Below are 72,089 nucleotides of genomic sequence, written 5' to 3'. Positions count from 1 at the left end.
TGGGCAATAGATTCAAACTACAGCATATCAGATTTAGATTAATTTTGGGAATAATTTCCTAACTGTAAGGACAGTGGGACAATGGAACAGACTGCCTCGGGAGGTTGTGGAAGCTTCTTCACTGGAGCTTTTCAAAGAAAGGCTGGACAGCCATCTCTCTTGGATGGTTTAAACACAACAAATCCTGTATCTTGGCAGGGGTTAGACTAGATGACCCTTGTGATTCCTTCTAACCCTATGATTCTATGAGATATAAAAACATAATGCAATATATATACTTAGATAGAACAAATTCCAAATACTTAGTAGCTTTGTCTTATTCAGAGCAAGTGGACTCCGTGGTAGTATGCATTGGCACCCTTCATCATAGTGGTTATAAATGATCTAGAGATTAAGATTACACTAGCAGTACATTCTGTTTTGACATTCAACATACATTTTGTCAATGGTCCACGGATTAAGGAATCTCTGCTATGCAGTGATCATATAAATTATGACGACTTCAATCAGACATGTATTAAGTGCTCCATAATAAAGCTCCCTCTGTGTCTTGAATAGCATAGAGTTATGTTTTCAAAAGCATCAGTCCTAATTGTGGTGCTTCCAGGATGTACTGAGATGCAAGAGCTCAATGAAGTTTCGTAGAATCAAAGTGGAAGTAACTTCTTTCTTAACTCTTTTTGTAGGATTGAAAAAAAAAGATTAATTGAACTAACATGAAGATTATAACCAAAGTGAACAAGAGCCAAGAAATTCCAAGTTAAGACATATAACAACTTCATAATTCATCCATTGTGGAAAATTATTGCAGCACATATGGCACACATATGATTTTCATGCTCTTTTTTCAGTGCCTACTCATGAAGGAGTCCAAGGTAAAGCAAGGTCTTAACTTGGAATATCAATTGTTCCTTTTGGTTTGTATTTCAGCCTTCATTTTAATTCAACTTCTGTTTTATTTAGCATAGTAAGGAACAAAACCAATCAGTGTCTTATTATTTTCTAAATTTTTTACTTTGGAACAGAAAGCCAAAATTCAGAACATATGATTAAGCTAGCTTCATTATTCATTTGGAATATGATTATTAATTTTTTTGAAGATAACAACAGCTGCCTCCCTATTTCATGTCCTCCTGAGCTGGTCTTTTACACTGACAATGTTTCTTGCATCTAAATCCATGGATGTATCTATTTCAGTAGCTTACACTATGTATCATGCTTTCTCATATCACTGCTGCACACGCTTTCTTCTTGAAGACCTGGACTGAGTTTTTGGAGTATTTATTTGAACCTTTCCAATTATAAATTGATCTTTTGCAGATCTGTTTCCAGGAGGTTTATGGGTTTATTTACTTTTTTGTACTTTCAACAGATGTTCTATGTGTCACCTCAGAAGTCAAAAATCTTCCCACCATTTGCCATCTTCCCCAGACTACAAAAATATTAAGGGATCCTTTATTTTGTAAACTTCCTGTTATAGGGTAAATGTCTATCCTGTTTCTGAAACACTGTATAAACTTATTGTACTATATAATGATCTTTATTCATAATAATTAGAACATTTTGTCATCCTGATGATTAAACATAAGATTACATCTCTTGGAACAACAAGAACCTCATTGGAGATTATTTTGTATTAGTTCTCAGATGAAATGTTAATAATACTGAGTGGCAGAGATTAAGTCAGAGGGCTAAGAGCCTGATCCAGTGCCCTTTGAAGTCAATGGAATTATGAATACTGACCTCAGTGAGTTTTAGTAATGTTTGTGGTAAAATGCTGGTTTATGTTTGAGGTAAGGATTTTAGTTCAAGCTGACACTCCTATGCACGTGTTAGGCTCAGTGAATCAAAAACACCCAAGAAATACCATGCAACTTCTCCCACTTCACCTAGTCCAATGAGCAAGTCTTGAAATCAAAATAGACCATAAAGACTTGCTGAAACCTGAAGACAGAAGCTTTTTTTCAAACATTTTTTGCTATGCACAGATCACAATCTACATACAAATAAGCTAGGGTGGGTTCATAGACATCCAGACTTGAACCAGGCTGATTTTAATCATTTTTGGAGCACAATTTGGTTTGCTCTACCATCATACAACTGATAGTCTTCTTTAACCCATCTCATATACAAAGCCAACAGTTGCAGATTGTCAGCAAGACGTGCCACAGGTACTGTGATTTATGTGAACAGCTTGTAAAAACATGTTTTCTTAAATAAGTCTTCCAAATGAACTAACTCCTTTTAGTAAAATAAGGTTTAGTGGAGTCATCACACTATGCCAGAGATATCCTAGCATCTCTAAAGAGAAGGTCTGACAGAGGATGTTTACAATTTCAGAGCTGTTTAGCGTACACAGTATAATTTGTGCCATATGTTCTCTGATTTACAGTTTTCAGACCAAACCATCTTCTGTGAGATTCTGAGTGCAGGAAGATTCCATGACTGCAGTAGCTCTCCATCTACGTAAGTAAGACATACCCTTTTATTAAATTTGAGATTTTCTTTCTATTGCAGTTCTTAATTGGATAATACATTCCTTGAATTATTTATCTGATCCATGGCTGAAAAAATAAATGATGCAATACACAGAGTTCACTTTAAAAGCCTAATTTACTGAAATCCAGTCTTTGTGAGCTGCACACATATTTAATACAGAGAGACAGCTTGGTTTCTAGAGTCTTCTGCAATTGATTTTTAGAGGCAAATCTCTGGCAGCTGACCCTACTTGGTAGGAGCCTAAAAGGCTCCAAAATGGGAATCTTCTACAAAAATAACAAGGCCTTAATGTTGTTCAAAGTCATACTGAGACTGTGGCTGCAATAAATTAAATCTTGAGTCCTAACCACCAACTGAATAGTTTAAAATGCCACCCATAGCATACATTTTTTAAAAATGTTCCCATTCCCTTTTTTAATTCAAGTAATTAAACTTGAATGATTGAGTTTAATTACTAAGGAATGTAGAGTGGAGAAGAGGACTCATGGACAGAACACTTAAAAAAGTGCTTTGGTTCCTTTAGTGAAACATAGCATGGTCTCAAAATTCCTCTTCTCTGATATCATCACACTTGTGTTGTAGTATATGATCAGACCCATTCTTGTGTGCATTCACGTGAAAGGGTAACAACCTGCTCTGTGTTTGTGGGTGAGACCAAGAAACAGGCCAGGCAGCGTGACACACTGTGTAGCACGGAAGCACCTCATGACAATTCAGAATAGCAGCTTCTCACATTACTGACAAATATAAGCTTTCCTTAGCCTTTTTTTTAAAAAAGCCCCCCCAAAACACACCTCTGCAGAGCCAATACAGCTATGGGGGCTGGATTCTATTCTGGTTTCTGCAGCAATTGAATTGGTGACAAAGTTTCAGCTACCAAATCTTAGTTACTAATGAAGGTACACCAACAAGAAAGAACCCAGCCTGATTTCCGGCTTTGAGAAGGAAATTGCAGGGTTGACAGTATGAAAAAACATTTTTTTTTTGTTTGTACACTGAACAAATTAGACATTCCTATGGTACAAATACACAGAGCATTCTCTATGGCTACATGTAGTCTTTGCTCCTTCTAAAAGAGATGCAATCAACAGAAATGTCATTCCATAACTTTTATTTTTTCTGAAGTTGCCCTTATGCAGTTAGTTACATGTTAAGTTTTGTTGGTCACTTCCATTCAGTTGGGATAATCATTTGGGACCATACTGGTAAGTGGTTAAGCACACAGATAGCTCCTTAATGTCAGTGGGGCTACTTGGATAAGTAAGGGTTTTGCAATCTGGGCACAGCAGTGGAAGGAGAATGGGACTTTCCCATTGTGCCTGGCCTGGTCTGGACATATGTTAACAGGGAATTTCTTCTTTACTAAGCCTTTTATTTTAGGATTTATTGCAAGTCAGGGTGAAGTTAATAGGCTTTCTTCTTCATGCCATTCTGGAGATACTTCATAGCTATTTCCTCCCTCTTTCTCAAACATAAATTGTGAATATTTTGTGATCTCTTATTACATTGACAATAGGGCTAACAGTCTCCTGTGCCATTAATCCTTTTAAGATGACTGCTTGTGAAAAATGAATCATGCACTGCACCCTTTCAAGAAGCCTGAAAGAACCATCTCTGAGGTACTCTGAGCATTTGGTGGTGCTATGATCTCAGAGACCAAGGTCAATTTTGAACAGGTCTTCCACATAGCAAGGCAATGGACAACCGCCAAGTCATTTTGCCATTCAGTGGGTGCATCCAAAAAGTTCTGACTTACCTTTTTAATGTCATTAGCAGTTTGAGTAGGCATACTGTGTTGTACTGTAATTACAATAGAACGTATCACTGGGAACAGTACTGTCTGGCTTGCTGGTAAAATGATGATAGAAAACTTTCCAGCTTTGCCCACTGTTTCTGATGGCTTTTATGCTATAAATGCAAACTTGGTTTTGTGGTTTCCCATTTTGTAATGTCTAGTTTGTTGTTTGTTTTCCACTGTATTTAATGTGTACTTCACCTTTCTCTCCAGTTTCAGGTTACTGTTTGTTCATAAATCTCTTCGTGACCAAACCACTTCCTTTGTATTGCTCTTGTTAAGGAAACAAGCCATAGAAAGTCTGGACTGACATTCTGCATAATTCCTACTGAGAGCTTTCACATGCAGTGCAGTCTTCTTACTTTGTTATAAAAGAAAGGACTTATTTTCTGCTGAAGCTTTTATTAACAGTGTTGATGAGTTAATAAAAATAGGAGCATGTATTCCTGACTTGAGTGGAGACATAAACATCTCTTTAGAATGAAAAACAAAAATCTTACTATGCGTTTTCTTTATTATTCTTTTTCCTGCCATACTGTAATTAAACAATAACCAGCTTGGAAGAGCTGTTTTTTTAAAATAGGTTTCTACCGCAGAAACTTTCTTTCTGGAGAAAATTACTCCATGTGTAGGAATCAAATTGATGTTTTGCTTTCATATTTGTCCTCAGCTGATACCACAACACAACACCATTACACATTTGTGAGCACAATATCAGCTAAAAGACTTCCAGTTGAAACCTTCAACCTGAAATTATATATGTGTGTGCGTGCGTGTGTTTCTGTGGCTCTATTTTCCATTTCCTTTGTTTTCTGAAGCTTAAATATTAAATTTTAAGTTTATAGACATATAAAATTGGATAAGTACAGTCAGAATATTGGAAAGCTCTTGGCCTGAAGAGTTTTCTTTTTCCACAGAATGCCAGTATAAGGAGAAAAGTTCCAGAGGGGTAACCGTGTTATTCTGTATACAGCAAAAACAATGAGAGTCCTGTAGCACTTTAAAGACTAACAAATTTAATTTCTGCAGGCATAAGCTTTCGTGGGTTGCAACCCACTTCGTCAGCTGCAGCATGATGAAGTGGGTTGCAGTCCACGAAAGCTTATGCCTGCAGAAATTAAATTAGTTAGTCTTTAAAGTGCTACAGGACTCTCGTTTTTAGTATAAGGAGAGTTCCTTGTGAATGGAATTGCAACTGCACTGAAACAATTTGACCTTGTCTTCATTAGCAAATGAGGCAGCATGATCCAGTGGACAGACCACTGCACTGGGAGTCAGGAGTGTTGGCTTCTAATACCAACTATGCTATTGACCTAGAGAGCGACATTCAGCAAATCACTTCACCTCTTTGTGCCTCTATTTCCCCTCCCACTCTTTCTCTGTCCTGCCTCTTTCAATTGTAAGCTCTTTGCAGTATGGACTTTATGATAAGGTGGCCCTTACCTAGGGCTTCCCCCTGTGGCAGACCGTGCCGTGACAGGTACCCTTGCCTCAGTTTTTCCTTGGTCCAGCCAAAAAGGAACACTGTCTTTCTGTGCGTATGTCAAGGGATCCACTCACCATATATGCTGCCTCCTCCTGGTAGCTCAGGGGATTAGCTCTTGCCAGGTGCTGCCCTCCTCTGGCTGTGTCTCTATCCATTGTCTCTTTCACCTATGGCCCCTCTTGCTGCCAGAGCTGCAGCTTCCTGTTCCTTCCTTGGCCCTCCAGCCAAGTCACTAAGGTCCTCCCCTTGCAGGGAAATCAAAGTCCTTCCAGACCAGATGTCCAGCTGGTGTCTTCAGCATCCTGCAGCACTTCCCAGTAGCTGGCAAGGAACCCAGGCCCACCCTCTACCCTGGGTTCCAGCCCATGGACTTTCTAACACACAGCCAAAGTCTGTATGGTCCTACCCCTTGCTGCTGTTTCCCTGAGCTTTTCTCTATCTATTTGGCTTCCCCCCTTTTTCTGTGTTTGCAAACACAAGTTCTCTCCTCCTGCTACTTCCTTGCAGCCCCTTTGCTGCTCACAGCTCCTGAGCTTTATATGCACCCCTCCTGTTCCTGCTCAGCTGAGCCCATTTCCAATTAGTTGCTTGCTCCCTGTCTCGTTCTTCAGGGCAGCCTGCGCAATTAGTTGGCCTGTCTATCCACTTCAACCCATCTAGGTCATGGGTGAGGTAGGCACCCCATCACAGCCTAATTCAGAACCCCATCTCTTGGCATAATTTATTCATGTACATATTCAGTAGTCCACAGAGCCCTCATGACAAAACCATTCTCCCCAAAGTACAACAGGTTCATAGAATTTTTCCATGCCCTCTTTGGGGACTTCATTTTCAGCTCACCCTCCCAAAAATCCATCTCGAGTCTGTTCCCAGACTTCCGGCCCCTATCCCATGACTCTACTCTCTAAGGCCAGCCACTGAGAGCTCCCAGATTTGCTTCTTTCCCGCAACTCTTTTCTGGTAGCTCCAAGTCAGATCTCCCACAAAAGATGTCTCTGCATCTTCCACTCAGCCAGGCCTCCATGCCTGTCAGCCCTCCACTCAGACCTGTTGCAAGGGGCTTCCCTCAGGTTTTTACTCACCCAGGCCACTGTGTCAGAGTCCTACCTCTGCTCCTGCCAGCATCAACCCTCCTGTTAGGGCTTGGCTTCCCGTAATCAGGCTGGTTCATCCCCTTGCTTCGAGGGGCCACTGCACAAACTCTGATAATTCAGCAGGGATTCCCCAGCTCTGGACAGTCCCCACCAACAACATTCTTCACCTTTTGTTCTTTCCAATGGCTCTCTGCACCAGCTCTCCTCTGCTGCTCCTCTTTGTGACTGAGTCTCTTCTCACTTCCTCAGGTAGCTCTTACCTGCCCCTTCATAACTTCCTCTTCTCAGGCCCAGGTGCCTTCTCTTAAACCAAAGTGGGAGGTAGTGAATGAGTCACAGATGCACTGGACCCCACTCCCTCTTAAGAGGCCAGTCACCCTGTGACAGACTGATTATCACTATGTCCTTCTACAGCACGTAGTCCAATGGGCCTTTTTCTTGGTCATGGCAGTACTGTAACATAAATCATAATAAAATGTTTGCTAACATTTCCTACTATTGCTATCACCATTTCAGATCAACTGGTGACATGTGAAGCAAAGAACAGTGTATTAGACATAACATTTGAAATAGCTGTAATCATATTAGTTACAGCCAACAATGAACAGCAAATACAACACTAAGGTGAATAAAGATCCTCAGGTTTAGATCTGAAAGCTAAAAATGTTTCCAGCACTTGCAGATCTTGGACGAGGTTCTCTTGAGTCATACTAGCACAACTCCATTGAAGCCAATGGGCTTGCATGAGTGTAACTCAGGAGAATGACACATGATCTAGGTACATTTTATAAAACTAGATTTTAAAATTTAAGTGAACTTATCAAGACATTAATTGAAATATGTGTATCATTGATGTTTCTTCTTTTGCCATTGACAAAGGACACCCTGAGTCCAACAGTACATAAATATATTGATCACTAAAAGTCTATTTAATTCTGCAGTGTACAAATATCAGTTAGCATAGTTTATAGGCAGGAGACTACACTTTTGATTTAGGAAAACAAAATAATGCACTGTTCAAAGTGCAATATAGGAGCACAAAATTCACTAAACTATAATCCAGTGTAATTTTACTGTGGCCTAATCGTCGCTTCCTACTGTATGTGCAGTATATAGCTTTTTAATGTGTCTCCCTTAAAAACAGATTGAGGATGCTAACCTAGTTTTAAGCATAATCCATCTGGCAGCTAACATCTCTGAAGTGCCTTAATGATTTTACTGAAGTCAACACAACTCACTAACTGTTAATTAAGCTTTTTATCCTATGGTCCACAGACTATAGAATAAAAAAAAGTTTGGATAATAAAATGAAGGAAACATGAAAGGTTTTCCTTTGATCTGGAATTCTTCCCACCAGAATGAGATCACAAATGCTTCATGATGTTTTATTGACTGACAGAAGTTCAAAGCTAACACTAGACAGAAATTGGCTGTAACCACTACATTAAATATTTGTTGTTGGTGACCCATCGCTGACGATGACGGCATTGTTGCAATTCTCATCTACGGCTATGCATAAGACTCTGAAGTCCAAACCCTGATGCACAGAGTCGGCCGCACTGAGGGCATGGGAAGTCTGTACCTATGATGTTTGATGATGCGCTCGCTCTGTGGCACCTTTATGTGCTGCCTGGAGACAATCTTGTCGATCCTGCTCAAACCTGTTACATACTAATTTTGTCAGAGACCACCAGTGAGTCCTGTTCTGAGCCACTTGCTCAAGTTCTTTGAGACTGATGCCAGCCCACTGAAGACTACTCAGGTTATCTTTGAAGTGCTTATACACAGGACCCTTCTATCCTTTGTCCTGCCTCAGCTCCCCATACAAGATCTGTTTTTGGGGACGGTGGTCTTCCATCCTGATGACATGTCCAGTCCACCTAAGTTGTGCTAAGTTAGCATTTCTGTTAATATTGGTCACTCGGTCTGGTCAGTGTAACCTCACTATTGAACGGAGAGAGCGCATGTGGAATTGCTCAAGCTGTTTAATGTGCCATCTGTAAAGAGTCCATGTCTCAGATCCATACTGGAGAGATGTTAGAACCACTGCACTGTAGATCTAGCAGTAGATGTAGAAGTGTGTGAGGGGGGTCTTAGGGAGGGATAGTATCTTTGTCGGAGGAACACTTCAGCTCCTTAGGGAGTAGTTCATCCACTTTGGTCCCCACATTAAATATTTACTATTCTATCAAATACCTTTATTGGTATGGTAGTTCCCAGAGAAGTACGTATCTGGCTCATCAGTGTCCCAAGAGAGATTTTTCAAAACAGTAAGCATGAAAATCAAATATATAGAATATCACAAAAGATGTTCATATTCACTTAACAGACATGCTCAAGAATATCTTTGCCAAATTACAGAACCTGTTACCTGAAACAAATGTGGGTATACAAATAATCATTTTATTACTGGACTGGTGGAAACAAGCAGCAAACAGAAAAACCAACAACCTAGGCACACTTGAAAATAAATAGTGTGTTTTCATTCAAATATTCTCCACTGCTAGCTATAGGACTGAGGCTGAGAAGGACAGAAATTGAGCCATCTGAGGAGATGTGAGAGAGAGGCAGCCCAACAGAAGGAGTTCTTATGCAGAACTGACATAATCATATGACTTGAAACTAATTATGGAGGCTTATTCCCCTCAGTTCCGCCCATTTAAAATGCAAATGGACCAAATCCTGAGGTGTCTCAGGAGTAGAGGATGGCTCTGAAGAAGTCAGGCTGTTAGCATGAAACAGACAAAATGCCAACACAGCACAAGTTGCCACTTTTGAATGCTTTTCAACAGGAGAGCAAGAACTACATCTTGCTCTGCAAAACAGAGATCGGATGGGATCACGCGAATAACGCAGCAAACTAAAATGTACCTTAACAAAGTAAAATATGCTCTTGAAGAGCTCTTGCTTCTCTACCCCAGTATTCAACCTATGTAGCTCTCTCTTCCAAAGTCACCTTTAACTATAGTTCTTCCACCTGATGAATTTTATGCAGCTGTGCTCTATTGATGTACAGTGGGAAACCCAGAGGGGTGGATTGCCCTGCCTTTGAACTAGAGCACCTATTTGGTTGGCAAAGCAAATGTATAGCATCCTCAGTCAGGAATCTGCCCACTGGTGAAGTGAAAACAGTGTCAGCAGGATATTTTGAGGAATGACCAGTGAAAAGGTTTCATTCACTGTGGCTATTGAGAAGAGCAGATGGGCACTGATTAGGCCAGCAAGGTGCTTCCAACCCTTCGTCTGAAAAAGCAGTAGGCAAGATCTGTTCTGAGCCATGGAAACAGTGGTTCCCTATTGATCAGGAACCCACCCATCAATGAGCTGAGCAGGTAGCAGAGGGAGAAGCAGCTGGAGAGCAGGTTCCCTTTCTCACCCGCTTTTTGTCTTCTATGTGAGAGTAAAAACAATCTTGGCTTGCTGGAAATGAACCTGGAATGACTCCACCTTTAGGTTGTCACAGCCCACTACTGCTCCCTAGGCCTTTTATGCAAATACATGCCAAGCCATCCAACCAGACAGTATGGGTGAGTAAGACAAACAAGTGAGGGAGCAGTGAGGAAAGATGAGGTAATAATAGGGTATTTAGTAGAGGCTAGCCGTATGCACAGTTCACTTAAATCCTTAACAAAATGCTTTCCCACATGACAGACATTTTAATTGTACTTATAGAACATATATTGGTATTATGGGTGACAGTCATACAGCCTGATTGTGCAACCCCCTTACTCACATTGATGGGTCAATGGGATCTTCTTAATGATATGGCCTATTAGAAAATATGGACACAAGCAACATCTTTTGCACTGTAATTGTTTCAAATCCTTGGCCAGGGAACAGTGGCTAAATTATTGGCCAACCTTCCACACTAGGGATAGAAGGATGAAGATTCATAAATATAAAATTCCTTTCTTGAACACCTTTAGAGCGGAGTAATTTTAATGGTGCCCAAATTTCTCTCTCATAGATTGTGATCAAGCACACAAAATACGATTGCAGGAAGGGCTAGAGCTAGAGATAAAAACTGAATGAAAGAGATCCACCAACACAATCAAACACAGAAGCAGTTGTGAACAGAAACAGCTTCTCAGTTTGAACACTAGAAAGGTTTCCAGACTTGAAGTCTTGCTGGGACACACCTAGTACTCTTTTCTGACTGTTTCACACCTGCCTCCCTCTCGTTAACTTCCCATCACCTCTTTTGAAAAATCTTTTGGAAAGTTCAGTAGACATGATGTCAGATCCTTTGTGTTCTCTTCTTGCCCTAACAAGACTGAAATATGCTTTCTCCCTGTGGCACATTCTCTCTCAGTGCTTTAGATCCCTCTTCACATTTTTTCTGTTGACTTGGGGTCTGAGTCAGTTCCCCACCTCTACAAATAAGTGAAAGACAACCTGAGTCAGCAATAGTGGGCACTAACATTGGAATATGCCTCTGTGAATTACAAGCAGAAGGTATTTAATTATTACTATGTAGTAGGACTTTATTATTATGTTGTCATTTGGTACTAGTTGAAGAAGAGAGAAATTTGAGGAGGAAGACATTAGAATTTCAGAGAATTCTGGGGAAAAAAACCTCATTAGGAACAGACACAGCAATACCAACAGCAGATATAGAGTATCAGAAGCATTGTCCTTCAAGATATCAATCCTATGAAGTGCTGAACAGCTTCAGCTTCTGCTATCTTCACTGCCTTGCAGGATCTGACCCCTATTACTCAGCACTGAAGGAGATGAAGAGAGCTTGTTGGGGAAGGACATTGGCCAAGACCATTTTTCTGTGGGATGCCAGTAACATTTAACAGAATTATCCTTTAAGAAGAACAGGAACACTACAGAATAAAACCATATACAAATATGAAACCAACATATAATTCTGTGATATACAAAAATAAAATAAAAAGTTAAAATAACTACTGAAAATAAATATTTGTGAGGTGACAGTACTACAACATATGCTCTCCTGACAGCTCTGCTATATATCTAGAGAACAATATTAGTTAAGGATGTACTTTAAGTTTAAGAGTAACATTTTCAAAAAGACCTAGGTGACTCTCTTTTTAGAAAGTGATTTAGGCTCCTAAATCCTATTGACTTTCAATGAGATGTTGGAACCTAAGTGCCTGTCAGTTAGAATAAAATTTTCAAAAGACCCTAACTGATTTTGTTTGGTTCAGTTAATACTATTTTCTATTTTTAAAATTTTCCTTAAAGGAATGGAATAATACTGAGCTGTGCAATTACAGAGTGACTAATATACAATGCCTATTCCACAAAGAGTAACATGCATTAATGTGACAATCCATATTCTTATGGAGTGATTGCAGTATGGAACACTGACATTTGCTATTAGGTTTTTGCTATTAGGTATTTGGTTTTTGATGGAGTTTCACCCATTCTCCAGCAGGGAATTTGGCCAAATGACTTAACATTTGTTCCAAAGCCAAATTAAGTCAGTGGAAAGATGCCATTGGGCCTTAACAGACTAAATCTATTAGCCTACAAATCACTGACAAACTACATCCAAAAAAAGTTGCACAATATGTTTCTGTGTTGTATTGTGTCTGCACATATAGAGTTAATCCCAAGTATCTATATCACAAAACCACTGTTATAATTGATATTCTCATAACAAAGATCTAAAGTTAAAGGGTCTGGATTTGAGACTCCCACTCATCCATAAAGGTAATTCCTCCAGATGAGGAGTGAGGCACATCACCAGGGCAAGATGGGGAAAAGTTTGCATTGTTACTGTACCAGATCGATAGACCATCTCTAATGCAGCCAGCCTGGCAACTTTTACCAGTGTTAAATTCTATTCATGTGTATTTATTTATATTTTTAAATTACATTTGTGGAAAGAGAAGTGTGAGACCTCTTCAGGATTAACTGAATGATAGAAAAGTCAATAAGGATTTTATAAGGATTGGGCTTGAATTTTAAACAGACTAAAGAGCTTTACATTCTCAATTTGCATATGAAATTATGCATACTATGTTCACAAACTGGATAACTGAATATGTAAATGGATATTTATGGTCACTGGGTATGCAGCTATCCAATTTGAATGCATGACTGAGGTATGCATACATGCGATTGTGCCTGCAAAATCCTTCTGCAATGATGTCTATAAAAATAACTACCCTGATTTTCAAACAAGTTTTCATCTTGGGTACTGTGAGTGGGATTTTTTTTTAAAGGAATTAGTGTTGGCCTCTCTGTTCCCACTGAAGTCAACAGGAGTTTTAGGATTGATTTCAAAGGAAGGACTGTTAGGATAATGCTGAGTGTTTTTTTAAAATTCCACCCTATATGTTTTCTAAAACAAAATTGTTAATATATTTTAAAATCTTTAAAACCATGACATGTGATCAATTACTTTTTAAAAAATAGACATAGGTACTGGAAAGTCTACAGTTTCTTTTTACAATTATATGTTTATATACTAACGGTTTTTTGAGAGTTGGTTTTGTTTTGTTTTTTTTTTAGATCAATGCAGGAAAGTGTGAGAACAAGTTTTGGGATATGTCTGGAGGTTTAAATAACCGTATGTGATGGCTGAGTGAAGTCTATACGAATTGCTTGTTGATATTAAACAAATGATGAATTTCTTTACCAACATCTGGTATAAATGAAGATCATGTAAATCACAGCTAGCTAGGGTCAGCTTTAACTTATGCTACAGAAATGTTCATATATTCGTTTAGTTGGAGAATATAACTTCCATCCACTTACACTTCTCTGGGAACTTTACATTGATATTAGAACTGCCAAACTTTTGGCAATGAGCAATATTTGGAAAGTTCAGACATTAGGTACCTTCATAACAGACCAACCTATTGGTGGTACATTTTGAGTCTGATCATACAATAATTAATTCCATTATATGTTACTGTGGTCATAAACAATGCCCTGTAGCACTTATAGAAGAGGCGTCATGTTACTTGTATGGGAAGGATTATGCTATTGCCTTTATTAAACATCTGAGCATGACCAGGGTGAACGAGACATTTTGAGAAGCCTGAACAGCATTAGACTGAGCAGAGCGTTTGTGCCGTTTAAAGAAAGAAAAAAATGTGGTCTTCTCTCCAACCAGCTTGACCTTTTAGTGTCTGTTAATCATTACAATACTGTGACCTATTGTGAGGACATCTAAGGTTCTTCATACACTATCTCGTGATAAGACTGCAGTTTACCTATATCATTAATGAATATTTAAAAAACAGACATACAGAAAAATGAAGAGAGAATGTGCAATAAATCACATAATAAATGCTTTCTTGAAACTTACTAAACTTTCACATATGTGGATATATTGATGTCCCATATGTTGACTCTAGGGAAGCGTATCTCAGACTGAAAATGACATCTTCCCTTCAGAATTACCTGCCTGGATATACAGTCACAAGCACATACTTCTGTAACACATTTGGCTTGTGGTCATAGATTCACTGATCCCTTTTCTCAGAGCTTTTCAAACCAGACTTGTGGAAGGTTTTCCTCACATTTATCCTACAAACCTTTATTCTGTTTCAGTGCATCTTAAGAAATGCAATTCTTTTTAAAGCTGTGTAAGAATGTCTACTGCTCTGCAGTCCATTACAATTGTTAGTTAGCACAGATAGTTGGGTTTGCTTATTAGTGTAATTAACTGCCACAATTAATTTAAACCCCTCTTTTCTTTTAAGGAAAAACATCAAAGTCCACTGATCACAGAAAGCCCTGGCTTAATTAAAATCTTTACAAATCTGCTTGCACATACCACTTCAGCTTAGTATATAAATGCTCTTCAATTGTTTCCAGCTCTCAAGAAAATTAGGAAAAGTATAAACCAGCACATTGACTCAGTAAAATAAAAATTCAATAGCATGCTTAGAGATTAGACCTTTGTGCAATTATATAGAAATATCAAAGGGAACTAACTACACATTAGATCAGTGGAAAGGAAAAAATGCTAGATAATAAATGTAAGGTGTTTTTACTAAGGAAGAGCCAACATTTTGGAAAGGTTCAGGTAACTTGGAAGACAGCAGAATTTAGAGGCCTATAAGTAATTGGTTATTTTCATTACCCATACTACATCATAGCTAATAACACGTGTTAAATGATACCACATCTCCTAGCGTTTCTCCAAAAGCAGTGTTTCTGTGTGTGACACATAACAGAATTGTCCAGGAACTACCCCATGGACAGATCTCAATTCCCAAAGTACCACTTTTTAAAGGTGATATTTCTGAAACAGTTTCCTTGATCCAGTAAATTTATGATAAATTAGATGTTTGTGATGGCAGTTACAGACAGGCAGCCACACAGGTTTGGTGATTCAGTACTGGCCTACTGTATTTCTGATTAAAATTGACCAGGTACATTAAGAGACAGATATAGATCCAAACCCAAGGAACAAGGTAGTTGTCCATTAGCATTTGTTCTTCAAATGTCTATTAAATGGATCAAATTTTGCCATGACTTACATTCCCTGCAACCTCATTGACTTAACTGGTTGCATTTGGTGTAAAAAAACGTGACAAAATTTGTTCACATTTGTATATCATATTCAGCTTGAGAGCAGCCACTGTAGTTAAGCCTCCAAAACACCTTCCTTTTGAATCCAATGTATTTGGTATTTCGAGACCATACACTAATAATGTTCTACAATATTTATGCCTAATGATGAATTTGTTTGTAAATTTGGGGAAAGTCCCTTCAGCTGTTTTTGCATTAAACTTTATACTACCCCTTGTCTGTTTGTAGCAGTCACCAGTTATCACTCATTTTATACTTAATTTATAAGCTCTTCAGTGCAGGGACAATCTTTTCTTATGTTTCTGTAGTGCTGGAACAATGGGAGCCAGGTTCCTAAATGGGGCCCGAAGGCACTCCTGCAAGATAAATAGTAATAATGGAAAATTAAAATACATTTCCCCCACCTAAAAAAATATCCTGACCATCTCTTTATTGGGGGATAACTCAAAAATAGCTGAACTCTGAAACTTCAGTTGGTAGCATGTATAGGCCTTATCAAGCCATAAGTGTTACGCAATGTTTGAACAAAAGGTACTGCTTTAAGATAACAAAGTTATGGACATTTGAATATTCAAGAGTGAGCATGCACTGTGAAAACTGTTACACTGTTAGCTGTGCATGTCAAGATTGTGCATATATGTGCAGAGAGTTAACAGCCTAGCTATTTGGCTACAGCAATTTAAAAGCTCAGTTGTGAGGAGGAGGAAGGAAACTGTATATTTGAGAGGATTAACAAGTTTGATGCAAGGGACAGTGGAGCTTGTAAGTACAGGAAACTACTTATCTCCAGACTAAAGAGCTTTACATTGCCTTTGTAGTTCCACTAGCTCTAAAATCAGATGCTGACAATTTCCGCTGGGGAAAGGGGCATTAGCTACAGCAAGCCAAAAACCTGTGAAAGGAATTGGCTTTAGTTTTTCATGAATATGATGCTACTTGTGAAGCTTGGTTTAAAGGATTTGACATGGCCTACAGTGGAAGCTACAGGTGGTTCTCACTTGAAAAACTCAAGCAGCTTCATGAGTAGCCAAACCAGGATTTTCTGTTTCTCTTTTCCTTGTTCAGTGCAATCTTTCAAACATTATTGTTTGCTATAATCATATACCAGAAAATACATAGGATGTGCACCCAACTGGATGAGTTAATGTCATTGAAAGAAACATTAGCTTCTGTAATTTTGCTGAGGTTAGAGCCCTTTGTCTCGCAGACTTAAAGTTTTATTATTGCTACTTTTTGTGTTTAACATGGATCTTTTAACATGAAAAGAGGCAAGCGATCAAAACCTGATGCACAACAATTTACTAGACTAGTCAGAAAAAATTATGTACAAGTAATTTCTATAAATGTGTGTTGGTAGAGAATCTATTATTTACTGGGTGCTGAACAAATAACTTTGCTCTTTAACGTGTAACTAGAAATCTGCTTTAATTTCACCTATTTAGATTGTAATATCCTCTGTTTTATAAGCTCAAAATGTTAGTGAAGAGGAAAAGTTTCAGCTAATGAGTGTGGGACAAGACTAGCCAGGCAGCAAGTCTAATAAACCTGAAAAGTCAGACTCACCTCTCGAATAGATTCAAAGCTCATCTATCAATTTGTCTCATAATGGTTAAAGTTATGTTAGGTCCTACAAAAACCTCTGCTCATTCGTTTAAAGGTATCTAAATATAGCTGCTTTTAATGTTTTAGTAATAATGCCGTGTCAGCAATATGTTCTTCTGGAAGGGACTCATCTGTACACTGTAAGTCTGTTGTTTATAATTTCAAGAATATGGTCATAGTCTGTAGTCACCCAAAGACAGGTGTGTAGTTAAAATATAATTTTGTATTTGGTCACAGTTTTATATAGTAGAACCATAACAGCTCTAAAATGAAAATCAAACAGACATACATTTTCAGATGGCTACCATGTGCTCTATCCCATGAATTGTAATCATGAGGGCCATAATTAAAAAATATGATCCAGGGTGCAATTTGTTACTAAAGACTGACAAATTTGAAAAATCTTGATTAACTTAAGCAAATGAATTTCTCCCAGATGAGAGATGAATGTGGCCAAATACTTGTGAGATACCCATCACCTCCCTAAAGGCCAGATCCTAAGCAATGCAGAGGACTTGCAACGCTCTCTGAAGTCAGTGGGCTGTATCTATACCAGAAAACTTTACACCAGTTTTCCAGCACCAGAGGAACCGCGCTGGTGCGAACAACAGTGTCAAAGTTAGTATAGATAAAGTTCAGGTACTTCCAGCACCAGGTCAGGGAAATGTGGGTAATTACTACTACATAAGATCAGCCCCATTGTGTTTGTACTGCAAGGCATTCAAGGTATTCATAGATTTTAAGGCCAGAAGTGACTATTATGACCATGACATAGGCCATACAGCTTCACCCAGTAATTCCAGCATCACACACACAACTTCTAGTTGAGGTAGAATTTTTACGACTCTTGGGTGTAATTACTCATTGCTGATGTACAGCTCAATCCTGCAAGGAGTTGAGCACTCTGCCCCTGATCCAGCCAGGCTGGTGAGTACACCTATTAACTTCACTTCACAGGATTGAGCCTATGTTGGGTAAAGAATTGAAAAGAACTGATAAAATTGCAATATGTAGGTGGGTGTCCTTTAAATCGAGAACGGCGTACCAGTTGCCCAGATCCAGGGAGGGAATTATAGCTGCTAGAATTACCATATGGAATTTTAGTTTCTTGAGGAATTTGTTCAAAGCACGCAGGTCTAGAATGGGCCTCAGCCCTCGTTTGGCTTTTGGGATCAGAAAGTAGCAGGAGTAGAAACCCTTTCCTTTCAATGCTTGAGGGACCTCTTCCACTGTCCCCACACACAGTAGGGCCTGCACCTTGTGAATGAAGAGTTGCTTGTGAGAGGGGTCTCTGAAGAGGGATGGGGAGGGAGACGGATGTGAAAGAAACTGGAGGGTATAGACAAAAGCTACTGTGTTTAGCACCCAGTGGTCTGTAGTTATGACCCTCCAAATGGGGGGGAAAGGTGTTAGGTGGAAAGAAAATAACTGGGAATCTGGATCCTGAGTAAAGTGTAGTAGGCCACTCTCGAGTGCATCTTCAAAAGCCTCACTTTCCCTTTGAGGGGTGGCGGCTGGGTCCTGATCTTGATGTTGAGGCCGGGGAATTGCCCTGGCTTCACTTATAGTTTTTATGTCTCCTTCTGTAGGGCTCAGTCCAGGTCTGACCCCCGAAGCACTGCCGATGAGAGGGCTAAAGTATCTCCTGGAAGAAGACAGGGTGTGGAGGCCCTACAATCTCAGAGTGGTCCTTGGAATCTTTTAGTCCGTGCAGCCTGGAGTCATTCTGATCTGCAAAGAGGGCGGAACCATCAAATAGGAGGTCTTGGATGGATTGTTGGACCTCTGTTGAAAGACCAGACAATTGCAGCCACGATTTTCTCCTCATCAACACCACTGAAGCCATTGCCCGAGCAGCCGTGTCTGCTGCATCCGATGCCGCCTGCAGGGAGGCTCTGGCTACTGCCCTCCCATCCTCCAGGACTGCTTCGAACTCCTGCTTGGAGGACTGTGGGAAGGTGCTGGCAAATTTCTCCAGTAACTGCCAGATGTTATAATGATACCAGCCTAAGAGTGCCTGCTGGTTGGACACCCTCAGTTACAGGCTTGCTTTCAAATACACCTTGTGGCCAAATAAATCTAATTTTTTGGCTTCCTTGTTCTTGGGTGTAGAGTGATCTTCATTCACTTGGTAAAGTAGGTGCAAGCAAACAATATACATTTTAATACAACTAAATATATACATCTAAGAACAAAGAATGTAGGCCATCCTTACAGAATGGGGGCTTCTCTCCTGGAAGGCAGTGACTCTGAAAAAAGATTAGAGGGTGGTGGTGATGGATAATCAGCTGAACATGATCTCCTAGTGTGACACTGTTACCAAAATAGCTAATGCGATCCTGGGATGCATAAACACAGGAATCTAGAGTAGGACTAGGACTAGAGAGAATATTTTACCTCTGCATTTGGCACTCGTGCTACTGCTACTGGAATACTATGTCCGGTTCTGGTTCCCTCAGTTCAAGAAGGATGTTGATAAATTGGAGAAGGTTCAGAGAAGAGCCACAAGAATGATTAAAGGATTAGAAAACATGCCTTATAGTGATCGTCTCAAGCAGCTCAATCTATTTAAGAGAAGGGTAAGGGGTGAGAGTAACTAACTATGGGAACAATTTACCAAGGGCCATAGTGGATTCTTCATCAATGACAATTTTTAAATCAAGTTTGGACGTTTTTCTAAAAGATCTACCAAATGGATTCTTTTGGGGAAGTCTATTGCCTGTCTTTTACAGGACATCAGACTAGATGATTGTAATGGTCCTTTTTGGCCTTAGAATCTATGAATATATACATACAGTGGCACGTAAAGTAAGACCAAATGCAAACAATAGCAAATCTCAGGGCTAATTGTGCCTCCACTTACACCTGTGATGCAAGAATTCAGATTTTAGATTTCAAGGCAGACAAACTCATCTCTAGTGAAACTATTTTGGAAGCTAGATCAGAGTTTTGGAAATGTAAAAAACGTCTATTTGTTCATGTCTGAAAGCATATTTGAAGAACGTTGCTCAGTCCAACAGTTTAAATGCTGTTCTATGAAAGGAAACCAAGGCATTTAATACCTTTTAGAAAAAATGTAGAGATCTTAGGGCAAATAATGGGAGTTTGAAAGACTCAGAGAGAATGGATATGAACAGGGTTTGTAAAAAACTGGATGACTGCAATTTGGTTTTGGATACTATTTAAGAACATTGAGATAAAGTGTTCCAAATCTTGGTGAAAAAGCTAAGTGTGGGAATGGACCATGGCAAGAAGGGATATTATTTTTCAATTACTGGATGCGAGGCTCAAACTGATGTGGAACTGGATGGAACATAGTGCCTACTATTAACATAAAGTTATTAGTTCAATCAGTATGGTGAAAAGACAGAAGGGCAAGGGAATTCTTCCTGTTAACAATTTACTATTCAAGGCCTGATCAGATGCCAAGAACAGAGACTAAGTGATTAGGCTGCTAGAAAGAAACAAGACATTGTACAAAAATCATAAAGTAGTCTTGTTTCCAGATGTTAGTCTGGTAATTGAAGCCAAAAGAAGAGAACTGAATCCTAGCAAGTGGTATTTTATAGAAGTGGGAACAGAAGCTTATTTCATAGACCCAGATAAGTCCTGTGTGCTGCTGGGGGTAAGTACTGCTTGTTTAGGTATGTGAGAAACTACTGCAGAAGTGATAACAGAAAATAAGACGTGGTAGGATTTAGATGTTTCTGCCACAAAAGAGTGATGTGGAAATTTATTTTGTTGTGGAGATTTACTTTGCTCTGGGGAGTTTGTTTTGTTTAAGACCTTGGATGATGGTTGCATGATGAGATCATGTCATTAGAGGACAACCACATTTCCTTCTCATTATTACCTATGCAGACTGAAAGTGAAATAAACACGACCACCTCTGAAAGATGTGGAGGGGGAAACTCCCATTCAATAAAAGCAATAAAATACAAAAATGGGTTGTGGCCCAGGTACAGAAAGCTTTATATTTCTATCTCAAATCCATGCATGCCAGGCAGATGTAAGACCCATTACATTCTAACTTCACCAAAATACCACATGCTGGATCATCATCAGCTAAAATTAGGGCTATAATTTGGACATGACTAAATGATAGAGATCTCCAACATTAGCTCAAATTTGCACTTTTCAATGTAATTTAAGATGCATTTAACAAGTGTATTACGCCAGGTATTTTTACTAGATGTTTTCCAAAGACAATTATTTTTATTGTGATATATTTCCTGACTTAGATAGTTGTCGCTGGGGACTTGGGATAAATACCTATAATACGGAGATGCTCACACTAATTAATAAACATCGGTGGGTAGTACCTTGTTTTAGATAACAGGGAGTTTCAAATAGTTGAAGTCTGGATAATCAAAGCTGAGCTACATATTTCTAAAAAATGTGCTTGCAAAGGGTATTTCTTTAACCAGATTTGGATAGTGAGATTGAGAATGTATAGTCATGTATTTTGGCCTGTCATGTATTTTGGCCCGTCTGCCTCGGGAATTGCATTCTGCCATCTAATAGAAGCTTGGGGAGGTGGTACATTTTCATGGTGTCTGCTTGCCATCTGATGCTCCAGAATCTAAACTTTCATTTAAAAAAACCACTTTTAGCCCTTATGATTGCAAAGATAGCCCTCAAAACATAAACTGAATAACCAATGAAGTTGAGCATGCTTGGTATGCAGACATCCTGAACCAACAGCTGAGCACAAACTGCCTCATTCCTCTCAATAGATGTGTGACCAACACAGTGGCCAACTCATTTCCACACTGGTTTTTCAGCTTCCCCCTTACATTCTCCTCCATCCACAACCTGATGATAACACAACTCATTGGGAGCAGACTCCTCTGTCATGCCCCATGATCCTTAAATAAGATTGAGTTGGGAATTTAGGTTTCAAGGTCTCTTTACACTTCAGCACTTACATTTAGAAGTTGTGGGGCTCCTTTCTCGTTGGGGAGGTCTGTGAAATTTCCCCTACAATATCTTGCATCTGACGAAGTGGGTTTTCTGCCCACGAAAGGTTATGCCCAAATAAATTTGTTAGTCTTTAAGGGGCCACAGAACTCTCATTGTTTTCCCTTACAACAGTAATCTAAATAAAAAGATTTAGTAAAAATAGAAAATGGAACTAAACTAAATGAAGTATTTTCAACTTAGTTACAGAGAAAAATAATTACCTTACATCCCTTGAAAGCAGTCTCCTCCTTCTGAACACTGTCATCCACCTGTTGGCATCACGTTACTGTTTACAAAAACACTTTTGTCTGCTATCCTCAGGACTTCCTTAACAAGCCCAACCTGACCCAGGGCTACTACCTCCGCATTCCTAGCCAATTTTCTCCTGTTACCTATGCACACAATAAAGTTTGGTAAAACAGCTTCATTCTCCAACTTGTAGAAGATAGTCCACTGAGGAAAAAAAAATCCTTAACTATGATTAATAGCTGCCTTTCAAAGGCTTAAAATCTAGCTCAGATTTTATCTTTGCTAACTATAGCCATTTTTGGTCAAGCCTGATGATACTTTCCAAGCAATTTTGTTTAATTTTTTCCATGACCTGTGAATTATCGGTAGAGGTTCAGACCTCTGTCACAGGACAGTCAACTCTGAAATCTAATCATGTCAACATAAATGTTAATATTGTTAACTAGTCCACTGCTGATCTTAGAAACTTAGCAAAATGTAAGCATTCCACAGGAATGGAGCTACCAGTACTGCTTCGCATGTACTCCACACACTAGGATTATGGTTAATACTAACAGGATAAAATAATTTGCTGTCATCTTAAAGTAATTATGACATATTTTTGATATTTGATTTTGAAACAACTGCAAAGCCCCACTACTAAAAACAAATAAAAATATAATTGCTATTCATAGTGGCTTAGATCATTTTAATTGAATACTACAGATCTGGTGGGTATTTTCCATCTTTAAATATGATTATATTTCAGATAGTAATTTATTTGAAAACTAATGTGCGTGAATGAATCTGTAAGAAAGTAGTAATGGCCCTGGACATGTCAATAGGACAATTTGTGTGCTTAAAGTTAAGCACATATATAAGTGACTACAAATTTCAGGCCCAAATTTGCTACTGCCAAATTGGACTTGAGTTAAAATGTGACCTCTTCTAGTATACAACAGTTTGTTTAAAAAAAAAAAGCGGGAGGGGGGGGAAGCTTACTGAAAACATTTGAACTGCTTAGGATTCTGTTATCATACTTTATGCTAGTCATAAAAAGTACAATGCAGTACATTACGTTGTAAAGTAAGAAAAACAAAACCAAAAAAAGAATGAAGTATTCATACATGCATTAGAACAATTATGCAAAAAGGTACAAAAATTTGGGATCTCATTTAAGATTATCGTAAATTGGGCTGTAACCTACAGAAAAGAATTAAATGTAAGTAACGAATGGCTCATGTTTTACAATATACTGTATATTAATTTTTTTTCAAGGAAAAAGACGTAACCTGGAAGAACACTCTGTATTCTGAAAATAATCTGAAATGCCAACTGAGCATTTTTGTACTTCAGTTTTGATAACCAGGCACGATTGTAAAATTGAGGCTGTTAAAAATACGTTTACTTTAGTAGTTTATAATTCAAAGGGGCATTTTAGTGGGTGGGACTGTAAATTGGCAAGTGGATTCCTGCCACAGCGGAGTAAACTGCCTCTCTGCAAGGATAAGAATAGACATGTGGTCACAGTGATAATTAAAAGGGCTTGGCATGAAAGAAGTTTTGGTGAGGAATGTTTAAAGTTACAGAGGTGGTTGCAGGGTGTATAAAAACTACACTAAAAATTACGTATTATAGGTTACCTTAAAAGGATTGCATTAAGATAAAGTATAACTGATAGGCCATAGTTTCAATTTTTAGTAAAGCCAATGAAAGAAACGGGCATTTGAAGTATTTATGCTAACAGTAATTCAGAAGGCACAATTTTACAGAAGAAAAAGATAACTTGTGCCGTCAAAAGATGTGGCGAGATTGTGGGAAGATGTCCATCCACACGAGAGGCATATTTTTTCTATCACTTTTCAAATGAAACAGAGAGATCAGCCACACAGATTAGCATTCTGTGTTAATTACTCTGTATCAGGTATTTGGTAGTTTGTTAACCATTGAAAATAATAAAATGTGGAGAAGGTCAACCTCAGAGGTCTGAGATTTCCTGGGGTGCGGAGTGGCCAAATGCTTTCTATGCAATCAGAATGTCAAATGGTATCAGATTTCTTTGGTCAGGAATAATTTACTCATCACTTGGTAGGGTGATATTCTTTTGGGCTGCTTATTGAGATCCATTGCAAGAACAATTGCAATGGATCTCAAACCCACTATGTTATGCCAAGATCTGACTTCATTTTGGTGATGATGTGTAATCACTGCACCACCAATGGGTAGTCTGAAGCTTCACCACGATACGATCATGCAGTTGTTATGAGCTTTGGGATCAAACATGAACAAAAGAGTAAATATTCTAATCCAAAGTGCAGATCAGGATAGCTAGAGGGTTTACAATAAACATACCCTCTCACTGCTATAGTTCCTTGCCAGAGAAGGGCATCAACAGGATTAATTTACTCCTATGGGCTTAGAAAGTGTGCAATCTCCCTATACCTGTGGGGGAAGCTCCGTCTGCAGAAGCATTCTTCCATGGAGCTTTAAACTAACCAGAACTCCACAGGAGCCCCACCAACAAAAGCAGCCTGAAATTTGAGCATCTACTTGGTTCCCTAGCTCAATCCCCTTCCTTGGTGGTTCTGCTTTTATTGTTGGTTGCACTGGCTGGCTTTAGTACTCCCACCAGGGGAAAGGTTATAGCTGATTTTCCACTGTTAGGTGGCAGCCTGGATTCTGCGAATGGAATAAGTCAGGCTCACTGTCTCTTCCAATCTCTTCCTCCCTCTCTGCCCACCTCTCACCAGTTACTTCATGGAGAAAACAAGAACTGTTTCCTTCTCTATGCAGTCACGCTCACCTTCATTCCTGCACCATCATCCCCTGCTCAGCCTCCTCAAGATTCTCTATTTCAGCTCAGTCATGGACAATTAAGTTTTCCTTTCACTGGCAATTTTAACCCATCTACTTTCTCTTGAGCCCATTTTTTCTTGGCTTCTGACTTCCATTACTCCCTCTTCTCCTCTTCCTCATCCACTGTAAAATTAGAAACTAAGTACAAGACAATTTGTTATCCCCTGGGCAATTAAGAAGAGACAGTAATGGATGTGAGAGCTGTTGAATCTGTGCCGGATATCTGCCCAAGCATTCTCTCCTTCCTTTTGTACCTCCTATGATTATGGAACGAAAGGCTTCCAAAGGAGTGTGGGTTGCACATCTAATCAAACATGGAAAGGGAATTGGGGTCCTTTCTCAGAATCAACAGACTAATTCCAGACCATTTGAAACATTCTCCCTCTTCTAGATGTCCCACAAGAGATCATACACAAATTCTAAGACAATAAAATGGTGGTATCCAAGCCACTGAAGAGAGCATACATGGCAAAATGAGGCAGATGGCTTTACTGATAATTCTAAAATTATGCTAGATTCTAGCCTTTTCTCTGGCAACTCTTCACATTCCAATAGAAGTAAGATGACGGGGAATGCCCTTTTGAAGAGGAAAGGGGAGGAAAAGAATTTTCCACAGATTTATAACTCTACAGGGGACTTCCAGAATAATCAGAAAACAGGTGATTGGAGATATTTATCTGCAAACTCCTTGCAGGGAAGGTGCAATGACAGGTGCCTTTGCAAAAAAGCGCATATACAGGAACTAATCACTTTCCTTTATTCTCTCTGATGCAAAAGATAGCAGTGAAGATTCTAGTGGAAGTTAGAATGAGTTGGATATTAATAGCCCCTTTTTAAACTTCTCTGGAGATCCAGATCTTGGTTCAAGTCACTACTAAGCATACTAATGGCCTGTGCAGGAGAATTGGGAAGGCTTGAGCACTAGTAACATATCACATCAGGCTGATGACTCAGCTGTAAGGAACTCAGTGGAGACCATATGTCTTCTATCAACAAATTCCTTTAGGAGGCAGGTTACAGAGGGAAGCTATTAAGTTTCTATTATCGCTCTGGAAAATCTCCATCAATAGATCTTACACCAGAATTTATAGCAGCTTTATGCCATGGATAGGAAACAGATAAAAGATCTTCTATCCACCCTAAACTACTAGTAATAGGCTATTTGGCAGACAGGATTAAAGAGGGCAGGGGCCCCGAGTAGCCTTAAAACTTATGCTTCTACTTTAAATTCTGTTTTCCCAGACATTAACAGATCTAAAGCATATGATATGAGCATCTTCTGCTTCAAATCCTCACTTTCACACATACAGTGAGAAACGGGGCGCTGGTGCATTCCGTCCCCTTTTATCAGAGATCAATAATTGTCAGAGCAGTGACTGAGTGCTTGTTGGCTTCCTTCGGACCACAAGACTCAAAACTCCACCTGGTTAGAATCTCAGAACCTGGCTGAAGGGACACGTGGCATGGAGATGGCCTGTCACTGGGTAGAAGGGGCGACATGCCACCCACCTCAGATGGTGCTAGATAATTCTACACAGAACAGTTTAGGCTTTGTTGTGTTAAGAAACATATTTACAGAGGAGGGAGGAAAGACAACTCCTTTGAATGACACTGTCCCTTTCGTGAGCTGCTTCTCTCTCCCCCCAGGCTCCAGCACTCAAGCCAAGCCGCCAGGTAGCTAACCTGGGTTGGTTTCACATTGACACTAACCGGACGGAAGCGACACTAAAATACAACGTAAGGAAAAAATCCGCTTCATGATGTGAAGTCACCAGAACAAGGGCAGCGATTAGCAAATACGGCTGCTTCGGTGCTAGCACGAGCATCGCGTGGCAGCGCCAGTGGCCTCGGCCTGACACACGCCGGGACGTGGGAGCGACCCCCGCAGGGTGAATAACGCCGGATCTTGGCTCCCAGAAGCACCTTCCGCCGCCGGCTGCAGTGCTAAGGTAAGTGACCCCCTGCCTCCCGCCGCCTCTGCCTCGGGGTCCGCACCCCGCCCTGCCCGCCAGTGCCTGGGGGCCCGATTTTCACCCCTTCCCTCCCTGCCAGCCGCGCGACTGCCTCCCGATGCGGGTCCGACTCCTTGCATTCAGCCACTCACACCCCTCTCCCCTGCCGGCCACGCCAATGCCTCTGGGTCCCGACTTCCACCCACTTCCCTCCCTGCCTTTCTGACACCCGCCCCTTTCCTTCCTCCCTCCCTCCCTCCCTGCCAGCCGCTCGATTGCCTCCAGGGTCCTTGCATTCACCCATTCATCCCCCCCTGCCTGCAACCGTGCAAGTGACCCCTAGCCCACAGCAGCCCCCTCCCTCAGCTGCAGTTCTTCCTCCCAAAAGCAGCCCCCTCCCTGTCTCTTGCCAGGTGGTTCAGGGCAGTTGCTGCATATGTAGCCAGACTGGCTGCTCTGGGGGGAAGAACAAGTAACTCCCTCCAGCCACGTGGCAGGAGCTGCAGTTCTTCATGCAACCCCCTCAGCTGAAAGGTGAGTGGGTCAAGTGAGGCAGCCCTTCCCTTCAAAGAGCTCCTCCATATTCTGATCCACACAATTGATGCATCAAAACCCAGAACTTATTTGGACATGTATATGTGCATGTTTGATTTTCCTAATGTTAACTGAGTATATTAGGAAAAATGGTCAATGCGGCCAACCAGCAAGAGTTGGTGGCCATACTTGGAGGCCACAAAAAAAAACCATTGCGAGAACCACTGCTCTAGGCTACATCAGCACAAACTATTTGTAAGTCAGATGTCCCCTCCAGAATGTAAAAATTCTACAGCATGCAGAACGAATGGGTTTGTATTAAAAGGCCTAATTAAAAGGCTCTGGTGAAATATATTTTAACTAAAGAAGTTTCTTAAAACAGCATAGTGTAGATGTTATCAATGTTTCAGCCTTATTTTTCTCCTTGTCTTTATACACACAACACAAACTGTTTATGTTCTTACATAGTTTAAATCTCTTGATCACATTCTGCTGGACGAATTCATCTTTGAAAAGGGTGTTCAAACTGACATGCAGAATGTATATCTTTTGCTACTCTGGCTACATGAGCTCAGAGCAGCAGACAGGGAAGGTTCCCACTTGTTAAAGCTCCTACAAGAAAGTACTATAACAAACAGATATACATGACCATGTAAGCAAGTATAGTACTGATGACCTCATAATCCTGCTTGACAATTCTTCTATAACCTTTTGTAACAACCAGAAAGACGTTCAGTGCAACTGACTTTCTCTCTTTTGAAGTGATACAGCTGCAGCTAAACATCTAAAGAATTTTTTTCTGGGGAAAAATATCAAAAGCTTATTTGAAAACTGGGTTGGAAACTTATGTCAGTAATGTTGTCATGGAGTGCCTCTAAAGATGAAAATGACAGTAGAAAAGTATATACAGCAACATTCTATGAAGACCTGTTTGACAGAGATTTAAGATAAACATATAGGAAATGAAGAACCTGGTTCTCCCTAAAGGATGATGTAGACTCTAGTGTAGGCTCTGATGTAGGAGGGCAAATAAAAAAAAATAATTTAAAGGGTAAGAGACCCAAAATTCCATCAGTTCAACATAGCTCTGCTAAGGAAAGCTGTAGTGTAACAGACCCCTTTCTAGATAGTAAAATAAACAAATTAAGAATTAAATTGGCAGTATTAACAATGTTGCTAGAAATATAAGCAACAAGCTGGAGAGAATTTTAAGAACTTAACCAGTTAGAAAATAAAATAAATCAGGCTCTTTCTTCATAAAAAGAATAACCCCAGTTGAAATAAAACAAATTATGCTTGAGGCTAACCGCCCTATTTCAACAGTGGGGGAAAAGAAACCACCATCCTGAACAGCCACAAAATGTCACCGTGGTCAGGAAAATGCAATCATGGTAAGGAGGACTTCAGACTCCAGAAAGGTCCTGTCAGAAGACTACAGATTGCAAAGATTATAAAGTGAATTTTAAAAACATATAGGTTTCATTTCATAAACTGAGTTAAATCAAATTTACTAAGCCAAGTCCTAAATTTCTTCTATCTACAGTAGTGGTTCTCAACCTATTTACCATTGTGGGCTGCGTATGCTGCCCTCTATGTATTATGTGGGCTGCATCCACACTATATAGATTTATCTGTATGGCCCTGAGGATGTCACATGAGCTGCAGCTGTGAGCTGACTAGGCCACAAGAGGCCCATGGGTTGAGAACCACTGATCTACAGTAATCTATCTAGGCAGTTATATTGAATTCTTCAGATACAATGCTGATAGTCTTACAAACTATAAGTACTATAAACTAAGGGGGATTGTCCCTGAGTTCAGACTATAGAATTCAACTCCCTGGGATGAAAATGGGAAGGTTATGTCTCAGGATATTATGCTGTATAGCAGAACCAGTGACAAGTCATCTTGTACACTGAAGGTTTCCTCCTGCTTAAGAGAGAACCAGCAGCATTGTTGATGGGTTGGAAGCAAGGTAATAAAAATAGTGTTAGCATGATTTGATTTGTAATATGGTCAAGAGTCTCCTTAAAAGTTGCTTATAACATTAAGTTTTCTTCCACAGTGCATTGTTGGTGGCTCCATATCATGAGGTTAAGTACAGTATATTACACAAACATGACATCATTTTAGTGATATGAAGACATGAATGCCAACTTTGCCACTAGCATTATGAGAAAAAAGCCAATGAAAAAGCCTCATAATAAGAAAAATACAAATAAAGGGAAGACACTTGAATTCTGTAATGTGGAAATAAAGATCATAATCTGCTGTGTATGCTGAAAAATGAGGCGGCACAAAGCCACAAAGATAGCCTCTAAAATACAAGATGCAGAAATATTAATTATAAACACATAGCTAATGCTTCATAGTGGTGGGGGAAAATATTAAACTAATCAAAATAAAATTTAGTGTTAGTTGTTTAATTCAGGGCAACCAAAAAACTATAATAGAAAGTACTGTGCTATTGACACAATAGTCAAATATACTTAAATAATTTTCTATATAAAAAAGTGTAGAGTGTACACCAGCAGAATAATACCGCATAAACCATTAGCTTGTTGAAATGGATATCTAATTGCAAAGAAAAAAAGAAAAGCACTGATGCACCATACAATATTTCACTGTTTGTAGTTTCTTATATGTTGACAAAAGATTAGTTATAATGTGTGCATGGAAAACAAGAAGTAACTTCAGTTACATTTTTATATAAAAAGAACAGAATATTTAATATACATTTAAATTTATATATTGAGATTTCTAGATGTTATCTGAATCCGTTATATTTTAAAAACTATATCACAATTCTGTAATAATATTTTATACTATTGCTATAGAAAACCAACTTCCATAATCAGGACTTTCCTTCATCTTGGCCCCAGTTCATCTAAGTACTTAAGCATGTGATTCGTTTTAGGCACATGAGAATCCCATTGACTTCAAATAAAGTATCCATGTGCTTAAAATTAGGGACATTCTTAAATATCTTGCTGAATTGGGACCATTATCAGGAGGCATGTCACCACATTTAGAGCTTCCATATAATATATAATTTTAAGGGATTTTCTTTCAATTATTTATTACATTTACAGAATATTAAGAATAGGATTTCTATTACTATCATGGTAGCTGGAGTGCAAACTGAATCCAGCTGGATTTCTACAGCAACGGAAGTACAGTGAATAACAGGAACACTTATCTTTCATTGAGATAGTGCATTTCTTGAACAATAGTGAAAGGAAAAACTGCACAATCTTTTCAGATTAGTAATGCCATGTAAACATTCAGAACATGATCATCATACATCAGGGTAGGACCCAATTCTGCAAAACTTGGAATGAGGATTTCCCTATGAAGCCCTAATGACATAGGGTTCAATCCAGCAAAGTGTCCTCAACTTCCATTGACTTTACTGAGAGTTAAGGTCACTGAGCACTTTAAGTAATAAGGGCCAAATCTTGTAAAGTATTTTACATTAAAGAAATCAGCCAAACATTGTTACATATGAGGTTTTCAAAAACTGTACATAATTCTGGATGCTGTGGTTCTGGTTTTCTGATTTTTGTAGATTGTTCTCTAATTCTTTCAAACATACTTCCTGATGTTTCTCACTCTAAGAAAAAGAGGGAAATGGGCTGAAAGTTAGGAATAAAATACAAAATAAAAATACAATAAGATTTGTACTCCAAGTTTATAACCCTGTCCATGATTCCCTAAATTTTTAGTTAACTCCACACAAATGCATGACATCAAAATGACCCCAAAATCTTAAACATACACAGTATGTCCCCTGAGCCCAAATTAATCTGTCTGAATAATGTTATACTCTTTTTTAAAAAAAAAAGCGTAAGTCCTGGAATGTCCTTTACAGCAACTGTCCAACCTTTTGCATTTCCATCATTAAAGATTTGTGGCACCTTAATTTCATTACAAACTCGAAACTCTCATGCTGATTATTTTTAAGATAACATCAGTTACTGATCTCTAATGCAGCCTGATTTTTGTTGCCTACGTTACCCTTTAAAATAAAGGGTTATTGATAACACAGTTTATTTGTTTATTAGATCCATATATGGAAGTCACAGATAATTTATTACATTAACAATAGTCATTTTTTGGATTTCCTTTTATGCCCATCACAACATGATTTCAGATGTGAGTTGCTTTCCTAAATTTGTTAGAGTCAATTCTAACATTATTTCATCTAATCAGGTTAAAGTGAAGTAAAGAAAAATTACCTTCTTGAACCATGCCCTGTTTCTAGCATCATTACACCAACAGGAATAGAACAATGTGATTTTTGTTTTTCCTTTCCATAATGTATTCCCAATGTTATGAATATGTAACTGGAGAAGGCAAACAATGTTTATGTTCTGTGTTTGCTCAGAATAACTCTCCCTTCAGACATAAATAATTCTCTTTTCATATTTATTTTGAACTGGCACTTTAAATACTTTTGGAATGGAAACTAGGGCTGTCAATAAATCACAGTTAACTCAAGTGATTAATTCAAAACAAATTAACTAGATTTAAAAAATTAATCATGATTAATCAATTTTAATCACATGGTTAAGCAATAATAGAATACCAATTTAAATTTATTATAAATATATTTCAGTGTTTTTCTACATTTTCAAATATACTGATTTCAATTACAACTAGGAATACAAAGTGTACAGTGCTCACTTTATATTATTATAAATATCTGGACTGTAAAAAAGAAAAAGAAATAGTATTTTTCAATTCACATCGTACAACTACTGTAGTACAATCTCTTTATTATGAAAGTGCAGTTTAGCAATGTAGATTGTTACATAACTGCACTCAAAAACAAAACAATGTAAAACTTTAGAGTCTACTAGTCCGCTCAGCCCTACTTCTTGTTCAGCCAATCGCTAAGACAAACAAGTTTATTTACATTTATGGGAGATAGTGCTGCCCGCTTCTTATTTACGTCACGTGAAAGTAAGAACAGGTGTGCACATGGGACTGTAGTAGTCAGCGTTGCAAGGCATTTGCGTGCCAGATTGCTAAGCATTTGTATGTCCCTTCATGTTTCAGCCACCATTCCAGATGACATGCTTTCATGCTAAATTGCACTTTCACGATAGAGGTTGCACTACAGTACTTGTATGAGGTGAATTGAAAAAAATCCTATTTTGTTTTATCTTTTTTACAATGCAAATATTTGTAAAAAAAATAATAAAGTGAGCACTGTATACTTGGTATTCTGTGTTGTAACTGAAATCAATATATTTGAAAATGTAGAAACCACCCAAAAATATTTAAATAAAATGTTATTCTATTATTGTTTAACAGTGCGATTAATCACAATTATATTTTTTAATCTCGTAAGTAATCACAATTATTTTTTTTAATCGTTTGACAAACCTAAGGGAAACCATTGAAAAGTATATTACAGACCTGATACAGGGATATTAGAGAGATTCTGCTGAAAAATGATAGCAATGACTTGTAGTCCTTATCTAAAAGTAGTAATTATAGTCGATTCATTCTCTTTGGTTTCAGCCCCAGGTGGGAGATTTGGAAGCGGAGTAGCAAGATAAAAATAATTTAGAATGCATGGGAAAGTCTCTGGTCATGTGACTCGAATTCTTCCATATAGCTAAGTGAGTTGTAATAAATCCCTGCTCTTGAGGCCTGATTATGTTCCCATCGACCTCAATGGCAGAACTCCCACTGGTTTCAACAGAAGCAGGATCAGGCTCATAAAAAACGAAGAAATGTTCAGCTATCATGAGTAGGAAGGGGAGGAATGTTGAATGCTGACAATGCTGGAAATAAATTATAAAACAGTTAGCAGAACAGAACATCCTGAATGGCCTCATCTGAAGCAGCAGCAAAGGAAATGCATGTCTTCCTTGTTAACACTCAAATAGGGAGCTGAAATCTGTGGTGGATCTTTCCCTTCCATTGGGGAGTGATAACTTTTCTCACTCAGGAGGTTGCCCTGTAATTATTCCACTAATGTGGGGGACTAAGCTCTCTTCCAGCCTCAAAGTGGCACCAGGTCATTCCTTTGCCTCCTCAGTTGGCTCTAAAATTATCCCACGCCCCTCAGAAACTTTGGCAGTATGGTTCCAACATTGCTGTCATGGGATCCCCACAGGAAAGTGCCCCCAGGTCTCCCTCATAAATAAGGATTCCAAACTGCAGAGTGGGGAGGTGGGTAAATTAGGATCTGATACTGCAAGTTATAAGCACCTTCAGCTTCTAATAAGGATATATAGTACACAGCTCAAGTAATCAAACCAGGCACCATACAGATAAGCCATTGAAGTAAATGCAAGTTTTGTCTGAGTAAAAACAGATCTCTATGACCCTTTCACTTCAGTAGGTAAAGAGACTCGAGTCCAGCAGTCTATCCTCTGGGACATAAAATTACATTGCTCCAGCCCTCAGAAATCCCCTTTACAAAAGCTGGGGATCTGAGTTGAGAGTGCTGGAAGTGCATAGCACCTTAGGAGGTCAGGCCCTTAATGTATGCAGACTAAGCATTAATTTGCTTTCCAAAATCCCATATATTCCCAGGAGGTCTGATACTACTACTGCAACTGTCCCTCTGGATCATGCCCCCTTCCCGGCTGTAGATCCTTGACTCCTGTAGAGGGAAGACAGAAAGATCTCATTCTGATAATCCGAGCCCCGCCACCCACTTCAGTTAATACTGAGAGCCAGATAATGGAGGCTTGGATAAATGGGGTTCTACTGTATTATTTTGTCTGAATAACATGCATACCTCTATACATTGGTTATGATGGATTTCTTGCTATGGAGTTAGCTCAAAAGGGGTTGTTAAAGAAATAAAGCACGCAAAGTTAAAATAATGATCTAGATAAGGAGCACCCAAAACACTCTACCACAACAGCTGTGAAGAGGTGACTCCTCGGCCCCAATCCTTATGACAAAGCTATTTTGCCAAAAGAGAGATCAAAGGGTATAATAAACTCTTATAGATGCTAGCTTACAAAAAGGGAGGGACAGAAAAGGGTATCAACAGACTGAGGCTGACACTAACACGGACACTAAGAGACAGAGATGCTGTGCAGGGCAGGCTGCTTCTCCCTACCAGAGATGGAGTTAGCTGGGTTGAGGAGTACTTCTCTCTTAAACTTTCCTTGGCAGCCTTTGTAAGTAAGACTCATGTGTTAGAATAAAGAGTAGAAACAATAAAAAAACCTAAGTGCTTTGTACTTTTGAGGAATAAACAAATAATGCTTTGTTTGGAAGACGCTTTCTTTGTCACTGCAAATTTGTTACCATAGGTCCCTGAAGGGAACCTCTTATACGTACAAAAATTGAGTTGAACCTGTTTTGTTAACATGCTTGATAAAGGGGGCTGCAGCCCAGAGATCTAGTCTAGGAGTGGTTGGACCAAGTCGTTCACCTGGAGCATGGCGCAGAAAGCCAAGCCTGTCACCTAAAGGGTGTTTTTGAGAGGCACTGAAACAGAGGTGTAGCCAGAACTGATTTTTTGGCAGGGCCTGTGGTTGATATGGGTGGGCACAAGCCTTGTGTCACAAGCAAAACAGAGGCTGATAAAAACGTGGGATATATTGCTTAAAATCTTATTGGTTGGGCCTGCTTTCAAAGTGGGTGGGCCATGGACCACCCAGGCCCACTCGTAGCTACACAACTGCATTAAAAGGGGTCCAAGGCTTAGCTCATCCTATAGCCATGACAGACGCCATCAGGATTAGCAGCTTACATAGGTAAAACCTTAAACTCTCAAGGATCCAGCAACTCAGGGAGAGATCATCAGCCAATGAAGAGTCAAGATTATTCATGTCCCCCCCAGATTTCTTTGCTTCCCCACAGAAAAATGACTTCTGATGGAGAAGCAAAGGGAAGCCACAAAAGTAGTCACACACCTCTCCCTAGCAGTGCAGGTTTGTCATTTTGTGCGTGGGAGGTCGGCGGGGGGAGGGGGAGGAATAGCAGGGCTGGGGACATCCTGGCTGGTGGCTTCTACCCTATACTGGGCTCCACTCCTAGTTCTGGCACGGCTTGGGGCTAGGGAGAAGAGGACTTCCTCTTCCCCTGCAAGGAGCAGCCGGGGCTGGGTCACACCCACCCCCCAAGAAACCTCCCTCAGCTGGAGAAAGCTCTGCATTCCCCCCATTTCAGCTATGAGAGGAGGGGTCACTGTACGGGGAGCTGCTCCCCCATCCACCCAACTCCTGCACCCAGAACTGCCTGTATCTGAGCTCCCAGCCTGCCGAGCCTCACCCCCTGCATCTGGGAATCTCCTTGCACCCAGACTCTGCCACTAAGCCTTGACCTCTACTCCTGCACCCAGATAAACCCTCCTGAGATCCCCGCACTTGAACCCCCACCCCAACACCCCCCACCCCCTTGCACCTGGACCCCTCTGATGAGCCCTCCACACCAGGATCCCCATTTCACAGAGCCACAATCAGCTGTGCCCAGACCTCCATCCCACCAAGCCCCGCTCCCCCAGCACCTAGATCCACATCCCACTGAGCCCCTCCATCTTCACCGGGACCCCCTGCAGAGTCCCATTCCTTCTGCACCCAGAACCTCCCACCACGCCACCCACACCCAAATTGCCCCCCCTTACATTAAGCACCTCCACCCTTGGCCTGCTTGCCCCACATCTGGATTGGGGACCAGAGCTGGGCATGTGTGCGAGACTCTGTCCCGCTATCTTGGTGTGCCTGGTGTGGAGGGGCAGGGCCCTGGGGTGTTTCTGGGGCAGGCCTGGAATTTGTGCTGTGTCAGGGTCGGGAGCACCCTCACTGCCGAGCCCATGTCCAGGGGCAAGGTGGGGAGGAGCTACAAGGTGATCTCCCACCTCCGGGCAGCCATTGGCCTGTGCTTCCCACTGCTGGAGTCTCCACATTTATTTACTGACAAATAAAATATGTAAAATTTTGCAGAATTTTTATTTTTTTGGTGCAGATTTCCCTCAGGAGTACAAGATGAATAATACTAATACAACATAAAATTGGAATCAGAATGCTCCAGGAGCTTCTATTTTGAATAAAATAGAAAAAAAATTGTTGTGCAACCTGCATGCTCATGAAAACCATTAAAATATAGGGATACAAATTGCGTGTCAGGCTGATATGGAGGGATACTTGTTAGTCACAACTCCACAGGTAAGTTACCATCCTCATTTAAAAACTATATAGACTCCCCCTCCAGTCAACAGTTTTAACTGTTGGTATAGTCACACATTGCTATACTTCTTTATAAAAGTTGCCCATGGAAACATGACAAATTGGAAAGATGTATCAAAAATATTTACATGGTAGTTCAATAACAAAAATTCACTGACTACACAAGGATGAACAGAGAGCAAACAAAAAAGCCAACCACGGTCTCTGTCTCAAACTTGGAAACCTCTAACAAATGTCACAGAAATATCCAAAGTAGCACAATAAATAAATTGTCTCTGCAATACTGCTTATCTTTGTCAGCAATGACCCTTTCCATCCTTATTGTATTATTTCTATCCCTTGTCAATTTTTTAAAAATTTTTTATAAATAAAGAGAAATCAAAACGATTCTGTGATGCTAGGGAGACCTATGCCATCCTTTTCCCCCTCCAATCTTCTAGGGGGGTTAAATAAAATTTCCTGTGAATCTTAAATCAGAGTTCATGCTAGAAGAAGAAAAAGGCCAGTTCAGAATGTAAAAAGGACCTCTGCCTCTAGATAATCAGGTGTAGCCAGAGCTCCTTTTGACCATATGCCACCTTCAATTTAGCAGGAATTCATCTCCCCCAAAAGTCTATGAAGATTCATGTAATTTTCATACATCTTATGAAGGATCGGAGAGAAAAATTAACTTTTTGTTGTTGTTGTTTTTAAAATTAAGGGGAAAACATTTCATTACCTTTGTGGTGTTTATGTGGCTGTTGGCAGAAAACACCATACCAACAACATTCTTCTCAGATATAAGGAACATCTCTTTCAGGAGAGCTTCGTCCCCATTCCCTGACCAAAGGTTACTTGCAAGTCTACCTTGCAAATTAATCGGTCAGAGAGAATATTTTCTTTCTAAGCAAAACACTTATGAAATATGATTAATTAGACACAGTCCAATTCAATCTGCAAGTTTACTGAGTGGTGGTGGTGGTGGTGGTGGTGGTGGTGGTGGGGGGGGGGGGGGGGGGGGGGGGGAGGAGACAAGACAATCCATTCTGCTTGTTGTAGTAAAATGTTTGCTCTAAACATTTGTCTGAAATAGACCTAAATGGAAGGAGATCAGACGCCCAATTCTGATTTGACACCAGTTTTATATCTGTAACTACAGACTGCAGTTAAGTTAAACCTGATTTACAGCACTACAGGGTCAGAATAAAGCCCCCGGTCTCTGAAACCTTCTGTACCTCTTTGAGTACTGTTGTCACTAGCCTGATGCCATGAAATCTAGGGCCAATCTAGGTATTTTGAATACCTAAAATTAAGCATCTAGGATCCAATTTTTAAAGACTAGAGGATTTAGACATGCCTTTCATTAATGGAAAATGTGCTGAAATCCCTAGATTGTTTGAAAATTCATACTTTGGCATCTATGAAGGTAGCCTGATTTTCAAAAGGTGCCAAGTGAACAATTCCCTATCAGCAGGGCCCCAGTTCAAGAAGGTAAGTATCAACGTGACAGCTCTAGGATCTGCAAATGCTTGAAACCTTTGAAAATTAGGGCACTTATTTAGATTCCTATTTAAGGATATGGGTGCCTAACTTAAGCACCAATGATTGAAAATGTTGGCATAGATTCCTGGTAGGATCAGATTCTTTTACCAGCTCAGAAAAACATTATCCACTTCACTAAGTAGGTATGGACCTGTTACCCATTTGTTTGTGTTTGCGTGAGCCTTTAGAATAAGGCCCAGCCCAAGTGGCAATTTGGGCTTAATAAGGGATCTTAGCACAATAGACTTCCTGCACTAATGTAGGACAATGGATTAGGTATCCTGGAGATCTTTTCTTAACCAGTCATCTGTAATTCTATGCACAAAATATGCAGTCTTTCTGATAGCTTTATGTTAACTGAATTATGTTAACTGACTCTGTGCCCCAAACTATGTACAAATTAATTTAGAAATATATTCATCTATTTAAAACACTTTAGTGTACGTAGTGATTAACATAGCTAAGCAGTTTATGATCAATGTCAGTAAAATGATAGATACTCACACTGTTTAATTTGCAGACAAGTCGCTTTTGTTCCTCTCGTCTTTCTCTTAATTCGGTTTCAAGAGCCAATATTTTTGTTTGAAGGGCTTGCTCCTTGGACAACATTTTTTCCACCTCTTCAGACTCCTGTAATGGTAATTATACAGATTTTTGTTCTATCATTACATCTACACCTGCATTTGAAGCCCAAAACAACAAATAATTATTTTAAACTATTTCATACCACTGATCATCTCTTCCATATTTGTCTCTCATAATCCTCCTTCTAGTCCCCACTAATTATCAATCATCTTGCGCATACACAGGATACATTCTGATTTAAAATGAAATAAGTTGTATCATAGGAAAATACTATAGGAATGAATAATGGAAAAAAATTTGATGACTCATCTGTGAATCTGTCCTGAACTGACAGTCAAAATCAGTCAATATTACTAGAATATAAGAACAATCATAAAATTGTACAGTCTATTTTACTTGTAGTTAATTTAAGGGGGACATTATCACTTCAGATATATATTTCAGATTGTACTGCAGTAATTACTTGTGTTCTAAGGTCCTACACTTCTTTGCCTATTTGTTTATTGCTTAAATCTTTCCTTTCTGTTCATGGCTACATAAAAACTTGTAAATTTTAAATGTGGAAAGTCCTTTTGCAAAATTAGAAAGGCTCAGTATCAAAGTCCTTGTGGGCTGCCTATTTCAAAAGGGAAAAGAAAATGAAAAAAGGCAAGCTGAAACTTTTGATCAGAAATTCTGTCACTTCTGCAGGTTTAAATATTGGGTGACTGAAGCTCTTTATGTGGTTTGAAGGAAAGACATTCTTTGTGTAAAGATGAAAGACAAAATCTTGGCCCCATTAAAGTCAATGGGAGTTTTGCCATCAACTTCAATAGGGCCAGGAAATCGAAAATTCTTATTATTTATTCAGTCAAAACTCCCATTGACCTATATTTCCACACAGTCCTGTATGTATGGAATGATCTACCTTTCTTGATTTGTCTGGACATCACACCTCCTCAAGCTCCTTGTTCTTTTCCAAGTTTTTCTTTATTTAAAAATGGGGAAAACTGAAATCAAATTTAGAAACATATTAGACCCTGGATACCTTTTTTCTTCCTTCTTCCAAAGCAGCCTCCAACTGTCTGGCTAAAGCATCATATTCTGCTAATTTCTCTTTAAGCTGCAATTTACTGAGTTGAAGATTCTCTTCTTGGTTTTCCAGCTGACTTGCAAGTTCTTCATTTTGTATGTCCATCTTTTTGAACTGTCTTTATACAAAACAGATACATACATGAAATTTGATTGTGAGGAGAAAAATGTAAAATTGAGTAGTAGTCAGATATCACATTTACCTTTTAAGATATTCGTATTTCTTCTGAATGTTACAGTTTTCCTCTTCAAAAGAATAGTTTCGCAAGAACCTGTTGTTGTCATCCATCTGTGAAAACGATGATTCGATTCTATTTAATGGAGCTTTGTGCAGGACATTATAAGCCAAATCAAGCTTGCCTTATGCAAGCTGTCCTATTAAAATCATTGGGTCTACTTCATCATGGCAAGCAGTATTTGACCTACATTTGAAGCAAATAAAATACAACTAAATAGCAAACTATAATATAAGCTAAAGACTTGTTAAGGCATAAACTTAGGTCCAAGTTGCACACTGGCTTACACCCCTGCAACCTAATGCATTTAGTAGAGTTGGGCAGGTTTAAATCAGTGCAAAATTTGGCTCATAAGCTTTTTTGTCCATTTTAAAATTCTTTTATCCTCACAGTATATAAGAAGTTCTTGGAAGCTTGATGATATTTGTTTCCTTACCATTTTCCTACATGTAGAAATGTTGTTATGCAGGAGCAGCTTAGGAGTGGGGGCTGATGGATTTCAGTAAAGCACCAAAACATTTATTTTGAAAAGAGCAATACACTTTGCAAACATATATACTAGACTATAGTTAGATATAATAGAAGAAAAGTACTGATTATTTCAATTTAAATGTCTTGCTAACAAATTAGTGATTAGATTCTGATCTCAAGTACATAATGAAAACCTGGAGAACTGACAGAGTTCCTCTTCATTTAGGCCTCAATTGAGGACAGTCTCCCTATACAGGAAAGCATGAGTTTAACTTTAAGCACATACTGAATTCTCAATGAAATGAACAGGTCTTACTTAAAATTAAGGATATGATGAAGTGCTTTCTTGAATTGAGGCCTCAGACAGGTTTAAATGAGAGCAGAATCTGGTCCGATATCTATAAAGATGATCTTGGCAAGAAATCTTAGCACAAAATCCAGAGCTAGTATTTTTATAGGGATCATAAAAATAGCACATTGGACCTCATTCTGTTTCTAATGATGTCACGGGAAGTTTTGCCACTGACTACCTGTCAAAAAGTGTTAGGAGACCCTTTCTGGTCTTCCCCATTTATTCAAAACACTTTCCAGAACTCTGCTGTCACCAATTATTCTAGTCCACAAAAAAGATATTTGGCCTGTCACATATATTTGTTTTTTTTTAAAAAACTATGTAAGTTTTCATTCTGAACATAGAGAAAAACAATCTTTGAAAAATGAAATTTAAATAAAAAATAGCAAGAAAAACCTGTTCAGGCTCTTAGAGGTATTGCAAATAAGAGTGATTAAAAATTAAAAGTTACTTCTTTTTTAGAAGTCTGAAGTAAGCTTTTCGTATATTTAAAAAAAACAGAATATAATTTACTGCTTTGAATTTTATGATTTATAGCTATTTCCTTGAACATATTTTGCCCAACTTATAAATTAGGCATTACAATATCATTTTTTAAAAATAGAGTATTTTCATTAAATGAAAAGATCCAGAGGTTCTAATTGCTCCATTAGATATAAGTGTATCCTTTAGAACTGGACAGTATGCTAACAAGACTTTCTGGGATTCAACTGGGGATTCATGTTTAATATACCTAATTATTCAAAAGGGAAGAGGTTTCACTTATTAGAAAGCTCTAAAATCTAAATGCAAAGGTAAATAATACAAATTTTCAGTTAAGTACTGAAGCTACAATTTCATCTCTCTAAAGATACAGAAAAATGCAAGCAGAACATATCACAAGAGCATCACAATCACTGCACTGCACTTTTGTTCTATTAAGCAAGTTTGTGGAAGAGAGAACATTGACATGGATGCCTTCAGCTGGCAAAACTACTCCCAAGACTTACTTTAACATAGTTTAGATACTTTAAATGGTTATGCTCTAAGCACCTGAACCTGCAGCTCCCTAACGGTTTTGGATTTGTCTGCATAGCGCCTTTTGTAGGACAGCAGATTTTCCTGATACTCCTGCAGCCCCTCTTCAGCTACTTTCAGTAAGTCACGAACATGTTCCAACTCCTTTAAGTGAGTCTGCATCTGGCCCCTCACCTGCATGGTAGCATTAGGGGGAAAAAGGTATGTGCCAAAACCATAAATTAATTGTTAACATCTTCAAAAGATTTCCATAGGTTTACAATAATAATATATATAAAATTTTACACACATTTTTGTATAACATTATTCCTCCTATAACCATGAAAAACAGAACGAACATTATGGAACAAACTCATCCCTCCAGCCCTGTATTTTAGTTAGGGCTCAGGGAAACTGGAAATGTAATTAAATGTTCATGAAAAGTAATGTGAAATTTTTCAACAGTTTATTGTATACATTTTTCATTCCTAAAATTTTGATGTATTGTGGCACTGCATGACACTATTTTTCCACAGTAAGGAATGCGAGAGCTCTAAAAGCTTCTTATATGAGACATTTTGAACATGAGGATTATAGTGTAATTTTGAGAAGGCAGTGGTAAATCAGCCCCAATAGCTACATACAACAATTTTTATAAATATTATTTAGTTATGAGATGAGCAAATGCCATATCCCCATTCTACAATGAAGCTTTGAACAGTATGTGACTTGCTCAAGTCACACAGCAAGTTAGTTTCAGGATCAGAATGAAAATTTAGTACTTCTCACTGTGAGCCTCTGGCCTAATCTATAGAACCATTGTGCCCTCCAGGTGAACCAACACCTGTGTCTCAGTAAAAAAACAGGCAACAATATTTACCATAAAGGAAATACACAAATATATAGCAATTAAGTTATATGAAGTCAGAGTTAGTCAGGTAAAGGATTATCCCAACTGCATTAATTCAGAAACTGAAGTGCAGAAGGGTTCTAACAGAGAACCAGGGGACAGCCACAGTAAGCCAGGAAACAGAGTGAAGAAGCAGTGCCTCTGTGTAAATAGTCTCCAATAGATACCACTGATGTATGTAGAACAACCATAGTATCTGCATAGTTGGGAATGTTGATCCCCCAGCCAAAAGGAAGAATTTGTAGGATTACAGTAATTTCCTTTTTACCTGTCCAGCTTCCACAGATTTTCTTGTGGGAGCGGGTACTCTAGTCTAGACCATTGATTGGTATTCAAAAAAACAAACAAACAAACAAATCAGTCAATCTGAACATTCTATAGCGGGTTCTCAAATTGTTATAGTGCGGATCACACCTTAATTGAGAGTGTCTTATGGGCCACCTCCTCCCTAGTCACTGTCCTGGGAATGATTTCCTCTCCTGTTCTGTAATTCTCACTCTGTGGTGATTACAGCAATTGCTTACAGAGAAAAGTAATGTTAGTGAAGTATTAATGTATTTTTGGCATCTATTTATGTAATTTAGTACTTGGAAAACAATAAAGCCAGCACCTTACAACCATCAGCAAGTAGTTCCCAGGCTACAGCTTGAGGTTCATTGTGCTACAGAATACCATGAAACCATGTTATACAGTTTTTTAAAGTGGTCTACTTACCTCATTTCTCTCTAAATCTTTAGCTTCTGTTATTATTTTTTTTTCGTTTAGCACTTTTTCATATCTGGCTTTCAGTACTTCTGCTTCTGTTTGTAATTTTTGTACCTAGGACACAATATATTTTACATGTATATGCAAATGATACTCCATCATTCCTTAAAGCTGGAAGCATTTATGTCAAGCAACGGCCTTTCATTTTTTTAAATGCTATCTTCCCCCCCCCAAGTTGTACTGTCATTACCTGCACTTACTTACTTATTTTTTCTATCCTACTCACCACTGCCTTCACAATGGAGTAGGCAGCAGAACCACTGAATAGCACCCAGACTGCTGAGCACCTCTGGAGACTTCCCTATTCCAAGCCATGTACAGTACTCAGACAGATACAGAAAGCCAATTTTGACTTTATGTTGCCCCAAAATTTACCTCTTTGCAGAGGCAGAAACTATGACTCTACACTATTTGACTGACATCTGACTCATTCACCGTAACCCCCTTGCATCATCCCCTAACTGCAACAATTGCAGTTTTCCTTCCTTGTTCTTGGATATTAGGTTAACCTGACGAAGTCAGCCAAATCTGTAAATAGCACATGTAGTCTTCTGGGACTCACACAAGACCAAATTACTTTTCAGATGAGGGTCTCAAGCATTACCTGAAGCATTTTTTTTTGAGGAAGATTTTCTGTCCTGCAATTAAAACTCATCTAACAAAGCCCAAATAGTATTAACATATTCATGTTAAGACACACATACTTCAAACAAAAGCCTCTTGCTTATCATGAAAAATCCCACAAGCTCTGAAACAATTCACTTGAGTGTACACAGGCACTTGAGGCTCACTGCAGTTTAAAGTTCAAGTTACTTTATTTCATACGGAAATTAAAAGGCAACCAGTAGTTAAATAACATGATTTACAAGCACCTATGTCTTCCATTTCAAAGGCTTTGTTGGGGCCAAAGGCCAAATTCATTAAGTTACAAAGATATAAATATGAATTTATTTAGCCATTTCAAGAGATCATCTTTCCATGTATCCAAATTCCAAAGGTGCTCATCACTTTAAGACACATGGAATCAAATTCAGTCTTGGTGTAATGAATGTGGCCTGTTATTTAGTAAGGGCCTGATGCAACTCCCATTAAGATCACTGGATAGGCTCCCACTGACTTCAGTGTGAGTGGGACTGATTCTTAATGGTCAAGGCCAAGATTTACAAAACTGTGCATAAATTTGGGCTCCTAAATACTTATTTGGGCACCTAAATATGTGGTATGGTTTTCTAGGGTGCAGAGTACCCCAAAGCTCCTGCTGAAGTCGATGGACCACCACCTTTAAAATGAACAAACTGTACACCCTTTTTATTTAGATAGCAGTAACTGAATTTCTGTTTCTTGTGGGTATAACACATATTCACCATTAATTTTAACACGATTTAGATTTGGTTAGATAAGATCTTATTGCAGAATGGAAAATTCTGTCTCTGAAAAAATTACTATAGTGTTTCAAATGCTTGTAATAGATTTAACAGAGAGAAATACTATTTCAGTTAAAAAGAGCTTTCACATTGCAGAATATTTAAATGTAAACCCATTATCCTTATATGCGTTTCATACAAGATGGGCTCAGAGGGAGAAACTTCTTATTCTGGAACAAGTGTAATCAAGAGAAGCAGTGAGGCAACTGTAAGGTTCCTGGCATTAGGGAATGGCATTTGTATTAATGTTTTCTTTTTTCAAATTTGCTGCAGTGTGACAGACTCTCTCTTCACGGCAAATATTTTGAAAGGGCAACTCTGAATATAAAATGCCAAATTAACTGGTAATATAATGACTTATTATCAACCATGGAGAACAAGCTGCAGCTGTTTTGGGGGCAGTCAGATTGTCTCATGCCCTCCCTCACCAAACAGTAGGTGCCAGCTAATGGCATTCTACTTCTTAAATCTGCCCAGCCATTGGCTTGCACCTTACTAACTACTTAAAGTTGGATGTACTAAGGAACTACCTCTTTTCTCTTACAGCAGGCTAAAGGTTTCATTGTAGCTCTTTGCTCCATACTCTAGGCCTGCTGGCAGGGTTTAGAGTTTGTAATAAAACTGTTGCTTGGTCTGTAAGTTCAAAATACGATGAGTCAAGGATGTTAAACAAGTGTGCCCTTACACTACAGCAGAATTCTATAAAACATCTGATTCATCATGCTAAAATTTCCTCTCTGTAAACAAAGCCACATACTACAAAGGGATTGCTAAGAAACTTAAAACAGATTTATTTGTAAAATATGGGCTTCACTGGTATTTCCCTAACATGGAGACAAAATGTCCATAATGCCATATAAACAGATTGCCAAAACATTACTCTAGTGCTACCTCACTAGTCCCACAGATGTTGCCAGATGTCCTGGTCTGGTGAGTTCTTGTTTCTGATGAGTTTGGAGGCCAGAAGAGGGGGTTCAGGAAAGATCTGTTTCAGGATGGAACACCAGGACTTGGGGCTTTAGCCCTGCAGGGAGCACTGAGGGGTTCAGGGCTTCCCACGGCTCTGCTCCCAGCTTCAGCCCTGCTGGGGGTCAGACCCCGTGTGGAGTGCTGAGACTCAGGGCCCCCTGCAGCTCCACTTCCAGTTTCAGCCCCACGTGGATGCCTTGGTTCCGGGCTTCAACCCCATGGCTCCAGCTTTAGCCCTTCAGAGGGTGACAGGGCTCTGGCCCCAAGGGGAGCGCTGGGGCTTGGGACACCCAGTGGCTCTGCTCTCATTTTCAGCCCCATGGGGACACCAGGGCTCAGGGCTTCAGCCACAGGTCTCTGAGCCCCCTGAAACTGGCTCGTGGCCCCTGAACCCTGGTTGAGAACTGCTGCCTTAGAATATGTGCTACTTACTTATGCTAAACTATCTGTTTGACCTCATATTTAGCTGTGATTCTCTTGAGACCTGAGGAAGAGCTCTATGTAACTCGCAAGCACGTCTCCCTCACCAACAGAAGATGGTCCAATAAAGATGTTACCTCAATCACCTTGTCTCTCAAATAAGATCCTCATCATTATCTCAAAACTGCTTACAGAAATAAAACTGATAGTTAAGCCTTCTAGGTCCATTAGTCACCTGAGTTTTATATTGTTCAGCAAGGTTTTCCTGCTGCTTTACTTCTTCTTGCAGGTCTAAGAGCTCAGCTTCAACAGAAACAGTTTTGTCTTCCAAAGCAGCAAGTAAAGCCTAGATTAAAATATACAAGAATACAATTTTTATTCTTTATAATAGGCAATATACCTTTTTTCTGATAGTGGAAAATTATAAAATCAAAGCACAATCAGCAATATTATCTGACTAGCAATTAAACTACTAGTATTTAATTGTACATGATTACATTCTGTTATTTTGCATAGTAAGTAACTGTGATAAATTGACAGATTTAATGAGTTTTCATTCATATTTGATCCAGAGTAAAAATACTACACAAAAGATATAAATCCTATCATTTTAAAGACAGACTGAGTGTGAGAGTCTAACTCCTCTATTTAGGGCAAACCAAGATCCAATCATCTTGATTCTCTGGCTGACTAAGATGCAGGCAAAATCAAAGAGGCATTTGACATGACTGGTTTTGAAAAAGGAGATTTTGGAAATATTTCCCAAATTAGAAGGTCTGTTGGTAATTAAAGAGTATAGGGGACAATAGTTACCGTGCAGAGAGCAAAGACTATTACACATCCCCCAGATAGTACACCTGATCAAACAATACATTGTTGAATTGCCTATGTAAACTTGACTGGCATGTCTGATGTGATGATGAGCTCTGCAACATCTTTATGGTCTGTGACCACTTTCAACATGAAAGTATGGGGATCTGCACGGGAAACAGGGAGGTATTGAAACCAGAGGATGTGACTCTCAGTGTATTACTACTCTTCAAACGGGGAGTGTGATTCCCAACTCGAAGAGACATTCTCACACTAGTTGTGATCAAGCTACCATGCTAAAAACAGAGTTTAGCTGTGACAGCTCAAGAAGTGGGGTGGGCTTGCGGCCCCGCATCTTGGATGGGAACGTACTTGGGGTAGGTAGGCCTTCCACTGCTCATGGATACACTCTAGTTTTAGCACAGTAGCTTGATTAGAGCTAGATGAGTACTCCTCCTTGAGCTGAGAATCACACCCCTACTTCCAACTCCAAGTACAGGCATACCCAGCAAGGCTAGGGGGACAAAAGGAAAAAGTACTTTCTAAACATGTTTAGGTTTTTTAAAACATTTATTGCAGCTAAAATATAGACCAGATATTATGTATACTGTTTATTTTGTTCTGAGCTGATCTTCTCTCTTCACTCTTAATAAATCTTGTTTTTAACTAGACTTACTGTTAGGAATTTCACACAGAAAGTCAGATGCCATTTGAACTATGTATGCAACAATAAAATGACTTGAATGGTAAAGAAGCTTTCTTGTTAAAAATTGGATTGCAGTACTTGTAGAACAGATGAAATATTAACTAGGCATCTTTTGATGCAATTAACAATTAAATAATAATAATAATTGTGAATATCATCTTTCGAGGAGTGGGCTGAAAGGTGGCCACCCCCAAACCTCAGTGATTGCTTTTTGAGTGTGTAAACCTTTGCTTTACAGGAAAAAGCCACAGTGGAGATATCCAGGATCAAGAATATGAGCCACAGAAAAAAAGCAGTAGGATACATAGGAGGAAAACCAGGAAAGCAAAGTCCTAGAGAGACTATTAAATTGTCCCAACTAAGTTTGAAACCTCCCTAAGTTAATTGGAAACTAGTTATTAAAAGAAAACTGAGTTCCCATGTTTGGAATTTTAGTAAAACTTTATTTCAAGTTAAACAGGGTAATTGTTAGTTAAGTAATTGTATAGAAAATGATAATGAAAAGGACAGAAGGTATTGTGGTTAAGGTACAGGACTGGGAGATCAAAGACCTATTCCATCTCATTTTCACAAAATTCAAAATGGGGATGATAATACCTACTGCACAGGGGTCTTCATTAATGCCTGTAACGTTCTTTGGGATCCTTGGATGGAAGGCATTGTATAAGTGCATTGTATATTAAAGGAGGCCTCAAGATATTAAAAATGTATAGTAATAACAAACATTGAATTAAATCTAGTTACTTTTTATTTTAAAATACATCAGGTATACGGAGTTATTCTCTTAATGAACAATGAAATGATATAGTAGCCAACCTTTAATTTTGCATTTTCAAGATGAATATTTGCATTTTCAGAGTTGATAGAATTAAGCTTTCCATGTATTTCTTCACTTGAATTTCTTCCATGATCTTGTATTTTTTTCAGCTCCTCCAAAAGGTTTGTAATCTGTCTTTATTAAAGAAAGGAAGAACTTCTGTAGCAACTACTATATAGTACTTTTATTAATTTAATTTGTATATTATGTTTCTTTAGCTGCTATTAAAAAGTTGGTGAGGGTTTTTTGTTTTTATTAAAGTAACTCCACAATTTACACACCACAAATGAGCAACAAGTAGAGAAGTTGGAAATTCTTCAGCATTTCCAATAAATGATGTAATAAGGTTAAAGGATGTGAAATGGGGTTAGAACAATTGTAAATAAACTGATTAGATGGAATGCACAGGCATTCTTCCAATGCAAATATTAGATGATGTATATTTACAGTCCAAGACATTATGATGCAGAATTTAAAAAGGGACTGTCAAATTAAAAGCCATATTAAAAAAAATTACTTACCTTCAACTATTAAAAGTAAACAGATTCTACTTTACTTTTCACCATTCATACCAATTTATTATTTGCACTACAATCATCAGGTTTGCTTCTGTTCACAGACAATTTTGATTTTTGATGCTCAGTCACTGGCATAGTGCCAGAGTTTTTGTTGCAATGCTTAATGCCAAGCAAAGAAACTTTTTCTTTGAAATTAAAAAAATTCTGAGAAAACTTTCCATGAAAATTAGGTTTTCTGAAATGTAAAAAACCAAACCCCATAAACTTAATTTTGGCCCTTACAAACATGTGAGCATTCCTCCTTAAAGAGCTATTTGACAAAACAAACAATCTGCATGAAAACCAACTAAAATGTATAGGCAGCATCCATTAGTCTTATTTTATGGATTTATCACAAACCTATTGTAAATATGAACTGTAGTTCAAACCATAAAAATGTGTAAGGATATTTCTTACCATATGCCAAGAAAAAAGGCAGTTTTTAGTTATTCACCCTTTTTATATGTATATTTTAAGATTTTAGGGAGTTCTGTTTTGTTTGTGATTACAGGGAATAAAAGGTTATGAACAATGGCATACATGTTTGCATTTGGGGGCAAATCCTACTCTCTCCTTCACTTACAGAAGGCTCAGTCTGTAGTGGAACTAACTGGTACAATTCTGCTGTAGTGAGTCTGGAGTAGAAGGCCAGGAGCCTATGCAGGGAAGTCCTTGTGCTGTGGAGGCAAGGTCTGATAGTGGGGCTGGAGAGGAGAATCCTGGTTGTATCAGTTACTACTCAGATCTTTTGGCTATTTTCCCCTTAGGGGTGTAACCCAAGCAGAGGTTACAGCAGCTCAATAGGCTGTAACAGCAGCCACTGCTGGCAGGTGAGGGGTTCCCAGTGTCAAGCACTGTAAGCACCCCTCGTCAGAAATGATGTAGGGGACAAAATATACTCCTTGGTAAGTATGGGTTACTCTTTAGTTATAATGGAAGTTGTGTGATGAGACAAAGGCTATAATGCTTAGATATGTTCCATAGTTGAAATATCTAATTCTGAGCACCAATTTCCAAGTATTAAATTCTACCTGGAATTTTAAATAGTAAAAACATGTCTATGAAAGTAATAGACTGGTTTATCTTTGCAATAATTAGTGGTCCTAGTAACTTTTCCTGGTGTTGTGTTTTGTGACTGTAGCAATGAGACTATGGCAATATGTTATTACTTATTAATTTGCAAAAAGTTTCAGCAGTTTAACTTACTTCTTCAGAGTTTCAGTTTGAACTTCTAACCCAGTCTTTTCTTCTACAGCCTTCTCATGATGATTTTTCCAGACACTGGAAGCTGAAAGTACTTCAGACAATTTGATTTCCTGGAGAATATACAAAATACAGATCATGTAACATAAGAACTGCTTTTTAATTTTGCACAGTTTCCCAAATACAAAAGGTATTTTAATTTAAAGCAACCTTAAGTCGCACCTCAGTAGTATAAAATAATGTAAACTTAAGCTTGCAATCTCACAAAGAGGAATTAAAATATTTTTTTTAATGAGGTAATTTAAATACGTTAAATAAACGTGAAATACAGAATGATGAGTCCCTAGAACTGAATCACAGTTAAGCATTCAGAGTGTTTTCTAGCTGCAGACTACAGCAAGACTTCAAGATCTGAGTTAAAATGCTTTCTTAAAAACAAAGGGTTTTTTACTGTAATAATCTCTGACAAATAAGAATGACATTTTCAAACAAGAGATCAAAATAAATGTCAAAATGAAATTAAGTCACAACACCAAAATATTATGAAAAAGAAATAATAGCTAACATAGTTTCAAAACACAAAAGAAGAAAGAATGGATTTTGAGGTTTATATAATGGCAGTTAAATTGAGCTTTTCAAAGCAGTGAAGAGGATTTAGCCACACACATCCCATCAAAATGAAATGCTTTGAAAAGTTTCCTCTTAAAACTTACTTTCTCTTTATTTTCCTATTGTACTATAACACACAAAACAAACTGAAATTTTAGAAGTTAGACAAATGGCAATTCAATTAATTGAATTAATTAATTAAAAGGTGCAATACAAATGATTGTCATCATGAGAAAACTAAGATAGTATAGTCTGAAGGTATATTAAGAAGAAACAAAGCAAATTTAATCAGATTCTGATATAGCAACTTGGCAACCGCATTGTATGTGTAAAACAGTGTAACATGCTATGAAATATTATGATGAAAGCATATTCCCCATCTGTTGGGAAATGCAATGAAAGTAGACCAAGTTTTAAATGTACTCTAATGGGCCAACGGATTTCATTTAGAATTGTAATCTGCCAATTCCAGAAAGATCACTTAGAAAAGTTCTGATCCTCCGGGCCTTCTGAAATTTCTAAACATTGGACGGGGGGAGGGAAAAAAAAAGCAGCCAGCAAGAAGAGGCCCTCAACAGGTTCAAGCAAAAGCTGAATGAGAGGGTTCTAACTTCATTTGCAAAGCTTTACAAAAGTTACAGCATACAGCTTACAAAAAGAAATCTGAGCATCTGCAAGACACGTTGCCTGCTGGATTCATTTTAAAAAAAGACAATGGCTGAGAATTTAAGAGAACTAAGACATCAAGACCCCAGATTTGCAATCTGATCTGTGTGAATGGACACTTGTGCCCATGCAGAACCCCATTAACTTCAATGTTTAGCCTCACAGCTCAAAGTGCAGGATCGGGGCCCAACTGCGCATATAAGGGGAAAAGCTTCACAATGTTTATGGATTAATGTGCATGACTCCCATTAGCATTAACTAGCATATAATGTACTGAAGGGAGATCAGACCCCCTAGAGCACAATTACAAAGTGCACAACCACATGGTCCAAGTCATTCACTAAACTGACAAAATGAAGACTAGATGATCATGATGATCCCTTCCAAAAGTCCGAGTATAATCTAGCAATCATTTTTATATCACTGATTTTAATTACCCTTCTCTAAAGTGAAATGGATTAAAAGGTACCAGAGTTCAGTATGCAGTCAGTCATTTCTGTTCTCTAATGATGATGCAGTCTTAATGTTTGATTGCACTTATTATTTTAAACAACACTTGATTATTTTAAACATTTGATTAGATCAACACAGCCACTTACCCTCTTTCTAATTTTGGAAGTTAAATTTTCAACAGATGCTTCAAAATATTCAGCTCTTTGTTTCTGGGCTCTGGTTGCTTTTTTCAAAGCTTTCTTCTTTTGCTCATTTGTTTCCTTTACAGATAAAATTTGGTGCTTGTGTTCACCAATTTGAAACTTCCACTCATGTATTTTCTTTTCCAGAGTCTGTAGCATAATTAAGCAAAAATGAATGACATACTCTGAATATAATGGGGCAGATTTTGAGTAGACTTCCACACCACCTGCATTAGGCTTCCTGCATCTCAAATACATGCACAAGGTGAGAGCAGGGGCTGTGCACCCAGTATTTCTATCCACTGAGTAGTAAGAAATGGAGATGGAGAGACACGGAGAAAGAAGGGCATATAAATCAGAGGATAGGGAAGGAACCTAGTGGTGGGGGAATGACATGGGGATGGGAAAACAGAAGGGGAAAGGGACAGGAGTCAGTGAGGAGCTTAGGATGGCAGCAGCAGAGGAGGACATGAACAGATTGGCGTCACAGGGGCACAAGGGTCTACTACTTTGAGAAAATACACCCTTCCAGAACCTGGAATTGAACTGAAAAGTCCTTAGTCACTATATTCTTCTGTTGTCAGAAAACAGCTGTGAAGACCACTGAAAAAGTGTGTGTTTCATCTTCCTCTAGGCTGACCCACACAGAGGATAACCACCTATTACTTCTATCAGTTACTACATTAGCTCAAATGGTACAGGCCTGTGCTGTGGATGTAAAGGTCTAAAACCTATGACCCAAGCTGGCAATCAATATAGCTCCACATGACAGAAACTCTGCTTTTGCAGTTTGTTTTAGAAAAAGTAGGAAATTACATTTAAAGAACATTAAAAGAACATAGTGTTTCCTAACTTTTGACTGCAAGACTAACACTGCCTTATGTGTATGCATTATAGTACAGTCTTTAATTACATGATCACATGCTATTTTTTTTTCCAGAGGACCCCTACCTCATTCAGTGGTCGGGATGTACCTGATCTGCGGATGAATCAGGGCTGTGTAGCAAAAGGAGACAGTTATCTACAGCATATCTGCATCATTTGTTGCAGAAGTTGGAAGGTATACAGTGAATGAGGCAGAAGATTGCAAGAAGAGAAAGCATGGTTTCAAGGTTGAGGAAGATGAATGTTGCCCTAGAGAACCAGATTCTCTCTCTGCCTCTGCAACACAGTTCCTGTGCGAGGCTGGGCAAGTCACTTGAACCAGATTTTTCATGGGTGTTACTAACTATGTGTTCATTGTTTTCTACGTGCCCAAAGTGAGAGACTTAAGGCTAGATTTGTAGAAGTGCTGAGCTCTCACAACTATAACTGAACTCAACTGGAGCTGTGCTCAGAACATATAAAATGCTATAAAAATGCTAAATACTCTGAAAAATCAGGCCCTATATATTTCAGATTGGACACCCAAAATTACACTTTTGACAATTTTGACTTTAATCAGTTTTGGCTTTGCCTCAGTTCCTGAGCTGTAAAATGGGGATAATATCAGCACTTGATCTCATGGGGTGTTGTGAAGATAAATCCATTAATGACTGTGAAACACTGGGATCCTTCAGTGTGAGTACCATAGAAACACCCAGGAGGAAATTAATGTACATCATCCAAACTCTGCATTGAAAAGAAAATTGTTAAGTAAGGCCTGGGTCCATAACTGAATGAGAATGATAAAAAGAAATACCAAATAAAACTATCCAGTCACTGAATAAGGCAGGGATCCTGTAGAAAAAAATTGTATGTGATCATGTACTTAATAAAGACTGTCATCCTACCTAAACACATTTCGTAGCTTCCCAGAGCTTGACTTTTCAACCTTAATAATGTTATTTTCTTTTAATGTAGATTTTTTGGATATATCATCTATATATTTACATGTACACACACATACATAATGAAATTGGGTTTTTACATATAAGTGGAGTTTAAGACATTATCATTACAAAATATTTATACTGTTATTGTTTCTATCTAGATATTTAAGCAATGCCAAACAATGTAGTATCTCAATGTCTACCACAGTCTGGAGAATACTATCATTACTATCGTATGAAATTTATGTTTGTTCCCCGTCATACCACTTTTTTATTTAAATAAGGATGCTAGAGGCAAATCACATCAAAGAGCTTAAAACATGGTAAACTGACATTCAGTGAAGACACCAATCAGATGAATCCTTAAAGCCTGCTTTAAAGAGGGCCCAAACACAGTGGTCTTTAGGACGGTAGCTCATTCATGGCATCAGCAAGCTACCAGCATACAACTGTTTCTGGATGGACAATCTTAAATCCACATTGATATTATCAACAATTTTTCCATCATGCAACAAAGTTGTAAACATGTCAGCTATACATACCAATCTATATAAAATTCTTTCAGGTCATTTTAAAATAGTTTAAAAGGCAGACATGACTAAATGTAGCATGAATAAAAAACAGGTATAGTGCCCTTCCATTCAAGCTTGGGCCTTGCATCCTTCCTAATGTGTGTTCCAGACATATATGGAGCTAGAATGACATGCCATTTACTTGATCATCTGTACTGATTTTTTTATGTTCATGATGCTATTCACCAATAGCTATAAAATGCCCACATTCTGTATGTGGAACGGATGTCTATCAGCGGGAGGTTGTAGCACTGACCAAGACTCCAAAAATTTATCTTTGATCTATATAACATTCTGTGTAGTTACAATAAGCAAAGTGCTTTTCCATATGGAAGATGGTCCCAGCTGTTGGGAACCAAAAAAAAGGGAAACAATCCTACTTATTGAAAGAGAAATATCAAAAGAAAATTCAAATGTAAATGTGAAATGAAGCGACTTGTATTTGTTTTTGTGTTTGATTGTTATGAACTGTGACTTGGGAGATAATGCCTTCAATGAATGAAGAAAATTTAGAGAAATATAGAAGGTTTTGATTTGTCAATCTATTGCTTATAAATTCATCAAAGATATTATCTCACCCACCTTGTTGTTTATATCAACAGTTTAAGAAATATAAAGGAATAATACTTGTATTCCCCATGTATCACCACAAGATGTCACTATCACACTACGACTTGACAGTCCTGTGTCGCAGGAAGCGATGTCCTTTTCAAAGACTGAGGGCTGGTTCACACTTACCGCGTGATTCGGCGGCAGTCGATGGGAGTTACACAAACTATGCAGAGTAGTTTGCGTAACTGACATCGACTGCTCTGCTTCCCTTCTGCACACTGTTCTCACTGGCTCAGTCAACTCCGGTCGGCTCAGCGCTTCGCTAGTTGAGGGGGTGGACTTACTCAGTCGACTTCCTCATCGATTGAGCAGGTCTCACTGACCGCTCAATCGATCAAGAAAGATCGATCTGGCGGCGGCGATTTTGCTGCCCTCATTCTGAACATAGCCTTAGATAAATTTAATCTTGGAACTCATTTCATAATGTGCAGAAAACATTTAAGCTGTCCTAAGGCTTTGTCAGGATATCAGCTGACTTTCAATGGGATATGGGCACTTACTTACCCTAGACTCCTTTGAAAACCTCAGCCTAGATGGCTGTCTACTCTCACTGAATCTTTATGCAAAGATCAGCTTATTTTTTAAAATATACCATTAAATAAATTTTTTGAGAGAATTCTAATAATTACACTATGCAGAAGTACAAAAAACAATATCCTTCAGACCAAAACATGAAATATGTACACTTAATGCATATAATTAATTTCATGTTCTCGAGTAAAAGTGTTAGAGGAGAAAAATGAGTAGTCTGCAAACTTAAAAAAAGAAAAAAATACTTAACCCTATTTTTAATTTCCAAATATTGTCTTCCTAATGGCAAATACTATATATATACAATATTAGTATTTGGCATTGCTCTGAAACTTCTGTGGTGATACTGTTTTAAAGTCATTTTCATTCCCATTTTCTTAAGTGTAAATACATCATTACAAAGGTTTGTAGGCACTATCAGAACAACTTATCCATCAAGAAACAGATATAATCACTGTTAATAAGTTAATTATAGAAATTAATTAATTCTATCAATTTACTTGATCTTTGTAGTTGAGTAAGATTCTAGTAAGTCTAAACACAAAAACTCTGCATATCTGTCTGTACGGTATCTGTAAGGAGATCATTAATATCCCAAACATCAGAGTCTTAGGTAAAATCCAAGCATTATTAATCTAGGCAAGATACCTTTGCAATGTCACATATCATGGCTTTCAACGCCTAATGTTCTAGGGGCTTTGTGAGTGACCATTCAGCCAAAAAGCCCAAATTACACATGTAAGATGATTTCAACAGATTTTTCTGATATGTTCCGCTAATACACATACAATGCTTAGTTTTACTAAAAAACTCTGCTTTCCTCAGACTATATAAAAACACTCCCTGCTCTTTAAAGTTACATTACAATCTTGTATTATTTTCTCTAATTTCTTTAAGTTCATTTAAAAGATTTAATATCTGGCTAGTTACAACAGATTTGGAGCAACTCCGAGTAACAATTACTTGGAGGTTCTGTTAAAATGAAATGAAAATGATATGCTGCTCTACTGTTCTCCTGTAAGAGATTTTATTTTAGGGATTTTTAATTAACTATGCAGACCAACTGGCCAAACTTCCCCCCCGCATATGATGGGAGATGGCAGAGCACCTATGTGAGCTGCTACAGACCATGGTTTGTAGAAGTGGCCTCTCCCATCGGTGCTCCATTGGCAATTGGGTAGAATTTCATCTCACTTTCCCCCTGCAAAAAACTCTGCACAAAGTCTGTTTATTCAGCTGTTTTGTTTAGAGTCTGCTAGCCATAATTCTGTGTTCAGAGAACAATACTACATGTAGTAAACGAAGTAGCTAATTTCAATCATATTATCCAGAATGTAGAATATGCACAACAGAGACCATAAAGAGCCAAACAAAATTAGCTCGTCTTTAATAAGGGCAAATAAAATACTGCTAACACATTTACTCAATGTCATAGTCATTATTTAGGGCTGGTCTACACTACACAGTTGGGTCGATGTAAGGCAGCTTAAGTTGACCTAATTATATCAGTGTCTACACTACAAGCCTTCCTCTCACCGACGTAAGTGTCCTGCTACACAGACATAAACAACTCCACCTCCACAAGAGGCGTAAGGCTTATGTCAGTGTAATTAGAGCAACGCAGCATCTGTATAGATACTGCATCCCTTACATTGGCTGTTGAAACCTAGGCAGCTAGAACCCAGCTGTACCCCGCTCCCCAGGAGAGCTGGAAAGCTGGACCCCGCTCCCAGCTGGGAGCCACAGCAAGAAACCCTGGATGGCTTCCCTCCGCCCGACTACCAGCAGGGTACAGGAAGTGTGTGTGTGGGGGTAATCAGCCTGCCAGGACTCCCCACACTACCCCTTTTAGGTGTGTGGAAGGGCTCCTGGTGAGGACATGCACCACTGACCCAATGAGGGTAGTGTGGATATTGCTGCAGTGGCTGTAAGTCAACCTAATATAGGTTAACTTGGGTTTCTAGTGTAGACATACCCTTAGTGTACAACAAGGATGAGTTTAAATCAAAGACCAAGCTTGGTAGTTACATTTTCAGCAATAACAGTTCTGCCTGAAGTTTAGCTCATTGAAAGTGTGCAGCAGAGACCATTTTTACAACACTGTTCAGTAAGAGTGAACAGCCTTTTTTTCTTTTTTCAGTCTAAACTGGGGAAAGTGAACAGAGGTTTCTTTTTATTAATAGAGATTTTTCTTTCAGTATTGAGTGATAAACAACTAACCCGCAGGTTGATAGTAACGATATCAGGCAAATTTGAGAAGATAAAAGTTAATAGGGATAGTCTACTTTTAAGTCAACTCCTCTGCTCAGTGTTAAATTTCACATTCCTTGCAAATTTCAAATACTCCTAGAGAACCTGTGGCCACAGTCTGTCCCCTCCCTCTCAGCCACCTGATCACTCCCTTGCTGTCTGACAACACTGACAGCTCCTGATTCTGGTTGTTAGCACTGCATATATGTTCCTTTATTAGGTCCTGATCCTGCAAACATTTCCATACATATTTACTTTAAGAATGTGAATAATTGCACTGTTTCAGTGAGACTCCTTATGTGCTTAAAGTTAAGCATGTGTAAATGTTTGCAGAATAATAGCCTTATTTTTGGATACTTTTTACATCGTTCTATGACTATCTAGAGTGTAAGTTCTGAATATTCGTAAAACTCACTTGTAATTAAGAACACATTGTCCAAGTGGCTCTCAAGAAATATATATTTCCATTATTTTTACTGGTTTGGAATTTTTTTATTCTAATTTTAACTCTATATACAGGATTTAATTTAATCATAGCAAGTGTCATTTTAGGATTTGACTGACAACTTCTAATTAAAAATGGCCTTCTGGCTCCAATATGCTTTCATTAATTTACCAATGAACTAAGATTAAACCCAAAGGAAAATTAGTAGTAACCTGTGTTTTTGCTTTCAACTGACAATTCTCAGCCTCCTTCTTTTGAATCTGGCATTGCAGGTGGGCGTGTACAGCTTCTACTGACTTTGACAGGTGGTCTGCCTTTAGTGCATTTGCCTATGCAAAAGATATGAACACAAATCTTTTAGTTTATGCAGATATTCCATAAGAAGCTATCTCTATGTCTTTCTGTATAATTGATTTCGAACATATAGTATTATATACACTGTCTGGGTCACACATGCACAATTATGAAATAGATTGCAAACCCAGACTCAAGCACAATACGCTCACTGAAGCACTGTGTAGAGCTGTTACACCCTTTTATTGAGCATAATCAGTGCGTTTCTTCCCACCCTCACTTTGCATTGAGTCAGCTCTCTTGTCTGCTACAGAGGTAAAAGGGACTTTTATGTACCCATTTCAAAGAGGTTAGCACTGTTTTCAGCACTAGCCTTCAGCGATTGATGACCTCAAAGAGCACAAGGAGACTGACTGTGAACAGCCCCTGTACAGAGGCAACATGGAGGTGGGCTTTTCCACTCTCTTCTTTGCTGTATGCATTTGTGCAGCACTAGCCAAAACCTAACCTTTAATGAGAAATAACAGTTAGGTCCAAACCAACTTACCACTCCAGAGTCTTCCCTCATATTGAATGCTGGAGCCACTGGGTTGGGGGTGGTTCACAGTTCAAAAATACATATGGAGCCAAACTTCCTCATTTGGGTCCACTTCTGTGAGAAACACTGGCTCACAGGAATAGCTTTTCATATAACTTTTTAAATTAAATATTACACTTCTCACAGTTTCAAAAAATTAGGAGTTTTTGGAGGTAAGAATTTAGCACACTGAGATAAACATCCATTCTGAGGGAAACATTGACTTACTTTTTCCCGTTGAAGCTGAGAAGAAAGCTCTACAATACGCCTCTCTGAATCAAGCATTTCTTTTCTGAGACCCTTCATGAAGGAAAATTAACACAAAATGAAAAGGTCTCAATATGCATATTTTGGACTACATTTTCATAACAATGCACCCAAATTGCACATGGAAAGTGGATTGTTTATTAGGGTAATTTAGCTCTCATTTCCAGTGACACAAACATTTCCAGGTGGTACTTAAAAGCAAAGACATTGTACACCTACATGTAAGAACAAAAGTGTCTCAAAGCAGGGACATGAATTTAAGTGTACACATGCACAGTCAATATAATTGGGTACTTAAATTTAGCTGATGTACAATGTTGGCTTATATTACTGGGATTTGTTCTGGGATACTCTTTTTGTCAAGCTTTGTCAATTTTCTGCAAATCAAATACTGAAGAAAACACATATACTTCTATTACTTATCAAATTGTTTAGAAAATTCTGCTTCTTTAAAATTGTCTTTGAAGAGGCCACAAGGGAGCAAGGAGACAGAACAGACAATACGGGAAAAGACAGAAGAAGGAATAAAGCAAAAATGAGGCACTGCTCTGAGAAGTAAAAAAACAAAAACAAACGAACCGAAACACAGAGCCAGTAAACATTTATGAACAAAGTAAAAGAAATGTTCTTTTTGAGAGCAGAGCTCCTAATGGTAAAGGTTATTTGGTTTCACCAGAAATTAAGTTTAAGGATTTGATTTCTGTTGAAGGTTAGGTTTATTGGCTGAATGGTTTTCAGACATAAAAGCCATATTCTGCTGCTCTCCCAGACTGGAAGTGTTTCATAAACAGCACTTGTACTGACACCTATAGTTCAGATTGCCTCACAGCTGAGTACCTGACTTCCTGGGTTCTTAAAAAAAAAAAAAAAAAAAAACAGATCTTTTCAATTTAATCTCATTCAAATTCCAATGTAGTTAATTTATGCCCAGACTGGGAATAAAGTGATTTGGGTAATATTTTTTGGCCTTGGGCAAATCATTAACACCACCCTGGGCCTTGATTTACCCTATTTGTAAAATGAGGATAATAATACATTCTACCTGAGATATTTAGCCGTCTTATGCTTTTCAGCTAAGCATCTTGTTATTCCTCCTCAGGACTGGGGTAAAGAGAACTTAAATTTCCAATTACTTTGTTTTAACATTATAAAAAACCGGTACTGGAAGAATTTCACATTTTTCTATAGTACTGAAGTTGCACCAAATTGCACCCGTTGGATATTGTATTGCCCTATATCTTCTCATTTGTGGCAGATGACATATTTGGGAGAATGATTCAGAGGGTTTTAAAGCTTTTAGTTCCATCTGCTTTCTCAAAACCATGTAGCCTGATCATCAGTGCTATCATCTGGGAAGGAATGCAACTTCCTGATGGAATGGAAACATTACATAAACTATAACAAAAATGGTAATTTGTTGGGGGCAATGAATTCACAGCTTTTCCCTCCCTTACGCTGCTTATCAATTTATGTCAGAATAAAAAGATAGTGCACTGGAATGACCATAACATTAAGGCAATGTCTTAGAGAAATACAGCTGGACATTCTTCTCAGTTACACCTGTGTAAATAAGTAGCATTTCAAATAAAATTACTCTGGAATTACATTGGGGAACAACATCAGAAACTGGCCCATGCTATATATAGTATAATGTACAGAACATTAAACTCTGTGTAATAAATGTGACACCATACTCCTGAAAAATATCACTAGTAAAATGGGTAAGGAAGAAACAAAATGATAGAAACAAGGTGGGACCCAGGCAATATACACATAAATAAGTGAGTGCAAGACAGAGGGTACGTCTTCACTGACAGCAGCAAATTTACCGACATCAGATTACAGATCAGTCAGTGAAGGCCCGCTCAATCAATCTGAAAATTGACACATTAAAACCACCCCCTCAAGTGGCGCAGCACAGTGAAGACGCAGCACAGAAGAGGAGTTACGAAGTCGACGGGAGTTATGCAAGCTACTTTGTATAGTTTGCATAACTCCCGTCGACTGCCGCCAAATTTGAAGGTAAGTGTAGACCAGGCCAGAGAAAGACCAAGCAGCCTTCCCCTGTGGAATTGTATGAGATTGTGATTTCACTGTTTTGGCATGCCTTGATAGGGTAAGGAGCCAGAAAATGTAATTTACTTACATCATTTTCAGTTTCACTTTCAGTTAATTTCTGCATCAAAATGTCAACCTGTTTACTGTTTATCTGCAAATTAGAAACAGACAAAACAACCAATATTTTAAATTTATTTATTTTATAGTATATGGAACTTGCTTATCCCAACAGCAAGTAGGTATGTACTTTGACATGCATGACCTCCAGACAATAGGTGGGAAATATCTTACAGCTTCTGTTCACTCTATGTATGGAATTTATGAATAAGGGACATCAAATCAAGCTTAATTCTATATGCAACACTGATTATTTTTTAAATGGAAGCACTTACATGTCATGCTTATTACATTTTCCTTGTTCAAATAATCAAAGTAAAAGTGTGTATTCTACTCATAATATTTTAAAGACAAACTGAAGCATTTACTGAAGAGTTACTGAAAATATTGTTTGATGGCCACTAAGATTATCTCCTGATTTCAAATTCTTATATCCCATATTAACTTCTATACAAATGCCAATCGACTTGGAATGGCAAAACCATTATGTAGCCATAACTATCACATAATCATCAGTTACATAATTTGGCAGTTAAAGTTAGTCTTTTTACATAAAGTGATAGAACTTGCAGTTAAAATGTTTGAGATTTACTTAACTGAATTATTCAGAGAATGAGCCCACTGATTTCCAAAGAAGTTTAGATGACTCAGCATCTTACAGGCCCAGACCCAACATGAATATTGGAGATAACCAGCAAGATGGGTGTCTGAAACTACAGATAGATCAGAAAGCAGGGAAAAGCAGCAAAGGGGAAAAGCAAATGAGAGCTGCATTCTCAGCACTCGTATTCATACTGCGAAGTGCACTCTGCTGGATTTTAGAAGCATGGTGTATTCTGGGTCATCAGTGAGAGGAAAGCCTGAGAGAGCATTTTCAACAGAGCCAAAGCATACTTGTGTACAGTGTCCACTTTAGGAATTCACTGCTTAAATATGTTTGGTTTTGTACTTCTCTGAATACAAACACCTGTGAATTGCAGGTATTAAAACACAGAGAATATTAATCACACCACTGCTTGTAATATAATGCTCTTTATATTTCTGTTCTTCACTTTTCTTCTTTCTCTTCCTCCCTATTATTTATCAACTGTCTTGTTCTATAATTGTTTGTTTTTCCCTTTTTAAACTTGCTCTCCTTCCCTGATTATTCTATATGCATAGGCTCCAGAAAAAGAAGAAACATGGCTTCTCTCATCTGTTTTTTATTAAAAACATCTTTTTAAAGTCAAACAATTTCTATTGTGTCTTATTCAGCAAATATGATTATGTTTAAAGACTAACATATATATTAAAGGAAATTATCGGTATTCGGTGATATATGCAATACTATACAAGCATATCATAGATCTCTCCAAATAGGATAATCTTCCCACACAGTAAAAACATTTTAAAATTACTTGAAAAGGAACTCTGTTGTTGATTTGGACAATAAAGGATATTTGAAACAATAGAAGTTTGCATTTTCTGTGACTGGCTCTTTATTTCTCTCTTTGGAAACACTACTGGAAAAGATCAGGGAAAAAATAAAATTTGTTTGTGCTCACTGTTAAATTAGCCCAAGATTGCTTTGGGTCATCTTACTTCTTTATGCTCTGTTGCTCTAAGTAGGTGCAATAACAATCCTTTTACTTGTTTGAGAGTCTCTAGTTCCTTTATCAGTAAATCCTCTTGTTTAGAAATCTTAATCATATCTGAGGTAGAAAGGTTACATGCCTGATAAAATATTAAGCCACAAACAAATACGGTGTAAGTTTACTACAATATTCCCACAAAACAGCAGTATTACCACTATTAAAATTTAGCTTTAAAAATATAGAAAAATAGTTGTATGGGTTCTAAGTACACTGCAAAATATCATAATGAATATGCAAAATACTGTTTGTATTAGGAGTTAAACATTTCGGTATGAGATACTACACAACTCAATATTCACTCTTCAAAATTTGAAACAGAGAAATCAGGCATATGCTCTATTCTAGTTTAACTTTTTTGCTGATAAAAGGCTCAATTTCTCTCTCTCAGGATAAATCCATTTAAATCAAAACTAGTTATGTTGCACCAAAAATAAGAGTAAAATCAGGCAGCAGACCTTTTATAGTAAGTACTACTACAGAAGTTATTTCATCCTGATTTGTTCATTTTTATTCAGATAATTTTATCTGTAGCTGGAGAGACATTGAAGTACTATTGGAAATGTTAACTATGTGGTAAAGAAAAGTGTGAATTCCTAATCGCAATTCTTAAACAGATTAGCCATGAGGAAACGCAGAAATCAAGATATCTTGACTCCTAAAATAATATTTGTTTTATAAACTTAAATAGTAATAATGTATTTGTACTTAACAGGTTACAGACAACAAACACCTCATTTGAAGATGTTACTTAAAATCATACTTTTTTTTTTTTTTTTTTACTATCTACTGTATAATATTGTGTAAAAACAGGGCATGATTTGGGAAGAAGACGCAAACGTACTCAAATTCTGCTCACAAATCCACAATACACAAATAGCTATATATTTCTGCTAAAATGATCAGTAAAATAGCTCAAAATGTTGACTTTTTAAGGTTCAACATTAGGGATCATAGTTAACATTCATTTGAGATGAAAACAAACATTCAGACTTCTCAAAGCTCTTATTTATGTCTAAAGTCTCAAATATCATCACATTAGACAACATTTGGAGTGTTTTTCTAATCAAACATGAGTCAGACATATAAGATTTTTTTAACATAAATGTTTAATTCTGCAGAAATAGGTGGAGCCAACAAAAGATGGCCGTAGAGCACATATTCCAGAACACTAATCGAGAAAGAGTTCTGAGGATAACTATATACACCAACTTTTGTATAGCAGTAAAATACAGCAAAATATGGAAACTTACATTTTTCGTTCCAGCAATAACGACTTTAAAGGAAGGCAAAAACATTTCTGTTGAACTGATTGCCATCTCTGCTTCAAGAAGTTTTTCCTGTAATGTGGCATTTTCGATAAGGGCATCTTCTTTCAACCTATTCACAAGAAGAACTCAATGGAAATCAAATTGCACTACGTACCCATGCGTATGGCTAGTTGAGAACCTCTGATCTAAAGCCAGCGGAAGTAAGAACTTCAGGATTTACCCGGCATATTTTTTTTTAAAAAACAAACTTTTAAAGCAAAAAGTTTATTTTAAGTGTTACCAATAACTCCTTAGATTGACTGGACCATGAACTTTTAAAATTCAAATGTACTTTTCACTAATTAAGCTGTTTGGTTTTTGCATTTCACTCACCTGGGGAATGAAAACAGACTAACCAATTTCTCTTGCAGCTTCTCATGAACTAGCATAATGCAATAGACTGGGTTGCAAACACAGGCAGGGCAGGACTTTCAAAACATACCGTTTACAATTAAAGAGAGAAATTAATCTCTGTTTAGAAAACCTACACAAGACCCTACGCTGTCTAAAGTCAAAGCCTTAACTGAATCCTCGGCCCAGACATAAATTGCACCCATAGAAGACAAACACATAGATTTTAGTAAATAGCTAAAGAAGCATAAATAAATGCTGTAAGAATAGATGAAAGGCTAGTTGTCTCATGAAATTCTGTAACTGTATTTTTCCTTATCTGAAGCATACCGTCTCATTTCATTTTCACCCAGGTTTTCTTGTAGGAAGTTTTCCAGTGATATGCTTTTAAGCTGGGGTGACAGTTCTTTCAGCTTGGTCTGATGTTTATCCATAACTTTGGTACCTGAACTCCAATTCTGCTCCAAGGGTTCCTCCTCAATGCATGCTGAAAACTTATAAACATTTTATTTCATTTCTTTATCTTCTCCCCAACTATTTCAAGACATATTTTCTACCCATAACAATCAAAGCTTAATCAAAAGATTCTCAATCATAAGGTCATAAACCAAAATAAGGGGCCAGAGTTATTTCAGAAGGTTATTTCAAATTTCCATCCTCCCTTTCATTCTGGGAAACAGACTGGAATTAAAAAATAATACCAATTTTCTCCCCAATCATGACTTTCTCTACACTCTTTTCCCCTACTTTCTTTAATCTATAGGTAAGACGTCTTGTCCAATGCTGTAAAACAGCTAACAGTGGCTGTTAGACCCTGAATATCAAGCATGTTATCATTCCATTTTTCTCACTGTAAGTCCAGAATGCAGACTATCTATTCACTTGTATGAATGAGCAGAAAGAAGGATGTGTGTGATGACAGTCATGCTAGCAACAAATTTAGCATTAAGTCCGCATAGTTTAATTATTAGCTTCTTAAAAATGTATAGAAAACAATCCAGATGGGGTATCTAAAGGAGCCTAAGAAAGTTAAGGCAATTAAATCCTACTTAATTTCTATAGATATAGGGGATTGTGTGCTTAACACCGAGGATCATTTGAAAGACCCACCCTACAGAAACTTGCAGCTAGCTCGGAATTTAGTAGAATTTTCTTTATGCTTTCACACACATCAGTCTACGAATTCCTTCCGATGTAGCAGGAACTTATTTAATGCAAGGGACTTAAGACCAAATGTACAAATATCTCTAATTTTAAAAAAATGTGATAAGACCAAATGCCAAAAGGAGTGCAAGAAATGCTTCAGAAAGTCAGCCTCACACTGATACTATTTTTAAGTCTTCCACAATTCCCTACTTGGTCTGCTGCTTCACTTAAACCAGTAAAATATATTCCATGTTGGTTGACTTTTCTGATTCTAAAATAATCTTCACAGAACTGAATCACTGAAGAGAGTTTTGCTGCTTCTCCAGGTGTAATAGGTAGTGCATTTCTTGTTCCCTAAAACAACAATATTGAGTATTATGTAACAATTGGTACCCTCATTGCTTTGCTTGCTATCCTCACCTGCCACCTCAGCCTAAGAGACATCTCAAGATAAAACAACTTACGATCTTTATTAAGTAGAAATACTCAAGAAAAATTTTTGGGACCAACTAAATTATCATCTGTTATTTCCATTACTGCAAAAGCATATATCCTGTGACATATAGGGGTTGAGAACTGAGAAAACTAAGACTTTGGCATCAGACTCTAAATAACTGGACAATGATATCTCACTTATTTACAATTCTTGCCATAATGTGATCTTTTTATATCTAACTTCTATTTTTTCTATTTTCAGAGTGCCAGCATATGTCATTCAGATTGAAGTCCCCATGACATGTAAATCTGTGAAAAAACAAATAAATGAAAATAGAAAAAATAGAAGTTAGTTATAAAAAGTCACATTATGGCAAGAGTTGTAAATAAGTGGGATGTCATTGTCCAGTTATTTATGTCATTTGTCCTCTGAATTTCTAAAAGTTATAGATGTCAATTTTTAATTTCCAATACTGTTACATCCAACACAGGGGAATTCTATAAAAAAAACCTCATTTTGCCAGGGAGAATTAATAGCAGAACTAAAAATAAGCGGTTTGTTAGGTGCATGTGATTGTGACTTGTACATTTGTTATGTGCAAAGACAATGAAATCCAAGCCAGTCATAGTGATTTAAAAGGGCCAATTATACACAAAGCTGAATACAATTATGAGCCAAATCAGTTGGGAGAAAGAATTTAAACATTCTAAAATGTTTTAAAACATTTTACTAAATGCCAAAAAGAGGTACAATCCCACAACTGAGAAGGCTACATTGGTTAGGAAACAAAATGTATATGTAATCTAACAAACAGAGAAGAGGGAAAGTTGATAGCAATTAATATAAATCAGAAGCTAGTAACTTGAAAAAATGTAAAAGGGAAGCAAAAGGATACAAGGATAAATAAATGTCCAGCAGAGGTAAGGATAATAAGAAAAGACAGAAGTGTCCAATCAATATTACTGTTCTGTATTTGGAAAAAAGCCAGATGTTGTAATCATAGCACATGACCATGATGAAACACTTTCCATTCCAACAGTAACTCTGGAGGTGTTAAACTGCAGCCACTAAAGTGAGATATTTTTAAATCAGCAAATCCAAAAACTTGCATCCAGGAGTTTTAGAAGAGCTGGCCAAGGAGCTTTCTGAACCATTATTGTTGATTTTCAGTAAGTCTTGGAACACTGGGCAAGTGCCAGAGGACTGGAAGAAAGCTAATATTGTGCAATATTTAAAAGGGGTAAATGAGATGATCTCAGTAATTATAGGCCTGTCCTCAATCTCAGACAAAATAATGGAACAGCTGCAATGAAACTTGATTAATAAAGAGTTAAAAGAAGGTAGCATAATGCCAAACAACATAGGTTTATAGAAATAGATTTGGTAAACTCTAACCTATTTTTTTTGATGCAATTACAAGTTTGGTTGATTAAGGCAATTGTGTTGATATAACAGTAAAGCATTGTCCTGGCCAGGCAGGAAGACAAGATGCAAAGGCTGCAACTTTATTCACTAAACATATCTGAGAATACCCAGTAATAAATCATACTGTACAAGTCATCATTTCCTTAATCGCATCCACTTATTTGGGAAGGCTGATAATGGCAGCCCTTCCTCTACCCAACCTGATTCCAATCAGTTGAAACTTCACCACTCTCCCTTCATACGAAATTGGGGGGGGAGGGCTGGACAAAAAAGGAGAGACAGCTGTCTCCCCATCATCCCACACATTAGGAGCCCTAATTCCCCCTTCCCAGCTTTCACAGAGGATGTCTTCTCCTAAATGCTCTTCCAACTTTTGTTTATCAGGGAACTGTATTCCTTCCATAATGAGTAATTGTACTGGAGCCACAAACCCTTTTCTTCCTGCTGGCCAGACAAAGATCCACAGCAGTTGTGATAAAAACATTACTGATAAAGTTTGCAGATGATACAAAGATTTGGGGAGTTATAAAAATGAAGAGGACACGTCACTGATACAGAGTGATCTGGATTGCCTGATAAACTGAGAAACAATATGCATTTCAATGCAGCCGAATGTAAAGTCATACATCTAGGTACAAAGAATGCAGGCCATACTTAAACGATGGGGGACATTGGAGCAGTGGCAATGAAAAAGACTTGGGTGTCTACCAATGTGGCACTATAGCCCAAACTGCAATGCAAATATTGGCTGTAAAAACAGGGGAATATCAAGTAATTAAGCAGAGAGGTTATTTTACCTCTGTATTTGGCACTGGTGCAATTGACCGCTACTGAAATATTGAGTCCAATTCTGGTGTCCACAATTCAAGAAGGAAGTTGGAAAAATGGAAATGATTCATAGAAGAGCCACAAGAATGATTAAAGGACTGGAAAACGTGCCTTATAGTGAAAGACATAAGGATCTATGGTATTTAGATTATCAAAACAAAGATTTAACAACAGTCTAAGTACCTACATGAGGAACAGAAATTTGAAATTAGAAGGCTTCTCAATCTAGTAGACAAAGGTATAACAAGATCCAATGGCTGGAAGCTGAAACTAGACAAATTTAGATTAGAAATAAGGTGCAAATTATTAGCAGTAAGGGCAATTAATCATTGGAACAACTCAACAAGGTTGTGGTGAATTCTCCATCACTATTAATATTTTAATATGAATAGGATATTTTTCTAAAAGATCTGCTCTAATTCAACAGGAAATTAATTCTGGGAAGCCCTACAGCCTGTGTTACACAGGAGGTCAGACTAGATGTTCACAATGGTCCCTTCCGGCTTTATACTCAATGAATCTATAACTATTCCAGTCAGAAGTTTTAACAATAATAATGTTAAACCGATTGCTTCTTTGACTGATGCAAGTTATAAAGGGTGCTTAGATGCAGGAGGAGCATAATTTTTCTAATATAAATATGTACAGCAAAACAGTAAAAAATTAAAATTCATAAGCATTTAATGAAACCAGCTAACCAAATACTAATTTAAGTTGCCCAGTTTCAGGCATAAGAGTAAATTAAGTCTCCACTGGTTCTATAAATTAAATTCTTGCAAGTTTACTTTTATGTAAACTTCTTAAGTCCTATAAAATATATTGATGCAGTGACTTAATACATTAAATTCCCCGTGTGGTGAATGAAAATAATTTTCACATGTTCTCAAACAAGTTAATATTGCTATAAGAATATTTTTGCTATATTAACAGATTGCACAACTAAGCACAATAATATGTGACTGAGATTAGTCAAATTCCTTTAAAGCAGCATTTTCTGAGGGTTAACATAGGAGAAGCACAAATTAGCATTGATCAATTTTTTCAGTATGTAATTTTTAGAGGTAGTTTTTAATTGGTATGTGGGATCCCACCTACCTGTGTCTAACTTGTACAAATCCTCTTTTAAGAGCATAGCGTCTCTTAGTGAACATGTGTAGTGTATTCACACACTTTCATGAACAAATGTAGAAGTCTTCCACATAATATCTTCTATTCTAACCCCATTTTTCTTTTATTCTCTTCTGAATTTATTTCCCACTGGCTTGAGTAGCTTCCAATGAACAATTGTCTAACTCACCTCATGAATTACCCTACATATTATCCTTTAATAGTATTGCAGTCCATCATTGGACAGCAAGAGTAGGCTCTTCAAAAGTGCCTAAGGGAGTTAAAGAGTTGGCTCCCACTGACTTTAAAGGGGAATTGGACACAAAACTCCCTCATATCCTTTTGAAAATCAAATCCCAAATGCATCCCTTCTACCTACTGTCTACAGATAGGAAGCAAAATTTAAAGTTTGATTTGAAACCATGGTCTAGTCAGTACCAAAGTGTACAGATTACCCTCCTTTGTAGGAAATCAGCAGCAAATTAGTATGAACTGATTGACTCACCTCAGCAGGAATAGTCAACTTTTGTTGAACATGCGACTCTGATAGAATATCGTTATTCTGCACATGCACAGAAGAGAACATTCTGTCTTAACTCTGCAAACACATTAAAAGTTGATAAAAAAACATGTATTTCCATGATCATAACAAAAATAATAGAAAAGCAAACTGGTAATGGAAGGCACAGTAGTCAAAGTATCACTGGTATCTCAGTTCAGTCAAATATAAGAGCCAACAAAAAGCAGGATGAATTAACAAAAACCAGACCCACAACAAGCATGGTTTCCAAATGACCATGAGTGAAATTACTGGCCATACTTAATACACACAGGATGCAGGGTTATTTATTTAGCACTGGCTATGTACTTGGCTCCCAACACTCCCACATTCCCTGCACAGTTAACCACCAACACAGAGGCTACTGACAGTAACTTACATAAATGGCGGGAGGAGGGCCGCCAAACCGAGGGGGAAGCCTGGGCTCAAGGACGATCCCCCACCCGGGACAAAGCACCCAACGCCATGAGATTGGTCCAGGGAGTGACAGGGAAGGGGCGGGCAGCCGGGGGGTACAGCGCCCCGGAGCAGCACCAATGCACCTGCCCCCCAACGCTGTCCCACCGGCCAGCTCTGCACGACGCCGACCCAGCCAAGCGGCGCGGCGGCCTTGCCATGCCCCGTCCTCCAGCACGACAGGGGCGCCCCCCAGGCTCCCTCAGCGCAGCACCCCCAGGCTTCGGGCCTACTCCGGGTGCCCTGCCCCGCCGATTCCCTGGAGATGTTACCCAGGCTCCCTTCTTTGCCGTCCCGCTTCTTCTCCCCGCGCACTCCCCGAGGGGGGAGAAGGGAGCGGGCCGCGCTGCCACAGCCGCTTCCTTAGCAACCTGATGCCGCCCGCAGCAGCTTCCGCCGCGCTGCTCCCAGCCCCTTCCCTCGCCCGGCCGGCACGCAGGGGCGGAGCGCGCTGCCATGTGGGGCCGAGAGGCGGTGACCGTGCGGGCGCGGGCGGCCTGGCACAGCACCGCTCGGCTGGGCCTGGCTGCTGCTGCTGCTGCTGCTGCTGCTGGTGACGCAGCGCCTTGGCCCCGCGGAGCCTGGTCCTCAGTGTCGCGGACATCGCCCAGCCACCCGCCGGGAGCCGTGGGTGCTGGGATTGGGGAGGGCCCGCAGCGGCGTGTCCCAACCCAGCCGCCTTGCAGCCTTCGGTACCAAACAAGCGGTGGTGGAGATGCAGCCTCCTAGGCGCCGGGCGCTGCAGGCACCTCACTGGGGCACAGCTGAGGGTTAAGAGCATGGTCCAGATTTGTGCTCTGGGAGCCGAACTGGACAGCATCTAGGCCCCTCTCCAACCCACCCTCAAAACCCGCATCTCCAGACTACCCCGGCCTTGGAGATTCGGCAG

General features: G+C 38.5%; 1 protein-coding gene across 6 annotated transcripts; it reads right to left on the bottom strand.

Annotated features, from left to right (window-relative positions):
• Positions 1-29,819: 29,819 nt before the first annotated feature.
• On the bottom strand, positions 29,820-71,641 carry ODF2L (outer dense fiber of sperm tails 2 like). 6 transcript variants are annotated; one of them, XM_067538536.1, is made up of 19 exons: positions 71,473-71,641; positions 70,691-70,783; positions 66,600-66,743; positions 65,574-65,737; positions 64,836-64,962; positions 63,533-63,664; positions 61,923-61,985; positions 59,738-59,809; positions 58,851-58,967; positions 52,382-52,567; positions 50,511-50,620; positions 48,747-48,882; positions 46,650-46,760; positions 43,551-43,655; positions 41,963-42,121; positions 40,075-40,160; positions 39,828-39,990; positions 38,720-38,845; positions 29,820-31,143 (listed from the first exon to the last, which is right to left on the bottom strand). In XM_067538536.1, exons 2-19 carry the CDS (start codon positions 70,769-70,771, stop codon positions 31,015-31,017), a joined length of 2,211 nt encoding a protein of 736 aa, XP_067394637.1. In that variant the 5' UTR covers positions 70,772-70,783; positions 71,473-71,641; the 3' UTR covers positions 29,820-31,014. The 6 variants fall into 6 exon arrangements, with proteins under 6 accessions (XP_067394637.1, XP_067394631.1, XP_067394632.1 ...); XM_067538530.1 differs by lacking the exon at positions 66,600-66,743 and having other exon boundaries at positions 29,821-31,143; XM_067538531.1 differs by lacking the exons at positions 63,533-63,664; positions 66,600-66,743 and having other exon boundaries at positions 29,821-31,143.
• Between the last annotated feature and the right edge of the window lie 448 nt (positions 71,642-72,089).

Source organism: Emydura macquarii, unplaced genomic scaffold (assembly GCF_026122565.2).
Source record: "Emydura macquarii macquarii isolate MOO-44397 ecotype Brisbane River unplaced genomic scaffold, CSIRO-AGI_Emac_v2 contig_480, whole genome shotgun sequence".
NCBI lineage: Eukaryota > Metazoa > Chordata > Testudines > Chelidae > Emydura > Emydura macquarii.
Note: the sequence above shows the minus strand (reverse complement) of the source record. Positions and strands in the feature narration are given on the sequence as shown.

Bases quoted from the DNA above. Each gene is read 5' to 3' on its own strand.
- ODF2L (XM_067538536.1), bottom strand. From the start codon at position 70,771: ATGTTCTCTTCTGTGCATGTGCAGAATAACGATATTCTATCAGAGTCG. The intron at 59,810-61,922 runs GTAAGTAAATTA...TCCTTCATGAAG, and splicing joins AAAGTGAAACTGAAAATGAT to GGTCTCAGAAAAGAAATGCT. The intron at 50,621-52,381 runs GTAAGTGGCTGT...TATATTCTCCAG, and splicing joins CTTCCAAAATTAGAAAGAGG to GAAATCAAATTGTCTGAAGT.